Below are 66,922 nucleotides of genomic sequence, written 5' to 3'. Positions count from 1 at the left end.
GTGCATATATATCATACTGACACATTTACTTGACACATGTTGTATTGTATGGTATACTTGAGAAAGTTCCGTCAATGTGTTAATCAGGTAATACTGTTATAAAATGGTATGTTTAACTGAAGAATAGTAATAAATACCAGTGTAACTTGTAAACCTAGAAATATATCAGTTTTAAGTTTTTGAAAATTAATATACATGTACAGTCTACTCTGGATATATTGAAATTCAGGGGACCAACCTGAATTGTTTATTGTATCCAAAGTTTCATATAACCAATGTTGAACTATATAGATAATGTTAACTGGGGATTTACTTTTACTTCAATATAACAGATAGTTTAAAATAAGTGCATTCAGTATAAGTGGAGTAGACTGTAAATATATGTAACAAGTAAGGCAGTATTAACAAAATTTGAATCATGAACAGAACTACAGAATGATGATCTACAAATCTCCACAGGACAAGAATATATCATTGCTGCATTTTATTGACTTCGGATCTTTCATTTCATCATTAACATATTGGGTTTTGGATTTTTTCTTTCCATCACATCATGATTAAAGCAATTACGAATATACAGTTACCTCATAACACAGGTATATAAAAACACCTTTATGTGATATTTTCCCTGGAGTGGTATATTCATTGCTGTATTTTTTTTTATTTTTTTTTTTTTTTTTTATTTATTTTTTTTTTTTTTTGGTGTTGGTACATGTATGTTTTTAATGATCTATGCATCAAAGTTGTTCTTATCTGTCAAGAGTTCATTCATGATTTCTATACATGTATCTTTCACCAATAGAAGGATTAATAAAACATGATATGTTCTTGGTATATTTTAATCTATTTTTTAGTGTGTTTTGTTTGTTAAATGTAAGTTAGAATTAGAAAAAGATCCAGTTTTTTTTTTTAAATGTACAATCACTTTTTAACTTTGAAATGTTTCGTGTTTTTTTTAATTGAGAAAATGTTAAATTAAACATGGTTGTAGCTATACTCTTGTGTAGCATGTGTAGTATAGATCTATATCTTGTTGAAAAAAGAAAATATTTGTTCATGAAATAAAAAAAAATTTGATCAGAGATTTCTTTGTTGTATATAATACATCATTTTCGTACATAAGGGTACTGGTTATAGAGCTAAGATAGGGTTAGGGGTAATATGACCAGGAATAATTCATCTCTACATGTAGTGGTTTGTTTGAAATTTGTATCCTTTGAATTTTCTTTCTAATGAATAATTTTATATTGATATAACACTGCTCATTTTGTGAAGAAAACTTGCATGAAACAAGAGTTGTCAAAAGACAACACAGCTCGCTGGGAAGGGTGACTCTATACCCTATATCAAGGTCACTAGGTCAAAAGTTTTGTTACCATATGAAAGACTTCACCATGAGGCATTCGTATGTAAAATATCAAAGGCATATCCCCCATGTTTCAATAGAGAAATCCATGGCTAATGAGTTTGAAAAGGAGGTCAAATTCCAAGGTCACTAAGAACAGTCATTCCACCTTCCCACTTGTAGGATGATCGAACACGGAACGCAAAGTGAGCGTTGAACGCAAAATTAACAATTTATTCGGAATATCTCTAATGGTTTGCTTACATCATACTTGTTTCATAGTTAGGTAAGAAAAGAGATATTCGTATTTAAGCAATGCATAGATTATGTGTTGTCGATATAACCACACTACATTGAAAGCTAGATAGCTTTTTGGTGTGTAGCAGTCAGCCGGGTTCGATGGCCGGTGGCCAGATAACTCAGTTGGAGCACCTGACGAGAGATTCAGAGGCCCGGGTTCGAATCCCGGTCTGGTCCGTTGTATTTTCTTCCTGTTACATTTAGTGCCGTGACCAGGATCAGATGTAACCGGAAGGGAGAAAATGCAACCGGGATTCGAACCCGGGCCCCCTGAATCTCTAGTCAGGTGCTCTACCAACTGAACTATTTGGCCAACGGCGATCGAACCCGGCTGACCGCTACATTCCTCCCTCCTTAAATGTCTTCACACTTTAAAGGGACTGACTCACGATTTTCCCCAAAATTTTGTTTTTCACTTTTAATGACCAGAGTCTACTGTCTATAATGTGTTGAAAAGATTTCACATAAAAATGAAGGTTATACATTATCACAGAAGCTCAGTTTAGAGAGTTCATTATTTGTTTTGTAAACAAAGATTGCGGTATGTTATTGTTTACGAAATTTTCAGAAGAAATGGATATCGATCTAAGTTTATTATATCTTTCACATTTCAAGCATTCTTCGGGTAAAATGTGTCATCTAAAAGTTAAAATTTGTGATTATGCAAAATTAAGATGCTTTATGCTACAAAATTGATATTTCACTGGTTTGTTTGTTTACATAAAAAGACGAGAGTCTTTGTTTACATAACACACATTTAAGGCTAAAATATTGCTTTTATTCTTGCATTCAGTAGGTCAAAATATTGGCTGACAACATTAAATGAGTTATATTTTTAATGTTTCACATCAAAAATAAAAAGTATTTTGTTCAAAAATCGTGAACCAGTCCCTTTAAGACATCAGCCCAGGATCTTAATCCCCTGGCAGGCATTTTCATCTGTCAGTTCCAGGGACTGGCCTACGGCACCAAATGTAACGGGAAGGAAGAAAATGGAACGTACCAGACCGGGATTCGAACCCGGGCCCCCTGAGTTTCTCTAGTCAGGTGCTATACCAACTGAACTAACTGGTTACCGGCGATTGAACCCGGTTGGTTTATCATAAAATTTATACTTGTACATACAGTTGAACAGTATGAGTTGATATTATTTCAAAGTCTACTTTTAATTAATTAAGCTACCTTAATACTTTTATGTACTTTCTTGATTAATCAAGAATGCAGCTTGATTTTGAGTTTCATCGTTTCTATCATATTGATTTAGAAAGACAGCTTTCCCCCCCCTCCATGACTTGCTCAATAATACATGCATTCAGCTCTGGGTTCAAGCTTTTGAAAAAAATCCTCGGTTGCTGACTCGATGGAAAAGCGTGTTCTACAGTTCTAAATATATTCAGTCTAAACAAAGCATAGTACATATTGTATTGAATGCATCTTTCTCGTGAAATGCTGGCAATGTATGCACAGACCCGTCGCATCGCTTTTCAAAGTGGGGGGGGGGGGGGGGTAAATTCAGTATAAATATTACTACTCCGCTACCTTTTACTGCTGTCATGCATAAGAAGTGGGAGAATATCGTGTACAATTTAAGGTACTTGTATAGATATCCTGTGCCACGAATTGCATTTAATATACAAAACAGCATTGTCACCAAAGTTAGTATATACAGCGTTAAGAGTCAACTTTTATTATTTTTGCTATATGATTCATTGAAATAGTAACTTTTCTAAATTATTTTCATAAATTTATTTAGCGTGAATTTATCGTTACTTCCCCACCATTAACAACACGAGTATCGACAGTTTCTGATCCCAGTATCTTTTTTGTTTTTCCTAAACAGCCATACATTTTATATGACTGCAATAAGCTTCGCTTCACCCTTACAGAGGATTAGGTAAAGAAATGGGGTGCTAACGTTTCAGTAGTCATATTCTTATGGTTTCTACAAACAGATCCATCCCAATATTTTCTCAGAGAGCTACAGTTGTGCAGCTACCATCCAACTTGTAGCGTAGCAAAGCTAAACTTTGTAAAAGTTGAAACATCACAAGTTTATAATTCTTTCTTCAAAGGATTGAAAATAACTAGCTGTCAATGCCATTCCTTACTGACGGAGATTTGAGACCGAGAAAGTGATGAATTTTAAGGTGCCCCAGGCAATGTATGTCAAATAGATAATAAACAATCAAGATATCGATTCTTATTGGACATTTTGGCCACGAAATTGTAAATGCAACCTAATTAAAATCCGATCCTTGGATCAGAATAGTTTATGTAGTGAATCAATGGCGGATCTAATTTTCAAAGGAGTAGGCCCACGAAAGGTCAAATCGTGGTCTCTCGTTAAGAAAAATGTAAACGATAAAAGAAGCAATAATTTCTTCCACTCTCGGAGAAATAAATGACAAAATCTTTTGATTTATTGAATTATTTTTAATGGGAGAACTTGCATCCCCCCCCCCCTAACCCTTCAGATTTGTGTCATTTTATTACACCTTTAGTATTAAAAATGACAGTAAATAGTAAAATGACTACACAGGAAACATATTTACAGCCCCATAAAATCTGTAAAATTCCAGAGCTTCGCCCTGGACCCACTGGGGGCCTCAAGGCGGCCCCAAACCCCCTGCCTCATAAAGTTGCGCCTCCGCCCTAACCGCAATTCCTGGATCCACCCCCTGTGAATGGTGTGTGACAATCTAGTATATTGCACATAACACGGGATCGTAAACCGATGTGAATTGCAGTACATTCTAGTATGTATCGTAGGTACAGACTATAAGTTAGTATAACATACAAATGAAATCGTCAAACTATGCTAGACAAGGCCTGTAGTATTAATGTGGTTGCACTTGACTTGTAGTGCACGTTTATTTTGAGTCCATACATGCTCCCTCATGTCGACGATAAGCACCTGTTGGTAACCGATGATGATAACTATGACGTCAACAACAAAGAATGTCAATGAAACATTTAGATGGGATATACACTAAGAAATCTGTATGTATGTTGAACATCAGGGATAAAATTCAATCAAAACCTACATGTGTACAAGGGAGGGGGGGATATAAACAAACAAAAGAGTTCCAAACAAAATAAAATTGAAATCAACATAATCATATTTAAGAAATGTAGGCCATTTCATTTTGTGAAAAACAAAACAAAACAAAAAGCTGCAAAGCTTTACGCCACCATATTTCACGAAGCGAAAGTATGCTGGCGTTAAGCGATGAACGATTCTCCAGTTAATATTTCAAATCAATTTTCTCTCTCATTGCATGCTGTGTAATTCGTCTGTATTTTGTTGCAAAAGTAAATAAAAAAATACTTCAAATTGTAATTCATAATCTAGATAAGTAAAGATACTAAAGTTTTGCGTACGATTCGTGGAAGAAGAAGAAAAAAACAACAACAGTTCACGATAATTCACTCAAAAGTACAATTGAAAAATATGCATGTGATTTGTCAGCTATAACACTGAAATGTTAATCGACAGTATCTTAATTCAGATACATTGTAAGTAATGATTTTCTACGGCATATCCTTACACAAGGTCGATAAAATTCAATTTCTACACTCAGCTATATCACGGCATTGCACAATGCAATACACAACTTTAAGTGGCAGTCAATCATCCGAATACTTGGGTAATTATTACTGGAATTGAAATCAGATGTTACATGTACATCGGCTGGTACTCGTTATACAAAAATAGATCTAACTTTAATTTTTCTACAAAATTGATTTGTGACATTTTGATGCAGAAAAATATCTATCAACAGTTTCTCCACCGGATTTCACACACACACACAAATTATGCAATTTTGGTTAACTCCCAGAAGTGTGTTTTATAAATGTGAGACTTGGTTAATTTGTAAGCTGATATCAGAGCCTGGTTTTAGCACACCTATATTTACAGTAACTGAACCTTTTTTCTTATATTTCTCACAGGTACTTGACGTATGGATACTACTTACCCACCCACCCCTTTGGTAATTTTTTTGCGGTGATAATTTCTCCGAAATGTGTGGATTCCATGCCCATCTCATTCGTCTTTCGATTTATGTAACCGTTTCACGCTTTTTACGAGCTTTAGGGATTGGCTCTCTACTGGTATAATAAAATACAGGCAGGGAATCCACACATTTCGGAGAAATTATCGCCGCCAAAATAATTAAAAAAGTTGAGGGGCGGGGTACATGTAAGTAGTATCCATATTTCAGGTGTCTGTAATATTTCTTTTGAAATTGCTTTCATCTGCGAAATGAATACACGTTTGTTGCAAACTAGTTCGATCTGGGTTTTTTTAGTACCACCTTAGCGTCATCAAGGTCAAAGGATGCATTGACTGTTCCGTTTAACGTAACCAATGAGTCAACCATATATTCTAGTTTGTATTTTTTTAAAAAATACATGAAATAATGAATAAAATGTTTTGTTTGTTGTTTCATCAGGTGATGAAGGTAGCAATCTTTATTTCTTCAATGTTTGCTACACGTACCTTCATCACCCAATGAAACAAGAGAGAAAGCAATTTATTGTTTTAAATTAAAGCTGATTGGATTTGTAGCATCACTGTAGTTACCAGTCAAAATTCTATTCTACCAGATAATGCAGTATTTTTTTTACATGAATATGAATGAAGAATTTCAATTTCAAAAATATTTTTATTTGTTTTCTAAAGTAAAGGACTCCCCACTGACAATTTTGACAATAATCAATATATGAATGAGAATTAGCCAAATGATCTGTGTTGGCATACAATATGTAGAACCAGTATTAATTTCACTTGATATTAAATGCCTACACAAAGATGAAAAGCAGAAAAAAAATAAACAAAATCAATTAATGCATACAGTTGGAATTGAATGTTGTTGGAGCTGATGCTAGTTTAACAACACATTCAGCTGTCGTTTGATATCTGATTAACATATGTTTCAGTGATCTAATCACTTCAGCAAGCCACGAAATGTTGAAATAGATGAATCTCTGTATGATCCCCCAAAGTGGTTCCTGAAAAACAAGTCATCTTCTTTTGTATAAATCATGATATACTCAAGGAGTAAAATTGTGTTTTAAATTCTTATTTTTAAGATATTTTCATGATCTGTTTAAAATATTGATTAATGAAATGGATCACATTAAACGAGAACATTGCTTAACAAAGCATCCTGATACAATACAGGTGTCTCAAAACACATAAACATAAACAATACATTCCTTAATTGTATTTGTGTGTACTGTTTGTTCAGTAGAGTAAGATGAAGGAGTACAAATCCATATTGATCAGGAGTGAGAGTCTTCCAAGGGTTTAATATTTTTCACTTGAGTGTACACAAAAATTGCAAAAACATGATAAAGTTTGAAATTCCCAATACCATTATAAGGTTGTTATACATATCTTATCCATTCATCCAAAACGATTTCTTACCAATGATTGAGATAGTGGAAGAGTTTGTATAGATTCGCTCTCTTTCTGAAACCAGGAGACTGTGGGATAACCTTGTGGTAGTTGTCAAAGAAAGATGAACCAAATCCACCGAACATCTTTGCTATGGCTAAATCAAACTCAGAGTGGCCATAAAAACTGGCAGGATCATATATTACTATAAAAATAAAATCATACAACTTAGCAATGATAAACATTCAGATTAATACATAGATATTAGATATAAAATGAACTATGAAAGATGCAGGTACCTTTGTTGAATACGAGAAATAAATATAACTATAGAATAATTCTGTTACATGTAATCAGAACTGTTGCTTTCATTCAATTTAAATTCATAAAACTTTCATATTCACATCCTGAACATTGAATGACTAAATAAACCTTAACTACAAAATATTTTACCATACCTGGGCCATTTTTGTTTTCACCAACATTTCCTCCCCATAAATCCCCATGCATCAGAGCTGGCTGTATGTCATCCAACATGTTAAAGAACGTGGGAAGTTTCAGTTGTAATTCTGACCATAGTTCTCTTGCTTCTTTGTCTCTGTACTTAAAGAACAATAAAATTAATTCTAAATTTCAAGAAAAGAAGAAAAGTAAGAGCTCTCCCTAGGGACAGTGATAAAAATATGTGTTCATATGCAGTCAATCTGGATGTATCCAGTATGTCTCAGTCAATTTGAAGCTGGTGTCTGCTAATATGAAATTCTGATTCATTAAAATAGTAACAACACTTCATTAGAACCACTATAGAAGACTTATTTTTTAAAACATCTAATTTTTTATCATGAATGGAAAGATAGTTAAAAACACAAAGAGTCAGACAGAAGTCAGTTAACGGTTCATCAGAATACTGGCTAAGCTGAGCTAAAATTCAACGAAAGTAGTAAATATTGAATCAAAATGAGCAACTTACATCCTTTTCTATCAAATTCATCTGTTGTTGTAGTTTTCTTGAATAAAAATCCTGTAATACATGATGTAACAACAAATTTAACCTAGCATAAATTTAAATGTAGGTATCATTGAGAAATACAAATGAATATACATTGCAGTGTTATATATTTTAAAACTACTTTGTATCATGCAATTGTGTCAGCTTATACACTGTAACATTATTTTATGAACAACAAAAAATAAAGCAAAGTTCTAATCAAGTATTTCAAATGTTCATTCCAGATGCAAGATTGAAATCAAAATAACTTGAGGTATAATCAGATGTGACGGTGAATATTTCACTTTTTTAAAAAATTGGCTCAGCTCTTATCACAATGTCCTGCAAACAGACGAACAGACTGAAGCATCCTACCGTCCAGTTACACTGCCAAGTATTGTCCTGTGGTAAGTACCCACAACAGGTGGTTGTGTCAAATCCAAATTGTGTGATGGGAGTTAACTGATTGGCTTTTCCAACATATTTATCAGTCCTCTTAGACTTTTCCAGCAATTCAGAATTTAACAAATGTAATCTGTGTAAAAGAAATTTAAGAAATAAAAATAGGGCACTGCAAAACCGGTACATGATACGCCCGCATACATTATTGATACAGGAATTTGAACAAGTACGAAAGGATTATTCACAAAAGGATTTCATCGGAGTTGCAAAAAATATGTATTTTGCATTAGATAAATTGAAGTCCAAGGGCTGTAACTCCTTCAAAAATAGTGGGACAGTATTTCCCTTGTAATATGCACATCTATACATTGTGATCTTCCTTTGTACTGAGTTTCATTGAAATCCCCCAAAAGGGTTTAAGAGGAGTTGCGAAGACAAGGTACTTGCATAAAATAAATCTAAATCCAAGAGCCCTAACTCTTTCAAAAATAGAGGTGCAGCATTCCCCTTGTATTATACACATCTCCACATTGTGATCTTTCTTTGTACCAAGTTTCATCAATATCCCCTTAAGGGTTTAGGAGAAGTTGTGAAGACAAAATATTTTGAATAGGAAATATGAAGTCCAAGGGCCACAACTCCTTTACAAAAAACATTGGACAGCATTCCCCTTGCAATATACACAGCTCCACATTGTGATCTTTCTTTATACCAAGTTTCATCAAAATCCCTCAAAGGGTTTAGGAGGAGTTGCGAAGACAAAGTTAAAGGGACAGATAGATGGACGGATGACAGCAGTATAGCATAATACGCCCACATTTTTATGCAGGCGTATAAAAAAAGCTTCGACTAAAATACTCTGAAAACAGTTGCAATAATTTGTACAAGTTTGCTTGCAAATGCCACCTTCATACTTCTTAATCATACATATTTCAGCAATACTCTATTGCTAAATTGCATCAACAAAATATTGATGGAATTGTCAATTTGCTCATCAGATGGATCATCTATTATGCATGTTATAGGTATTCATATTCTGTACTTAACATAGTGTCTCGTAAGTCATATGTTGGCTGGGTGCTTGAAATATGATACAGTAAAACATACTTTTAGTGAAGTGCTGGGGACAAATAATTTTGATCAGTTATGAACATAATTTGGTATATCCAATAAGCTTATGATATATTTTATAACTCCAGGGAATGAAAATCACTTCACTGTAATCATGAATTCATTATAACAGTGTTTGCTGTAACCAGGTTTTACTGTATGCACAAATTTCAAAAGATGCAAAAATAACTGTGTACTTTGGTATGAGATACTTAAAAACTAATTATATCATTTATCATCAAAATGATGGGCCATCCATTATCAACGTATACAAGACTTGCATTCAAAAAATAACAGAATCCATAAATTTGATGAAAAGCAATTAACTGTCTTAATTACTACCTGGCCATCAATTCCCCAAGCTTTCCTGTCTGTGTGGATAAACTATCTATCTGAACATGTTCCATGGCCAATGCTGAGCCTCCCTCTGGTAAATCTATAACCTATGTTATAAAACCACTAACTTATTGTACATGTAGATAGATCTATATATAATCTACTTTATGTTTACTGTTTTATAACAAACATTCTGTGTTGTGGTGACAAATCTGTGATATGTTTGAAGAGGGATGTCCAATATGTAATAAGTGATTGTTAAACATAATAAGTGAGGGTATTTGTTTTCTGAATTACCAGGATTACCAAAGTACTTTTTCTTTTAATATTCCGCTGATCTTACCAAAGTGAGAAAAGATAACAATCCACCTAATACATTGTACTGGTGAATCTCTGGTGGTGTCTAATAGTCATAATGATGTTTATAATAAGTAATTTGTTACAATATACATCCATTAGCTTTGAGACTTTGACAAACGTCTTAGATATTTACTTTAATTGGCTTTGGAACTTGGACAATGTCAGCTGCATACAAGCATTCCAAACTCCTATATTCCCCGTCAAACATCTGCCGAGCCTGGATGACATTGGATGTAAATAATCTATATTGTAATCACACGGGACAATCTATATTGCATTTTCATTTATATCTTTCCCTATTTTACATTGCACTGTACAAACATTGAATTGCCTTTCAACTGCATCATATTACTAAATCCAAGATAGTGAAGTTATGGATAGTTTTTTAACACTAAAGGTGTACATTGATATTTTCTATTAATAGAGGGCGAAGCCCTCTCACGGCCCGAAGGGCCGTGAGAGCGGAGCTCTCCCTATAGGTAACACGTATATACATGTTTAAAAGGAAAATATAGGAAAACAATGAAAAATTAAACCATACCTATGGAACTTGAAAAGTTTGGTACTAATGGCGTCGATTCGAATACTATCGCGTGGACATGTATTTCTCCATTTTGAATCTCGTCTACCCTAGTTCACGTCGTTCTGAGATGTTACAAAAATTCGTAAAAGTATGTAAATCTTATTTTCTTAATTATATATAATCACTCCACCATTAACGCCATGTTTGTTGTTGTGGTTCAGACGCTATGTTTGTAAATTTGCTAAAATACGACGCTGAATATGACGTCACAATGTACTGTTTACATCAGTTGCGTTATATTTCCCGCGTTCAATATATAGGCGGATCAAATCCTGCTAACTTCGGGTTGTTTTTGTTCTGTTTTGGATATCGATACTAATGCCAAAATTATTTTGCTTCGCCCTCAAATACGGTCACGCCGTAAAACATATTAAACAAAATAGTGCACTGTACCTCTGCTTTATTGTTCACTTTAACAAACATTTTCTCACCATTTCCTGTCTCGTATGTCAAACCTTCACTAATACAACCTGAACCACCCATTCCTAAACACTTCAAGTTTTCATCCTTAAACTCTGCACGCAAAAGCGCTTCCATTCCTTCTGAAAATAACATGAATAGAGGACTTTAAATACTGAACAACATATCTTTTAAAGTCATTAAAGATTATCATGTACATCTGAATTACATTTTATTGATACATTTATTTGATTCAGACTCATTTGAGTTGTTGATATGCAATGCATGAGAGGGGGGGGGGGGGGGGGGGGGGGGACAACATTATAATGTGAAGAAAATTTTGAATTTGAACTATTTGACATAAGAACAAAAGCCCAGTATGAGATCAAGAATTGTTCATAAAGTTACGTCCCCATACACGTGGTCCATGGAATATGAAAGGTTTAAATACAATTGGGGGAGATAGGTGGTGCACCCTGGTGTGTTAATTCTCACCTGCTCACCTAGACAATATGAAGACGTTCTCAAATAACCCAATTCGACGAGAGAGAAAACTTAAACCTGGAGATATTGTTTAAATCTTTACGTTTGTTTTAAACGCTGTCAATTCAAATGTAATGAATTATAGACTTACCAAATATCTGCTGATAATTCTTTGGTATAATGGAGATAAAAATCAAAACGAGAAACAGGTTAGAGTAAACTAAAATTAGACCCAACTGGTGCATACCCAAACTTTCCGAATTAACATGGGTAGCTCATTGCACTAATTTTTGATTTGATGTTTCGTTAAAACACCTCTTATGAAGTAAGATTTCACTATCATAAAAGTGATACAAGCTCTCAAGTATTTTATATGATTTTTTTGTGATTTATTTAGGAATAATGAAAAAGGTGCTTTGTTACTCTGGCCAGCCTGGGGTCCAAAATTCGCTGTGATTTGATGCATAATATGAATATCTAAGAAAACTTGCCTGAACGACTCAGATAGACGTTCTAATTTTTTTAATTGAAAAAAGAATATGTATGAAAATTAAAAATGTTATTTGCTAATATTTTTTTAAATCTAGACGGATAAAATCTTCAAAAAACATGTCAATTAGAAAAAAGATATATCAGAGAAATATATTTTCAACAAAAATTGAAATGAAATCATGGTCAAAATTCAGAAATATTACGATTTTTCATCAAATTTGAACCAAGCCCGATCGGAATTATAAAAAGTAGTCATAGAGAACTTCATTCATTTGGCATAAAATGGTCTACAAATTAAACGAATTTATAAAGGAAACTAATCAGTTTCTTGATGAAAAGAAATTTTTCAAAGGGGGGGGGTGTTGAAGAGGAAATGCAGGGGCGGATCCAGGAATTGCTGTTACGGGGGGGGGGGGGGGCACTTTAAGAGGCAGGGGGTTTGGGGGCCGCCTTGAGACTCCCAGTGGGTCCAGGGCGAAGCTTCTGGATTTTACAGATTTACAAAAAATCACAGGTTTTGGAAACAATGGATGACTTTTATTACGTCTTCCCTCTTCCAGGAGGAGACATATTGTTTTTGTACTTTCTGTCCGTCTATCTGACTGTGACAAAATCTTGTGAACGCTTCTCATCCTACATGGCTTATTGGATAGACTTGAAACTTTGTACAATGCTTCATTATCATTTGTAGACGTGGACATTCTCGGCACAGGAGGATCCGATTATTTTCTAAACAGTTATAGTAGATGAAAAGTAAAGACAACGAACAGTGATAAATCTCTTAACTCCTATAAGCAATACAAAATAGATTTGGGCAAACACGGACCCCTGAATACACCAGAGGTGGGATTAGGTGCCTAGGTCCTAGGAGTAAACATCCCCTTTCAACCGGTCACACCCGCCGTGAGCCCTATATATATCTTTATCAGTTAAAAGGAGTTATCCGTAGTCAAAATCAGTGTGCCAAGAACGGCCTAGCTAACAATCGGTATGAAACGCGTCAGAGAGCATTGGACCCAATGATAAGTTGTATTGCCAAACTAGATCGTTATAACGATCATGATAGAATTTGGGAAATGCTGATTTTAAACGAGACTGTTGGAACCCTTGTTCCATCAACTTATTTGTCAGTAGCCTACTTCGATTTAAAAACTGACCATAAGCAGAATAAGCTCTTGCGTATCGAATCACTTGAGAGATATAAACACTACATGCAGGTGATAATAAAATATTGCTACATAAATATGGGAAGTTGGTGATCTATCAGGGGAGGAGGATGTAAAATATGTTTTGAACACTTCTCCTATGTGGCTAATCTGATAGACTTAGAACTTTGTACAATATTTCATTGCCACTTGCAGATGTGCATATTGCATTCTATGAAGGATGTGGTGACTATAACTTAAAGGAAGAAGGAACGAGAATTTCATTCGAAAATGCATTAGAATGCACCATTTTGAACCAATCTTTCAAAACATTTCTCGGGGGAGGCCACGGGTTAACTCCCTCGCTGCCCTCTCCCTTCGGCCCGCAAACACCCCATCCCAGTAAGATCTAGATCCGCCACTGACATACATGTGGTTCATGTGTCATGCGACATTTCTACCGGGCGTATGTACACTTCTTCTGATTTCAAACTTGAAATTGGCATTAAACATGTCACTCAATTATCTCGTAATATCATACACACTTTATTACCATACACGTGCAGTTACAAAATATGGTAAAAAGAAAAACTAAACAAGAAGGTAGCTCATTACATTAAAATTTTATTTAATGACTCGTTAAAACACCTGTTCTGAAATATGATTTCACCATCGAAAGAGTAATACAAGCTTTTTGTGATTTTTTCCACAATAATAAAAAAGGTGTTTGTTTGCAAATAAGAGCTTCTAGAGTCCAAATTTCGCTGTGATTTGGTGCATGATATGAATTTCTAATAAAACATACCTAAAAGATTCAAATATAAACGTTTTAATTTTTTATGAAATTTTTTTTACGAAAATTGAAAACGTTATTTGTTGATATTTTTCAAATCTACGGATAAAATCTTTTAAAAACATGTCAGTTAGAAAAGAGATATATCGAAGAAATATATTTTTAAAAAAAATTGAAACGAAATGACCAAATTTCAGATATTATCACTATATTCAAATGAGAGAAAAAGGTACCAATCCCGAACAAAATTGATAGAAATTACTAAAATGATCATATTATTGTTAATTGTATTCACTTTCAGTGGCGGTCTAGAGGGGGGGGGTTACGGGGGTTGCAACCCCCCCCCCCTGGATTCGCTAAAAAAACCAGAGAGAGAGAGAGAGAGAGAGAGAGAGAGAGAGAGAGTGAGTGTGTGTGTGTGTGTGTAGCGATGGAAATTGTTTATACAATTGTGCGTCAACATTTCTATCAGGTGATGATAATTCAAATTATCTTTTATAAAGTTTGTGTCTGTAATATTTCATTTTATTTTGTTTACAGATCTACGTCTGATAATTATACAATAACATTAATCCAAATTTGAATTTAGAAATACAAATTGATAGCATTCCTGTTAAGTTGTTGTTTAACTATGTTAACGTACATTATAACAACTCTCTTTTCAGTGGCGGATTTACTAGTAAAGGGGCGCAGCCGGCGCCCCCCTCCCTAAAATTTTTAAATTTAAGGTAAATCGTGGTATCTTGTTTAGACAATTGTACTAAACGATAAAAGAAGCAATAATTTCTTCCATTCCTGGAGAAATGAATGACAAAATCTTTTTGATTTCTTGAATTACTTCATGGGGAGAACTTTTTTTTTTTCAAAAACCCTCAAAATTTGCGTCATTTTACTAATTTCACCTTATAAAATCTGTAAAATCCAGGACTTTACAATCTTGAATTTAATAACATGATGCAGTTGAAAGGCAATTCAATGTTTGTACAGTACAATGTAAAATAAGAAAAGATATAAATGAAATTGCAATATAGGTTGTCCCGTGTGATTACAATATAGATTATTTACATCCAATGTCATCCAGGCTCGGCAGATGTTTGACGGGGAATATAGGAGTTTGGAATGCTTGTATGCAGCTGACATTGTCCAAGTTCCAAAGCCAATTAAAGTAAATATCTAAGACGTTTGTCAAAGTCTCAAAGCTAATGGATGTATATTGTAACAAATTACTTATTATTATGACTATTAGACACCATCCGAGATTCACCAGTACAATGTATTAGGTGGATTGTTATTTTTTCTCACTTTGGTAAGATCAGCGGAATATTAAGAGAAAAAGTACTTTGGTAATCCTGGTAATTCAGAAAACAAATACCCTCACTTATTATGTTTAACAATCACTTATTAGATATTGGACATCCCTCTTCAAACATATCACAGATTTGTCACCACAACACAGAATGTTTGTTATAAAACAGTAAACATAAAGTAGATTATATATAGATCTATCTACATGTACAATAAGTTAGTGGTTTTATAACGTAGGTTATAGATTTACCAGAGGGAGGCTCAGCATTGGCCATGGAACATGTTCAGATAGATAGTTTGTCCACACAGACAGGATAACTAGGGGAATTGATGGCCAGGTAGTAATTAAGACAGTTAATGGAGTTAAACTGTTAAAATGCATAATTATAAGTTACTTTTCTTTCCATTTATTGATGTTCTAATGGTTATTTGTGAATGCATGATAGATGATCTATCTGATGAGGAAATTGACGATTCCATCAGTATTTTGCTAGTGCCGCTTAGCAATAGTGTATTGCTGAAATATGTATGACTAAGAAGTAGGAAGATGGCATTTGCCAGCTACCACATACAAAATATAATTTCATGTTAATGGAACTGTTTTCGGAGTGTTTTAGTCGGAGCTTTTTATTTCTTAATTTTCGTTTACACAGGTTACATTTGCGAAATTCTGAGTTGCTGGAAAAGTCTAAGAGGACTGAGAAATATGCTGGAAAAGCCAACCAGTTAACTCCTGTCACACAATTTGGATTCGACACAACCACTTGTTGTGGGTACTTACCACAGGACAATACTTGGCAGTGTAACTGGACGGTAGGATGCTTCAGATTCCCTGTGAAACATTGTGATAGGGGCCGAGTCAATGTTAAAAGAGCGTGAAATATTCACATCTGATTATGTCTGAAGTTATTTCGATTTCAATTTTGCATTTGAAATGAACATTTGAAATACATGATTAAAACTTTGCTTTATTTTTTGTTGTTCATAAAATATAGTTATAGTATATGAGCTGACACAATTGTATGATACAAAGCAATTAAAATTATATAACACTGCAACGTATAGGGTATATTCATTTGTATTTCTCAATGATACCTACTTTCAAATTTAATTTATGCTAGGTTAAATTTGTTGTTACATCATGTATTACAGGATTTTTATTCAAGAAAACTACAACATCAGATGAATTTGATAGAAAAGGATGTAAGTTGCTCATTTTGATTCGATATTTACTACTTTCGTTGAATTTTAGCTCACCTTAGCCAGTATTCTGATGAACCGTTAACTGACTTCTGTCTGAACATTTGTGTTTTGAACTATCTTCCCATTCATGAAAAAGAATTAGATGTTTTAAATAGTCTTATATATTGTGGTTCTAATGAAGTGTTGTTACTTTTTTAATGAATCAGAACTTCATATTAATTAGCAGACATCAGCTTCAAATTGACTGAGACATACTGGATACATCCAGATTGACTGCATATGAACACACATTTTTATCACTGTCCCTAGGGAGAGCTCTTACTTTTCTTTTCTTGAAATTTAGAATTAATTTTATTGTTCTCTAAGTACAGAGACAAAGAAGCAAGAGAACTATGGTCAGAATTACAACTGAAACTTCCCACGTTCTTTAACATGTTGGATGACATACAGCCAGCTCTGATGCATGGGGATTTATGGGGAGGAAATGTTGGTGAAAACAAAAATGGCCCAGGTTTGGGAAATATTTTGTAGTTAAGGTTTATTACAGTATTGGAAGTAGATATGGGGTGATCCAATGTTCATGATGAAAGTTTGATGAATTTTAATCGAATGAGATCAACAGTATCGCTTTATAACAGAATTATTCTATAGTTATATTTATTTCTCGTATTCAACAAAGGTACTTGCATATTTTATATTTTATATCTAATATCTATGTATTAATCTGAATGTTTATCATTGCTAAATTGTATGATTTTATTTTTATAGTAATATATGATCCTGCTAGTTTTTATGGCCACTCTGAGTTTGATTTAGCCATTGCAAAGATGTTCGGTGGATTTGGTTCATCTTTCTTTGACAACTACCACAAGGTTATCCCACAGTCTTCTGGTTTCAAACAGAGGGAAAATCTGTATAACCTCTTCCACTACCTCAATCATTGGTAAGAAATTGCATTGAGTGAATGGATGAGATATGTATGGCGATCTTATAATGCTATTGGGAATTTCAAACTTTATCATGTTCAGTAAAATATTGCACATTTTGTGTAAAGAAGAGAGAAAAAAAAATCAAATCCTTGCCAAATTTAAACTCCTGATCAATATGGATTTGCAGTCCTTCATCTTACTCTACTGAACAAACCAGATGAGTAACAGTACACACAAATACAATTAAGGAATGTATTGTTGATGTTTAGGCGTTTTGGGACACCTGTATTGTATCAGGATACTTTGTTAACCAATGTTCTCGTTTAATGTGATTCATTTCCTCAATCAATAATTTAAACAGATCATGAAAATATCTTAAAAATAAGAATTTAAAACACAATTCTTAGTGTTGAATGAATTTTGAGAGAAGACGTGTTAGCTTCTTTCAACTTGTGGCGGAAGGCAGGGTAAAATGAAGGGCGAAAGAGAGAGAAGGATGAAGGATAAACGTGTGAAGGAGAGAAAGAAGAGGGAGAAGGTGAAAAGGTGATAGGAGGAATACAAATTGGAGGGAAAAGGGAGGAGAAAGAAAATGAGGAGGCTGTCCCTTCTAGTCACAAACATACATGAAACAGGATGATTTCAGCTTCTCCATCGTCAACTTCCCATATTTATGTAGCAATATTCCATTATCACCTGCATATGGTGTTTATATATCTCAGCTGATTTGATATGCAAGAACTTGTTCTGTGTATAGTCAGTTTTTAAATCGAGGTAAGCTACTGACAAACAAGTTGATGGTACTGGGGTTTCAACAGTTTCGATTGAAGTAAGAATTTCGCAAATTCTATGGTCGTTATAACGATCTAGTTCGTCAATATAACCTATCACTTGGCCAAATGCTGTCTGATGTGTTTCATACCGATTGTTAAGCCGTTCTTGGCACACTGATTTTGACTGCAAATAACTCCGTTTACCTGAACAGGATATAGGGCTCACGGCGGGTATGACCGGTCAACAGGGGATGTTTACTCCTCCTAGGCACCTGATCCCACCTCTGGTGTGTCCAGGGGTCCGTGTTTGTCCAACTATCTATTTTGTATTGCTTATAGGAGTTATGAGATTGATCACTGTTCGTTAACTTCACCTTTCATGTATATGGAGAGTTGTTGAAATATTTTTCAAATGCTGCTAGTTACTAGTCATACTGTATTGCTGGACTGCATACAAATGTACCAAGTGAAAGTTTGGCATTTTATACTGGTATACACTTCACTCAGCACAAAGGTAATATATCATTGATGTGTAGTTGTTTTCTAATCCTTGAGTATATCATAATTTATACAAAAGATGGCTTTTGTTGTTCAGGAACCACTTACAGAGATTCCTACATTTCAACATTTCGTGGCTTGCTGAAGTGATTAGATCACTGAAACATATGTTAATCAGATATCAAACGACAGCTGAATGTGTTGTTGAACTAGCATCAGCTCCAACAATGTTCAATTCCTATGTAGATGCATTAATTGACTTTATTTATTATTTCTGTTTTAAAGCTTTGTGTGGGCATTTCTGCATATTTGATATGAAGTGAAATTATCTGTACCAAATATTGTATGCAAACACAGATTTAATTGGCAAATTCGCATTTATATCTTTATTATTGTCAAACTTGTCCTTGAGAAAGAGCAATAGCTAAGCCCCTCTACTTTAGAAAACAACTAAAATATTTTTAAAGTGAAATTCTTGATTTGCATTGATGTGAAACAAATTCCTGAATGTTTGGTAGAATATACTTTTTATTGTTGAGGACCCGGGATAAAATAGGTCCTCAGTACCCCTTGCTTGTGGTAAGAGGCGACTAAATGGGGCGTTCCTTCGGATGAGACCGCAAAAACCGAGACACCGTGTCACAGCAGGTGTGGCACGATAAAAATCCCTCCCTGCTCAATGGCCATAAGCCCGAGCATAGGCCTAAGTTTTGCAGCCCTTCACCGGCAGTGGTGACGTCTCCATATCAGTGAAATATTCTCGAGAGGGACGTTAAACAATATCCAATCAATCAATCAACACAATGAAGCTACATATCCCTCACCCAGCTTTAACGAGACCAGGCTTTAACATCAGCTTACCTAAGACGCACGTCTCATATTTAGAAAAAGAAACTTAGCTGCTCATAAATAATTCTATGCAAATAAAATAATCAAAATGGAAAGCAGGCAGTTTTCATTTTAAAATTAATGGAAAGTAACCAAAATCTTGACATATCATGGCATGTTTATTTGTGTGTCATTCACGCAATTTGTGATGAATCAAACGGATTGGGCAACAAGCATAACCAATGTAGACCCTCTCTCAATTCGTGTGTGAGAGAGAAACTGAGTTAAGATAAAAAAATAAAAAAAACACCAAGAAATATGCTACAGTTCCTCATTGACAATATCCTAGTGGTCTTAGGTGATCAGGTCTTCCAACAGTCTGTTGGAATTCCAAGGGACACGAATTGTGCTCCTTTGTTAGCTGACCTGTTTTTATATTCATATGAAGCAGAATTTATTCAAAACTTCTACGTGAGAAGAAAACATCTCTTGCTGTGGCCTTCAGGTCGACATTTAGATATATCGGCGATGTGCTATCTATTGATAATAATAATTTTCATTCATACGTCGATTCAATGTATCCCAGTTAACTCGAAATACAGAGTCGTTGAAGTCTGCTTCATACTTAGATATTTTATTAAAAGTAGATATTAACGGCAAACTAACAACTCAACTTTATGACAAACGGGATGATTTCATCTTCTCCGTCGTTAACTTCCCATATCTATGTAGCAGTATTCCATTATCATCTGCATATGGTGTTTACATCTCTCAACTGATTCGATACGCAAGAGCTTGTTCTGCGTATAGTCAGTTTTTAAATCGAGGCAATCTACTGACAAAAACGTTGATGGTACAGGGGTTTCAACAGTTTCGATTGAAGTCAGCATTTCGCAAATTCTATGGTCGTTATAACGATCTAGTTTGTCATTACAACCTATCATTGGGTCAAATGCTGTCTGACGTGTTTCATACCTATTGTTAGGCCGTTCTTTACACACTGATTTTGACTACGGATAACTCCGTTTACCTGAACAGGATATAGGGCTCACGGCGGGTGTGACCGGTCGACAGGGGATGCTTACTCCTCTTATGCACTTGATCCCACCTCTGATGTGTCCATAGGTCCGTGTTTGCCCAACTATCTATTTTGTATTACTTATAGGAGTTATGAGATGATCACTGTTCGTTATCTTCACCTTTTATTATAGGAACACCTCTTTTCCCAGAAAAAATATATTTGTGTGCGTGGGTTTTTCGTCTTCAATTTTAACACAGCTAGAAAAGTCTTTGTGGATTTTATATAAATACCCTTTTGTCTCATATTTTAATTTATGTTCTGACAGTATAAGAACGTCACACTTTTCTCTGTCTAGGATTGCCAAAAGACATAACGTGGATAAAAACAATACCACGGACATTCCATGATCTAAGATCAGCAGAAAATATTATTTTTTGACAAAAATAGCATGACAGAGTTAATTTTTGTTGTCAGATGAATATACCGAGTCTCCTTCTGCCTGCATATTCCGTTGGTCGCATATAAAGAATCCCGTTCACGTTCATTGTAACGATTCCGACAATGAACACCATCAGACCAGAATTCTGGGGCTTCTACAGATTGCGAGCAATGGGACGAGACGCGTTGATTTTTGCGCTTCGAACTAAGTATCCCCTTTGGGTTTGGATAGAGTAAGATGTGAAATGTGTACACCTTTGCTTTCAATGTAACTTTTGATTCCGTCGTAGGTCGACTTTACTTATTTCGGACAAGAATTGTGTATGTAACTTCGAGAAAGACATCTTTTTGCTGATGTTTGGCATCAGGTTTTAGGGTTGATCACGTTTGTCGTCCACAGTTACATAACACGGTATTGCGTCAGATTCACTGATCGTTTTGGTGTGATGCACTCTGAGTATTTGAAATGTACAACACCCACAAGAGAACTTTAAAAATACTTGAGTAGCATTTACATTCGTTCAGTTCGTAATAGTCAAAAACAGATTTATATTTTTTCCCGTTAGATTACCATTTATTATATGTAAAACTTGTACGGTACCAATTTTGATGCACCAGATGCGCATTTCGACAAATAATGTCTCTTCAGTGATGCTCAACCGAAATGTTTGAAATCCGAAATAACAATGAAGTTTTAGATCTAAATATAGCCAAAAACAGCGTGCCAAAAGAGTGGAGCCAAATTCGTCCAAGGATAAGAGCTATGCATGAGGGAGATAATCCTTAATTTTGAAATGAATTTCAAAATTTTATAACAGCAATTAAATATACATCCGTATTTTCAAGCTAGTAACGAAGTACTTAGCTACTGGGCTGTAGAGACCCTCGGGGACTAACAGTCCACCAGCAGAGGCCTCGACCCAGGGATCATAATGTAAAACTTATACGGTACCAATTTTGATGCACCAGATGCGCATTTCGACAAATAATGTCTCTTCTGTGATGCTCAACTATTTCTGTAAAACGTTGCAATATTGTGTTAATCTTGATTTATATAGGAAAATTACGGTTCAAGCCCAGTATTCCGACGGTCCGATAGTCCGACGGGCCGGTAGTCCGACGGTCCGATAGTCCGACGGTTCAATATTCCGATAGTCCGACATGTTGACCATCACCAAAAATGTTAATAGAGTTAAAATGTATTCATGTCAGGCATTATTTTAAGGAAATTACCAGAAACCTCCAAAATCGACACGGCCTGATTATAAATCAGACAATCAATTTCTGACCAGAATCATTCAAGTGTGAACTTAGAGCGGCGTAGAAAGGCCATATATAAATATATATTATTCGTTCGGACAAATTAGCTATTTGTTCGGACGAAATAGAAAATCGTTCGGACAAATTACCAATTTGTTCGGACGATTTAGCTATTTGTTCGGACAAATTAGCAATTTGTTCCGACGAATTAGCTATTTGTTCGGACATATTAGTAATTCGTTCGGACAAATTAGTAATTCGTTCGGACGAATTATGGATTTGTTCGGACGAAATAGACATTCGTTCGGACAAATTAGCAATTTGTTCGGACGAATTAGCTATTTGTTCGGATAAATTAGTAATTCGTTCGGACGAATTAGCTATTTGTTCGGACGAATTAGCAATTTGTTCGGACGAATTTGTTATTAGCTATAAGGCAACGCCAATGCCGTAGTCAAATACCGTAAAGTGTTGGTAGGAGAGCAGAAAACTTAGATTGGGACACATGCTAAAATGGGATTCAATTCCAAAATTTTCCACATAAACGTCATGAAGATGGCGACGGTAACCTACATAATCATCCCCAACCCCTGAAATAACAAGCTAAAAATGGTAAGAATCCCTACACCCTGCTCAGTCTTAAAAGTTTGAAGTAGGCCTCAAGTTCCCCCCCTCCCCCCCCCCCCCCCCCCCCCCCCCATCCACGGGCAAAAGTTTATTAAATGAAACTTTTCTGTATAACGGGGCATAACACAATCAATAAGGAAATCAATTTTTGTATGGGACGACAATAATGCAATTATGCGCCAATTGGAGCCTATCTAAGTTTTTCAACGCAAATCTGTATATCCGAATTTTATGGTATACCTTTCTTTATAACAAATAACAATTTTTGAACAGAAATTTCTTGCATTAGAATTAAGGGGAGGATTGTGACGGTACATATTGTCGTTTTGTACATATTGTCGTATATGTACCGTCACAAGGATGTTATCAAACAACATTTGATATAAAGATGAGGATCTCGTTTAGGGTCCCAGAAGTGTAAGGAGGGGGCACATACATACTTCGGGGGCAGCCGAACCAAAAAGAGTTTTAACATGTAAAAATGAAGAAAGGGAATTTTTTTTAAAAGTGGGGAAGGGATCAGCCCCCCCCCCCCCCCCCCCCCCCCTGTTGCTACGTCCCTGACGAGTATCCGCTGTCAGCCCTCCCTACAAGCCTATAGATATCTGTATATATATGTATACCTACATGTATCTACATAGCTATCTATAAAGACACGATGAAAATGTTCCTTAAATTCAGCATACATACAGACAGACAGACATACATGCAGACACACACACACAGCGAGTAGGAATGAATGAACTCACGGGTGATGGAAAAAGGAACGAAACGTAATCAACCTTGGGCTTACGACGATGCCGAAACATATACATGTAGCTGTAGGTGGGTACCTGTAAAGTGCGAAGCGAAACGAAATCTAGCGAAACGAAAACTCACCGAAATGAAACGAAACAGATTGTATAACTGAACTCTTTTATTAGAAATGATATCTTAGGCCCCTGTGAAAATTACCACATATAAATAAAATTCGCTTCCCCTTTGATGTAGGCTTTCAGCTTGACTGATACACAGTTTTAAAAGCTGGAAAGGGGGGAGGTGGTGAGTAAGCAAAATGTGCATATCCGAAGTTGATTAAATAATATGTGCAATTAGTTTCAGATCCATAAATTTCAGAACGGAGAGTTACAGTCTCAGAGGTCTGGCGAAACACACTAAACAAGGGGTGGGGTCGCTGGCGTTGGATCCGCCTTTGGGTATAGATACATTGTTTTAAGAAACTGGTGTCTGAGAAATTTGAAAGCAGGAAGAGCTCTTAACCTTTTATTTTATCTCTAACTGCTGAGGTGCGAGTACTTTCAATAATGGAAAAAGTTAGATAGTATAATATATTATATGAATGCAATTCGGTAAGATATATATACATGTATCATTAAAAATTATCATTGATATGTAGTGAGTCTAAATATAACTCTATACATTTGGGGTGTTGCTAAGAGGGGGGATTGAAAACAGGACGGAAAACGGATTTTTTTAAATGCAATAATATCAGAAGGAGGTCAGCATTTTGTAAAATCAAAAGGCTTATGAGCAAGGGAAGCAGAAATTACAAAGACAACGGGAGGACATACTTAGAATCCACCGTTTGATATACTACATACAAATACACAATATCCACATGTATACATAGATTTGTCTTTAGAGCAAAAAATACTGAAACATGTATTTATGCCGAACTGTAACCCTCTGTTCTGAAATTTATGGATTCGAAACTAATTGCACAGGGTATTCAATCAACTTCGGATATGAACTTTGTGCTTACTCACCCTCTTCCAACTTTTAAAACTTTGTATCTGTCAAGCCGAAAGCTTACCACAATGGGGAGGCGAATTTTATTTATATGTGGTAACTTTAACAGGGGCTTAAGATACCATTTTTAATTATTATAATTAATAGAGTTCGGTTATACATCATTTTTAATTATTATAATTAATAGAGTTCGGTTATACAATCTGTTTCGTCTCGTTTCTGTGGGTTACGTTTCGGTAGATTTCGTTTCGTTTCGCACTTTACAGGTACCCGATGTAGGTCGAACCCGTTCAAAGTTTTCCCACTATGTGATGTTTTGCTCCTGTGACGTAAAAAATCGCTCTGGCACACGGCACTTAATCCTGTTTTCTGCTGCCTATTACATAGCGATCTCTTATATATGTGGCCACAAATTATCGGAGTTTCGGACTATCGGACCGTCGGACTACCGTACCGTCGAACTATCAGAGTGTCGGACTATCGGACTACCGGACCGTCGGACTATCGGACCGTCGGAATACTGGGCGGTCACCGAAAATTACTAATCTTACTTATATGCAAATTTCTCGATATATGTTCGATAAATCTTAATTCAGAATCCAATAAATCTTGATTTATATGCGAAAATCTTTATTCAATATAGATTTATCGATTACGAACAATATGAAATTGCCTAATTTGCTGGACGACCTCTCGCTTCTTTATGATGATAAAATATTTATATAGACATGACTACTAAATATATAACACCCCCTCCAAAAAAAAAATAACGAATGCAAAGTAAACCTAAACTTAAAAGACTGAGAAAGAGAGAGAAAGAGAGAGACGTTTATGGAAAAATATAAAAAGAAGCCTGTTCTCAACGAGAGTCATGAATAAACTAACACATATGTATATACATCATAATGATTTCAATACTCTGTATAAACGGATGAATACGCAATATAATGCACGGTCATGTTATATGGAACGTTTTATAAATACACCGCTGTCACATATTTCATATGTAGTCTCTGAAGCGACTGCTCGTAGGCCCTTATACAAATCTGTTGATGCTGCATACAGAACACCATACAATTCAGGTACAGTACTAATTAAAACATCCTCATATCTTTCATCATACGTGTTGATGATAAAAATGATATGGCAAGCAGACGGTTTAACTCCGACTGAATAGATCCGAAATCCGACCAGTTGCCACTGGAATGAAGCACTATTATTTTCCTAGAATTGGGTCGCCCTCCATTCAATGGAGTAAATCCGTGATCTTGAACGTAACGAAGAGTTTCTGTGTGTGTGCGATTTTGTATAATGCTACGTAAAGATCGGTATCATTTGTATATGTCGTCAGAGAGAACTCCTTTGTTACACTGGATGAATACGTCATCAATCCTACCCTCACGTCATTTATCCCCATTTTTAGGTAGGAAGAAATTTCCCTCATGATACGACTTGCGGATCCCAGTTCCCTACTTTCTTGTGTTCTATCAACCAAAAAGATGACATCAGAATCTGTATGTGAGATGCAATCTGGAAAGAAATTGTCCTAACTATAAATATTGATGCATGAATGATCCTAGATGTAACAAAGAATCATGAAATAAAGGATTCAATATTTCACAATGTATAATTCTTATCAGGAGAAAATGATAAATTTTCAAATAAACATTCATTACCAGTGCAGTCTCTATTAGCGGTTTCCGTGAGGATTGTTTGAAGAATATCTTCGTTGTCGGAAGAAAATACATCATCAGCACTTGACGATAATTCCATGAAATCATTATGAGACACGGTGTTACTGATTCCTACTCCCAACACTCGAATCCCCAGCGCTTGCATGAGTTTTGCCTGGACCAACATTTCGCGTACGTCAGCAGCCCGTCCGTCAGAAATCACGATGACATAAGATGGCACCCATGATCTTCTTCCGTTAGAAGCATTACTCACCATCTGTAATGTATTCAGAAAATGTCTCAAAAATGAAGAGGGATGCATTTCAAAAATAATATTTTCGAAAGGAAATCTCACCTGTTCTGCAAGTTTTAAAGCCGGCGTGAAATAGGATTGACTGCCCTCCTTGACGACACTATTCAGAACATCCAACAGTGTCGCATTATCCATGTATTGGTCAAACGTAAATTCTACCGAGGCATTCCAGGAAAATGTAATCAATGCCACCTGAAAATCATTGGAACGATTGGGATTTTCTTCATGAGGCCCGTAATGAAATCTATGGATTTGTTGAATCTGACACTATCTGATGAATCCAGAACCAGAAGAATGTCTGCTGGACCTGGTCTACAATCTGAAAGTTGTCCATCATAACTAGAATTATGAAAGGTGAAGATAACGAACAGTGATCAATCTCATAACTCCTATAAGCAATATAAAATAGAGAGGTGAGCAAACACGGACCCCTGGACACACCAGAGGTATTTGATAAATGTATTAGAAATGAGAATGTAATTCATATATGCTAACTCATATACTGCACATAAATCTTCACGTTTTATTGAAAATTAACACTAAATTTCAAGAAATACATTTCACACCAAATAATCGTCTGATGCAGGAATAACTGAATCCATACTTTACTAAAGCTATGTCCTCTGACTGCTATGATTGGAGAAAAGCTCATGGATTTCTCACAGTGGCCTCTGTAACGTTTGACTTTGTGAACTTATATCCTTTATTTAGATTTCCCAATGGTGGGGATACTCACACAATAAAATAAGAAACAGCTGTTGGTACATTGCAGCATGTCCACATATTTAGTTTTATTCCCTTTTGACCTTTGGATTGACCCTGTAAAGGGACACACCCCTATTTACATTTTGCAAAGTGTGGATGGGACTATCAAATTTAAAAGTTCTAAACAGAAATTAAAGTACGCTCTAGGCAGTGTTTGTAAAGTTGATAAAACTACGAATTCAAGAATGACATTTTTGTCGATATATCATAGGAGTTATGAGATTGATCACTGTTCGTTATCTTCACCTTTTATTTATTTGGTTGAAGCGATAAAACCTCCATAACTTTTGTTTTGATAAGATTATTTAATATTTCTAGTTATATCCCTGCTAATAAATCCCACTGTAAAACTATTTTGAAACCAGTCGTACCTTTTTCACAAGCAGTTCCATTGTATCTTTTAATGCAGTCACATTCAAATCGATTTACTAAATTCTTGCAAATTCCTCCTTTTTGACATGGCGAGCTTTGGCATTCATCTATGTCTAAAATTAAGTATATATCTCAATGAATGCTAAATGCATGTACAGTTTTAAAACTAATATGGGATGCCAATGAGTAAATTGACAATAGATTTGTAATATTTGAAATAGTTACACGGTCAGTTTGGGACGTAATATGGATCACGTCATCCATCGGTATTGGATGAAGCGAAGCCAAGACCCAATACGGATTTCAATTTCACACGCTGGATAACTCCATATTATGTCCCAAACTGACTGTGTAACGAATTTATCCTGCTGGAAACCTTTAGAAATGTTTTTATGATTTTAGTATTCAGTTTTTAACTTGAATTTCAGATATATGTATCACATTGAAAATCATAGAATCACAAATTTATATCAAAACATCCCAATTAAACAAATCATATATGTTGAAACTGAATGCAGACATATATTGAAAGCTACGGTATCTGTCAGATCAGTATTCCCTCGCACGGAGACGGTGTATTGAAATTTCGGGACGTCATATGATTTATAAGTGATGTCACAGTTGCCAAACTCTCTGAACGGATACGGTTTATTGAAAATTACGGGGCGTCATGTGATTCGTTAGTGACATCACAGTTGTCAAATTAATACACCCCCCGGTTGGAGACCTAATACTAGTATTAAACATTTCAGGGCGTCATGTGATTAGCTTTCATACAATCAATTATCTACAAATTAGTCTGAAGCAGGTTTTAAAAAAAACCATATTATGTCGTTACCTATTTCACAGTTTGTTCCCATGTACCCCGGAACACAGTTGCAGGAATAACTGTTTAAGCGATCTACACACTGTCTGCCATTTTGACAAGGATTACTGTTGCATTCGTTGATTTCTGGAAGAAAAAAAATACCCACTAAAATGTTTTGAAATAGTACTGGTAATCAGTAATTCCAAAATGAAATATTCGAGCTGTATATGTCTGCCAAACATTTTATTATTGGTCACCTTTCTTCTCATACACATGAGCCGTCGTTCTCTGGACTATCTATACAATATATGTAGGTGCATTATCACTTTTACGTGGTGACCTATTATACTATATGTCTTGACATTGTTTGTGTTCGTGTGTGTATATATCTCAATAAATGGCTAAATGCATGTTGAGTTTTCAAACTAATATAGAATACCAACGAGTAAATTGACAATAAAGTCATTTGTAATGTTTGAAATGAAAGGCAAAGATAACGAACAGTGACCAATCTCATAACTCCTATAGGCAATACAAAATAGAGAATTGAGCAAGCATGGACCCCTGGACACACCAGGTGTCGTTACCCATTTCACAGTTAGTTCCCATGTACCCTGGTACACAGGTGCAAGAATAACTGTTGAAGTGATCCACACACTGCCCGCCATTTTGACAAGGATTACTGTTGCATTCGTTGATTTCTGGAAGAAAAAGAATACCCATTTACAATTTTTGAAATATTACTGGCGTTCAGTATTTCCAAATAAAATATTCGAGCTGTATATGTCTGTCAAACATTTTATCATTGGTCACCTTTCTTCTCATACACATGAGCCGTCGTTCTCTGGACTATCTATACAATATATGTAGGTGCATTATCACTTTTACTTGGTGACCTATCATACTATATGTCTTGACATTGTGTTCCGTTGTTTCGATGTGATTCATTTATTGATATAAACACTGACCTTTCAACCTGACATAAAAATCTTTACAAAATATGAACTTTAACGACTAAATGTCTGGATTGTTTGTATCGGGGGTATAAACAACAACAAAAACACAGAGCAATTTCTGTCGGTAACTGTCTATAGCATTGTTATAATAGGGACCTATATCTATCCTATGGAAGCATTGTGTAATTTGTATAAGTCCGTAAGTCGAAGAATGTTCAGTATTGATAACATAACTGCTGTACGACGGATCGCTTGAATGGTGTCATCCTTCTTGCCTTCATTTTATTTAAGGAGGAATACTACATCAGAGAAATTTGAAATGGATGAAAAGGGACTGATATGTACAACACTGTTTTGAAATTCAAAACTTTCAAATTCATTTTATCTAGTCAAGAAATGCAGGTTTAGTTGAAAGCAATCTTTAAAAAAAAATTGAAAACTCCTGCTGGACTGGAACCCGCGGTCTACAGTTCAGAAGTCGACATGTCAAGCTATACTACTGACCTACTCAGCAAATCAATTAAATCTATATGGAATAGACTGATGTTGCTGATATTACCATTCATGTTTTAAAAGGAAGTCAGCCATTTCGACGATGTAGTATAACTTCTTAAACACTGCAGATATACAACGGGTTTGTTGAACCAAATCATACATGCTGACAAATATACATGAATACGGACTTCCTGTAGAGACATGCATCAATCAAACAGAATATATGTACCATTTGCACAGTTTGTTCCCGGATCATAAACAACCGTACAGGAACAGGAAAACGATGTGTCAGACAATTTGGTACAAGTTCCACCATGCTTACAAGGGTTACTGGCGCATGGATTCGCTTCATGAAAACAAATATTTGAAATAGAATATGTTGCGAAAACGTGAAGCAGAATATAGGTTTTTCTTTCTTCAAGATTAGTTTAGTTATAATAGAAAAAATGAATCTTTTCGATTTTCCTCAACATAAAGCGACACCTACCGACACACTCAGTCTCGTTGTGACTAGGACACGGGTTGGATAAACGACAAGTCACCAAAAACAGTGGATCATTCCCATTTTTATTACATGAAGAAAACATGTGTATCCAAACAGAAAACAAAGTAATGATGAAAAAAAGCATTAACCTTACAAAAAAAAAAAGGATTTAGGAGTTATAATTTTCATTTACCTTTCTGATTTATGAAATCGAATAGTATGAATAAAATTTTACCACACAATCTTAATATAGTTGTGCAAAGCTTAAAACATATTTTAGAAATATTTTAACCCGTAATTTATAAAAACCGATTTCATTTCCAAATCTTGTTTAAATCCCTCCTATAGGTTGTGTGTTTTCTGATCTGCCAGATATTATTTATTGTAAAGAGATACAGGATGTCCCAGTGATCTGTTACATATATTGTACAAATCTGACGATTTTTTTTGCATCTCTTATACTTATTTCTTATACCTCATGCACCATTTAACATGGTTTGAGTAAATAAATTGAATTGAAATTGGATAGTTTACAATGGGTTCTGAGCAAACAATACTGACATAATGACGGGATGAGCCTACAGTACCCGACAACTTTCCTTGTCGGCTTCACAGGGTACTTCGTCGTTGCAATCAGTACTGCGCTTCTCTCTGTCCAACAAAAATGTAGCCGAACTGGCATGCGAAATCTCGCCCGGAAAATAGTGATGGCCTCGGTGGCAGGAAAGACCTATTCGTAAAAACAGTGTTCAAGCATTTATCTAAAGAGAGTGCAATGGTGCTTTTTTTATTTCTTCATAGACGCGATTGTAATTTTTGTGTCATTTTATGTACATTTGTAAATTGAGAGAGAGAGAGAGAGAGAGAGAGAGAGAGAGAGAGAGAGAGAGATGTTATTTACCTGCTGAGTGCTGTATGAACGCCTCTGAGCGAATTTAGAGGTTATTATCTTCCTAGTCTCTGGGTATTTAAATAAATAGGCAAGTTACGGAATGGGGTTTTCCACTCTATTGCAATTTTAGTCTATTTGAGTAAGCTATTGTTTTGAATGTTTTGTTCGAACAAACAGATATGGACATAGCATATGGTACGAGAGCAGCGATTGGACATTCAACCTTAATCTTTGTACATCTTTCAAGAATGCATGCAAACATACTAGCCAATAGCATTTAGTTACTAAAAGTACATATCTCAAGAAAGAATATCGCTATCCTAAGATTTCAATAGATGATTTCAGAAACAACGCTTTAAATTCTGTACATAGTAAAGTATGACCTTGGCATTGCTCAGGAAATCACGTTAGAATGAATAAAAGTATTATCAGTTTGAAAATACTACAACTGATGAAGCTGAAACAACAGATTCGTGCTAGTCATTCAAACTGCAACGTGTCCGGATGCCGTATTCTTCATAATTATGTTGAAATATTTCATAGGTACTAATCCGGTGGAAGTCCATTGCAAAACGAAGTGACATTGCCAACAATATAGTTTTGATAGTATACAATTAAAGTATACATCATTGAAGGGGTCAGCAAAATTCCACTTCTCGAGAGCAAGCATATTTCCCGAGGCAAAGCTGAACAATGCAACTTCAATATAATTGTAATGTGTTCCCCTCTATATACATGTGTTATGAATTACGCAATCAGAAATCAAGCAATAATTTGCACAATAATTTCTAAAACTTGTTACTTATTGAAATAATTTATGTCATCAATTTATGACACCTCTATATTTATTACAGAAATTATTCGTAGAGTCAATGACTGAGAGAGAGAGAGAGAGAGAGAGAGAGAGAGAGAGAGGTGGGTGTAGAATGCGTGTCAGCTACCTTTAGGGATACAACCATTATTCAATTATTCAAACACTATGACCACAGAAACTCTGCAGAAGTCCCTGAGACAGGCCCTGTGTATATCAAAACTATAAAAAAGCAAGGACAGGTAGATTTCTACCATGTTCTGTCTCTGTGTATTTCTTTGAGTGCCATGGGATATAACAATTAACACTTTGGTAGACCCTGGCCACTCCAGGTAAATAACATCTGTTTAGATTAGACTCCGCCTACATTTTCACTGACTGTACGGTCATGAGATGGGTTTTTAAGATGTACCAGTGTACCAAGTTTGATGTCTGTCAAGAAAAGAGTTATTAAGATATTGAGCGGACAGTATTTTCCTATGTCCAGTTTGACTTTTGACTTCAAAATCAATAGGGGTCATCTAATCCTTATGATGAAGCAGTGTACCAAATTTGATGTCTCTCGAGCAAAGAGTTTTCAATATGTGAGCAGACAGTATATTCCAATGTCCTGTTTGACCCTAGACCTTTGACCATATGACCTCAAAATCAATAGGGGTCATCTACTCCTTCTGATATACCAGTCTACCAAGTTTGATGTCTGTCAAACAAAGTGTTCTCAAGATATTGTGCAGACAGTACATTCCTATGTCCAGTTTGACCATTGACCATGTGATCTCAAAACCAATAGGGGTCATCTACTCCTTATGATGTACCAGTGTACCAAGTTTGATTTCTTTCACGCGAAGGGTTCTCAAGATATTAAGCAGACAGTATTTTCCTATGTCCAGATTGACCATGCGACCTCAAAACCAATTGGGGTCATCTACTCCTGAAGATGTACCAGTGTATCAAGTTTGATGTCTGTCAAGCAAAGGGTTTTCTAAACATTGAGTGGTCAGTATATTCCCATATTCAGTTTGATCCTTGACCTCTGACCATGTGACCTCAAAATCAATAAGGGTCATTTACTCTTCGCAATGTATCAGTGTACCAAATTTAATGTCTATCAAGGAAAGGTTTCTCAGATATTGAGTGGACAGCATCTTCCTATGTCCATATTGACCCTTGACCTTTTGAACTGAAAATTAATAGAGGTCCTCTTCTACTCGTAACCAACCAACATATGAAATATCATTACGATGAAGTGAAATGCATGGTTCTCAAGATATTGAGTGGACAATATGTGGTCTACCGACCGACCGACAGGTAAAAGCAATATACCGCTCTTCTTTGAAGGGGAGGGGGGGGGGGGGCGGCATAAAAACATTATCATGCTTGAAAACTATTCACCGTAGACCATCACCAGCTGGATATTGAATACAGGTAAACTTACCTTGAGGGTTCTCATTATCAAAACCTGCCAGTATATAATTGCACCAGTCAAGATAAATTCGGGTGATTTCGAGGATGATAAATAATACAGAAGGGTTATGATAAGTTAAACAGAAAACACAAAGAGTTTAAGAACTCGTGTGCTAAGTACATGTATGTCGTTAAAATTTTCTCTCGCCGCTCGTTTGGTCCCTCGCTTCGCTCGGCACAAGATGAAAAGTTGACTAACATATACCTGTCAGCTCTTGATTCTGCAATAAATCTAAGAATCATCATTATGATCTACAACAGAAGTGGACAGGCATAACTTACATGTAGGCGATGCCTGTTCACGTCTCTCAAGAATTCTGTTAATTTTCCAGAGTCTTTGGCCAATAATTTGGGCTTCCGTCATTGTGCCATTTTCATTGTTTCTACATCATACACTATTGGAAAAGTCGATGTAGACCATTGTGTGAAAAATCCATTGATCATCATTGAATGTGTATCATGTAAAACTTATACGGTACCAATTTTGATGCACCAGATGCGCATTTCGACAAATAATGTCTCTTCAGTGATGCTCAACCGAAATGTTTGAAATCCGAAATAACGATGAAGTTTTAGAGCTAAATATAGCCAAAAACAGCGTACCAAACAAGTGGAGCCAAATTCGTCCAAGGATAAGAGCTATGCATGAGGGAGATAATCCTTAATTTTGAAATGAATTTCTAAATTTTATCACAGCAATTCAATATACATCCGTATTCTCAAGCTAGTAACGAAGTACTTAGCTACTGGGCTGTAGAGACCCTCGGGGACTAACAGTCCACCAGCAGAGGCCTCGACCCAGGGGTCATAATGTAAAACTTATACGGTACCAATTTTGATGCACCAGATGCGCATTTCGACAAATAATGTCTCTTCAGTGATGCTCAACCGAAATATTTGAAATCCGAAATAACGATGAAGTTTTAGAGCTAAATATAGCCAAAAACAGCGTGCCAAACAAGTGGAGCCAAATTCGTCCAAGGAACAGAGCTATGCATGAGGGAGATAATCCTTAATTTTGAAATGAATTTCTAAATTTTATAACAGCAATTAAATATACATCCGTATTTTCAAGCTAGTAACGAAGTACTTAGCTACTGGGCTGTAGAGACCCTCGGGGACTAACAGTCCACCAACAGAGGCCTATATAACGAAAATATCGAACATTTTAGAATTTTCATCTGGCGAAAAGACTGCACAATAAAAATGCCTCTTTAGAAAATAAAGCGAATCTTAAATTAGAAAGCAAGAAATATAAGCAAGTGATGGATACACATATTAAAAAGTATAGGAAAGACATTGCTCAAAAGTTAAAATTATTGCGCTCTACAAACTCTAAAGATTATTGGAAAGTATCAAATGGTTCAAAAAGTGCAGATAAATGTGCTATTGATATCAACTCAATGTATGATTTTTTGAAGACTATGAATGAATGTTCTGATAGTCATACTGAATATGTACATTTATTTAGTTCTTCTGTAGACAAACATGATTGTGATGATTTTTTGAATGTCAAAATCAGTGAGGAGGAGATTTTAGCTGCGGCTAAACAATTGAAAAATAGTAAGGCAGCAGGCTTTTACAATGTATTGAATGAACATATTTCATCATCTCTGTCTATATTTTTGCCCGTATATACAAAATTATTTAATTTGATTTTTGATAGTGGGATTATACCCGACGAATGGTTAATAGGCATTGTAAAACCGATTTTCAAAAACAAAGGCGACCCAACGAAACCTGAAAACTACCGTCCAATAACACTGCTAAGTTGTCTTGGTAAGCTTTTCACTTCTATTTTATGTAAACGTTTGAAATTGTATGTAGACAATTATAATCTTATTAGTGAAAGTCAAACAGGTTTTAGGAAAGGGTATTCCACTCTTGACAATATATTAACGTTGCATTTTCTAACCAATATGGTGATGTTTAACAAAAAGAAACTTTTATCGATTTTAAACAGGCATTTGACACTGTTTGGAGAAATGGATTGTGGTATAAATTGTTAAAAAACGGTATTGATGGCAAGTGTTTTACATATATAAAAACATGTATGATGGCGTTAAGTCTATGATATCCATTAATGGCCAGTCGTCTGAATTTTTTAACTGTAAGATTGGGGTTCGTCAGGGTGAAAATTTATCTCCTCTTTTGTTCTCGCTTTATATCAATGACTTACAAGAATTTCTTTCTAGCAAAAACGTTCTTGGATTCTCTATTAACTCAAGTATACCAAACACTGACGAAAATCAATGTCTACTTTATTTAAAACTTTTTATTTTATTCTATGCCGATGATACAGTGATTATATCAGAGTCTGCAGTGGGATTACAACATGCTCTTAATGAGTTTCATTCATATTGTATTCAGTGGAAATTACATGTCAACGTCGATAAGACAAAAATTATGGTTTTTTCCAAAGGTCGACCGCCAAATGATACATTTTACTTTAATAACAAAGTTATTGAAATTGTGAAAGAATTCAAATATTTGGGTATAATTTTTTCCAGATCAGGATCGTTTAACAAGGCAAAAAAAAAACATTTATGTGAGCAAGCCCAAAAAGCCATGTATGGGGTTATACAAAAAATTAGACAATATAATCTATCAGTTGAATGTCAACTTGATTTGTTCGATAAAGTTGTTGCACCTGTACTTTTGTATGGTTGTGAGATTTGGGGGTTCGAAAATCTTGACATTATTGAGCGAATGCACTTAAAATTTTTAAAATATATTTTCAACTTAAAAAGTAGTACTCAAAATTATATGGTATATGGAGAAACTGGCCACTTTCCTTTATATGCAACAGTGTATACAAGAATGATTTCTTACTGGGGAAAGTTATTTTTAAATCCAGATAGTAAGATTGTGTGTAGTTTGTATAAGTATGTACATGATCTATTCTGTAGAGAAAGTTATAAGAATTCTTGGTTATCTTGTATTAAAAATATTTTTGATCTTTGTGGACACTCCAATATATGGAATGAACAAGCATTTTTTAATACAAACTGGTTACAAATTACTGTTGAACGACGTCTTAAAGATCAGTATATACAGAAATGGCAAAGTGATATACGGGAGTCATCTAAGGGTGAAACGTATGGCATTTTCAAAAGTGAATTTGGGTTTGAAAAATACTTAAATACTTTACCTAAAAACTTCGAACAATATTTATTAAATTTAGAACTTCAAATCACCAAATCCCAGTAGAGACTGGAAGATGGTGTGGCACTCCTAAAGACGAAAGAACTTGCCATATCTGTAATACGGGTCAGATAGCTGACGAATACCATTTTATCCTTGAATGTCAGTTTTTTGAATGTTATAGAAGAAAGTATTTGTGTAGAAAATATTGTCACAAACCTAACTTTTTCAAATTTTCAGAGTTGATGTCAACTTCAGACCCTAATGTACTTATCAAATTGTATAGTTTTATATCTAAAATATATGACCAATTCTGTCCTCCTTAACTCATTTTATGTATATAAAACAACTCCCTGCTTTTTTCACGTGTACCTTGCATATGATATATTCTATTTGTAAATATTGTATGTATTGTACCTCATGTACCATAATATGGTGTGAGTGAATAAAGTAAACTGAAACTGAATACAGGTAAACTTACCTTGAGGGTTCTCCTTAATTTTGAAATGAATTTCTAAATTTTATAACAGCAATTAAATATACATCCGTATTTTCAAGCTAGTAACGAAGTACTTAGCTACTGGGCTATTGGAAAAGTCGATGTAGACCATTGTGTGAAAAATCCATTGATCATCATTGAATGTGTATCATATAACGAAAATATCGAACATTTACCATTTAACCTCATTGACCTATGAATAATGAACGCTTATTGATGATGGACTTCATTGTGAATACTGGTTATTGGTCATTGACAATATGGAATATAATCATTGATGTCTCATTGCTCATTGTGAATTTTCAGTTATCATCTATACATTGTATTGTATTTTGTTCTGTCATTTATATTTTAAAATAAGTAACGTCATGCCAAAAACTGTCAACAGACTTGTTTGTTTGTTCTCTTCTGTCGAGATAATTCGCTTGATCGAGCTTGCAAATTTCACACACTGATTGGCCACGTGGATTCCATAAAAATGAGTTTGGATGACCACGCTATGTCACTCTTTCCATGTGCTGGGTCACTGAGAACAAAAGTAAAACCTGTTTCATTGAAATCTATGAGAAGTCTCCCCCAAACATTTGCACACTTGATCAAGCGAAAGTGTCATGCTGTTAATTGAGAAGATAATATTTAGTGACCTAAAAAGCTTTCATACATTATCTGTGAAGGTGCGATATGCATATTCTATAAAATTTTGCGAATGTGGGCGCGCGGTAGTTTAATACTAGGCTGATTATTTGAAGTATTGCGTTATATGCAGTCCAGACGCTCTCACAGTATCACGGTAATCTTTATGAACAGACAGGTAAGAGTAATCCAAGTCATCTCTCTTTCTCTCCCTCTGTGAGGGTCTGCAATGTAAACAATAACATCCAGCGAGCTTCTCGTGAATCTCAGCGGATGTTGTTTACGTTGTAGATGTCGATTTCTGTGCTCACACACTGGTAAAGAAAGGGACTAATCAATAACAGGAATTACAATACTGTCTTTTGTAGATTCAACATAGTATGAGTAGACAGCATAATTAATAATTGACGTCATGGTGCGGAAAGTCGACATCAAATCGATTGTGTTAGAGACAGATGAGCTAAATATCTTGGAGAGAAAAAAGGTTAACTGTAAGTTGCTTTTATCTATGGAAGCCAAATGATGCCACGGTGAAATCTTACTTTATTTGAAAAAGCGAGTTTTTATACAAGGGAAGTATTCGAAGTAAAATATTTTAAAAACCTGGATATGTGCCTGTCGATTTTTGTCAGTATTACACATAGGCATTCCCCATCTTAATTAGTAAATCAAGATATATTTACTATATTACATGTATATAGTAAAGTAGATATAAAATTTTATTTACCAATCAAAATGGGAAGTGCCTACACACGGTGTTTCACTGAGGTCGTGTTGAGCTGGAAGCACATGTATCATACTGTAAAAGTATTTATTTTCGTGGGGCCATTTTTTTCGTACGTTTAGGAAATTCAACATGTACGCGGGATTTAATTTCGTGGGTTTTTGTCACAGTAGAGAGTATTTTGTTTGTGCAGTATCCATGATATATCAACAGAAATCAACTACATTGAAAATTGATGATTTTTTTTTTAACAGGGAATGCATTTGATAATAAAACTGTGCATTTCATTCTGTCAAGAAAATGCTACGGGTCAGACCATGATTCGAACTCCGACTCACTAAATCTCTTGCCGGGTGCTCTACCAACTGAGCTATCTGGCCACCGATAATCGAACTCGTCTGACTGCGACATCATGATAATACTTGTACTACATTGTACGTATTTTTTTAAAGGTAATGTAAAGATCTGTGATGTGATTGGATGCCACTCATGTGAAAAACCCACCGGGTTCCTGTCCAGTCTGTTTTCACTACCCCCGAACATTGTCATCCGGTACATTTCCAAAGGACCAAAGTACAAATGGACAGTTGAGACTGTGGAGGTAACGGGGTCAGAGAAGGAGTGTGAGGCTCTCAAGAACAGGATAAATGAAAAACTGGGTCAAGGTCAGAGCAAAAGTAGAAGTATTGAATTTACACAGATATTCAATGAAATTGATACGACATAGTATTCAGGTAGCTCATGACACAAAATTTTTATTTAATGGCTCATTAAAACACCTCTTAGGAAGCAAGATTTTACCACCGAAAGAGTGATACAAGCTCTCAATTATTTCATATGATTTTTGTTTTTGTGATTTATCCCGGAATGAAAAAAATGGTGTTTTGTTAGCAAATAAAAGATTCTAGAGTCCAAATTTCGCTGTGATTTGGTGCATGATATGAATATCTAATAAAATATACCTAAAAGACTAAAATATAAACATTCTAATTTTTTAGAAAAACTATTTATGAAAATTGAAAACGTTATCTGTTGATATATTTTAAATCTACGGATAAAATCTTCAACAACAAAAAAATCAGTTAGATAGGGGGCATATCGGAGGAATATATTCTAAAAAGAAATTGAAACGAAATGGCCAAATTTCAGATTATATCACTATATTCAGCTGAGAGAAGAAAGTATCGATCCCGATCAAAATTGATAGAAATTACTTAAATATTAATTGTATGCACTTTTCTAGTTTCCTGTATAAATTCATTTAATTTGTAAACCATTTTACATCAACGGAATGTAGTTTTATGATTACAATGTTCTCTATGACTACTTTTTTTATAATTCCGATCGGGCTTGATTTAAAGAAAAATCGTAATATTTCTGAATTTTGCCTATTTCATTTCAATTTCTGTTTAACATATATTTCTCTGATATATCTTTTTTCTAATTGACATGTTTTTTGAAGACTTTATCTGTAGATTTAAAAAAAATATTAACAGACAACGTTTTTGAATTTTCATAAATATTTTTTTATTTAAAAAATTAGAACGTCTATCTGAGTCGTTCAGGCATGTTTTCTTAGATATTCACATTATGTATCAAATCACAGCAAAACTTTGGACTCTAGAGTAACTTATTTGCAAACAAAGCACCTTTTTCATCATTCCGAAATAAATCACAAAATATTGAATTTCATATAAAATACTTAAGATCTTGTATCGCTTTTTCGGTGGTGAAATCAGAGTTTTAACGAATCCTCAAATAAAATTTCAGTGTAATGAGCTACCTTAACAAATATACATTTATCTGTAACTTTGGCGTTCAGTTCCAATAAAAGTCATTATTATCAATCATATTTGTAATATGCTGTTGAAATCTGTTAAAGATAAAGAAAGACCCAAGAAACTAGGAATATTTATCAACCCCATAGGAGGAAATCAGAACTCTCTAGATATATACAGCAGAGTTGTTTCCCCATTGTTCAAAGCTGCAAACATCACATGCGATGTCCTAGGTAAGCATGATTGATCATTGTCCTGCTGGGTATTTTAATGGTCTCAGTTTTTAAGAATACCTTTTGATAATGTCTTTGATGTCTTCAGTTTCTGAGCGTCCAAAACATATGATTGAGTTGATTGGCGGGTTTGATACAGCTTGTGTTGACGGGTGAGTATTAATTCAGTAATGGCACTGTATGTGATATCTATGAGGTACATGCATTTTAAGCACAATAGATAACAAAATCAAGAGATCAATGACACTCAAATATTTTTCTGATGAAGGAAGAACATTATTATATTGATTTTCCAGAAAGTTGCGATTTAACTGTTTTGCTGGACAAATCCCCAAAGTTTAATTCCATGATGATTGATGAAATAACAGCATTTGAACTGAGGCTGTTATCACTATAACGTTGTATCGTTATTTATGTTGTCATGGTGATTATGAATTAAGACATAACTATGATATTTACCAAAATCTTCGCTTCAATAATCCAATTACACACACAGTTAGTAAGTTTGTTCGATTTTTGCAATTCAAGATTGCATAATAATGTTCAGTGACGTTTAACACAAGTACCTTACGTCTTTTGCATATTGACATTGTGAATGCCTGCACTTTGTGGTAGACTGACATTGTGAATGCCTGCACTTTGTGGTAGATTGGTTGTCATTGGTGGCGATGGAACTCTGCTTGAGATTTTAAACGTTCTGCTGACCAAGGTTCAGAAAGAGGCTGGAGTGGATTACGACCAGCCGACCAGTAAACTAAAACCGCTGGAGGTTCCGATTGGAGTGATTCCAACAGGTAACAATGTCTGGATCTTACCACGCTCACTGTGTGGATACTAAAGACCTGTAACGGGTAATATTGTCTGGATCTTACCACACTCACTATGTGGATACTAAAGACCTGTAACAGGTAATATTGTCTGGATCTTACCACACTCACTATGTGGATACTAAAGACCTGTAACAGGTAACATTGTCTGGATCTTACCACACTCACTATGTGGATACTAAAGACCTGTAACAGGTAATATTGTCTGGATCTTACCACACTCACTGTGTGGATACTAAAGACCTGTAACAGGTAACATTGTCTGGATCTTACCACACTCACTATGTGGATACTAAAGACCTGTAACAGGTAACATTGTCTGGATCTTACCACACTCACTATGTGGATACTAAAGACCTGTAACAGGTAACATTGTCTGGATCTTACCACACTCACTATGTGGATACTAAAGACCTGTAACAGGTAACATTGTCTGGATCTTACCACACTCACTATGTGGATACTAAAGACCTGTAACAGGTAACATTGTCTGGATCTTACCACACTCACTGTGTGGATACTAAAGACCTGTAACAGGTAACATTGTCTGGATTTTACAACACACAGTGTCTGGATCTTACCACGCTCACTGTGTGGATACTAAAGACCTGTAACAGGTAACAATGTCTGGATCTTACCACACTCACTGTCTGGATCTTACCACACTCACTGTATGGATACTAAAGACATATATGAGAACAAACCTATGATTCCTCTTTAGATTGTACCACAGCTGTTGGTGTTGAAATATTCGTAATGAACGCCTATTGAATGTTCGCTAAGTAACAATTGATTTGTTTGTGTTATCATGTAGTACATTCAATAATTTAAAGATCATGATTTGGGGCCCATGTAAATTGAACCAAATCTACCACCCTGTGTATTAGTGTGTTATACAATAAAACCCGTCCAATTTGAAATACCTTGGTAGACTTTGTTTGGGATTATGCAGGTTGTTAGATTGCTCAGTGCATATGTTATGGAAAAGGCCCAGAACTGGCAATGTTCACTAGTAAAGGGTCGTACTTCACAGTGTAACTGATTATACAGGTGTGTGATTAGTTTGGTTTAACTGTAGATTTACTAATGTTTGATGTCTCCTGTAGGAAAATATTCAATGCTCTGATGTTTAGTTTCGTTTTATTTAGGGAGTCATAGCATAAAAGATAAGGAAAACTCGGTAAAAAAATTTCAGAATGGACAATAAAATTAGCACTATGCATTATGGTCTCATTGTATTGCAACGACATATATTGAACTAATATATGTACGCATGTCTCTTGTGATTTCCCGCGCTTACGCAGGTGTTCTTCTGCAGGTAGCTAGATATAGAAACGATAATAAGCAGCGATTTTTAATCTTGAAACTTAAAAAGAGAGCTTATTTCCAAAGAGGTTCTTGCAATAACTTCATTACAAAAATTGAAATAAAAAATATGAAGTAAACATTAGAACATATTTACATATTTGACCCCCCCCCCCCCCCTAAAAATACATGTGTTATGTTTTACAGGCACTGGAAATGGTTTTGCTAACGGGTTGTATGGCAATATCGATATCGTCACTGCTGTTCTTCACACCATTAAAGGTCAGACAATTAACTTATAAATGTTTTTACATCATTAATGTTCAGAAAATTAACTGATAACTGTTTTTCACATGAAAGGTCGGACAACTACATGATAAATGTTTTCACATCATTAATGAATCCCGTGGGGATCTGGGTTAGATTTGGTCCTCAGTACCCCTTGCTTGTCATAAGAGGCGACTAAATGGAGCGGTCCTTCGGATGAGACCGCAAAAACCGAGGCACCGTGTCACAGCAGGTGTGTCACTATAAAGATCCCTCCCTGTTCAATGGTCGTGTGTGCCGAGCACAGGCCTAAATTTTGCAGCCCTTCACTGGCAGTGGTGACGTCCCCATATGAGTGAAATATTCTCGAGAGGGACGTTAAACAATATACAATCAATCTTTAAATATTAGACAACTAACCGATAATTTCCTTCACATCATTGAAGGTCAGACAACTAGATGGTAAATTATCATGAATTTTAAAAAAGAAAATGATTTGTTTGACTAGAAAGAGGAATACTACTTCCAGCTGAGGATTACGATTTACTTGTACTCTTATCATCGAAAGAGTAGGGGATCACTTACTATGATGTTCTAATCTAATTACAAAATAAATGTTCATTTTCCCAGGTAGGACAAATTATAACAACATCCAGGGAATATACACAGGAGGGAAGATGGCATCCTTCAGTGCTGTCGTGATTGGGTGCGGTTTGTTCTCGGACTTAATCTATCACACTGACAAACAGAGGTGGCTGAAAAGGGCAAGATATGTGGGTAGGAACTAGTTAGACAGAATAATTCCAATCTAATTAAAATCAGACTTCTTAGATCCGCGCCGTTTTCTCTGCGTATTGTAGCGATTGTGAGCGTATCTTAGGATCTGATTTTAATTAGATTGGAGTAAATCTATCAAATTCTAATAGACGTGCTTTATGGAAAGCCTCTTAACATTTCAATACACTTCAATGACTCTTAGGAAAATTTCGGGAGAAAAATTGGAACGACAATTCAAATTGTTATGACAGCAGTTGGGTATTGTACATGCATGTGTATGTGATGCATTGATCTAAAGAAAATAGAAGAACTGAATGGATAGGGTTGTGGACATGCATGCACTCATTCTAAAATTTATCCTTTTTTAATTTCAGTTGTACCAATTTATCGGCTATTTTTAAAAGGTCAGAGGGTATTCAACGCAAAAGTTACCATTTTCCCTATGTAAGTTGATGGAAATAATTGTCATACTTAGCATATTTGTGTCGCCACATTAGCAGCATTTATTTAAGAAATAAATTTCATTTTCGAAAATACAATAGGGCATGAAGTGCGGTGCTTAAACACTAGCATACTTTAACGCGCTTCATGAAAAGCATGCTGGCGTGAAGCCTTGCTGCCCATACCCTCATATGCATGTATTTTCAAAAATGAAATTTAATTTTTACATTTACATTTTACTTTCAACGGTATATTCCCAGCCGCACTATATTTATTAAGATTCATATGCACACCGTTCACATTCATGAGGAATTGGCTGTCATTTCCATTGGTAAAGATATCGAAGGCAAAAGCATTGGAAATGTAAATATATTTTAATGTCATAATTAGTGTCAGTCGGATGCATGATGAAGAATACTTTGAGGGACTATTGTAGCATTCAGATAGCGTAATCTTGACAGTTCCAATCCATTACCCGTGACCTATGATAGTTGTTGCATGGACTCAGCAACTCAAAAGAAGTCCACACTGCCATGTAGTGTTTGACTCACAGTTTCAGTTTTATTTCATGCATCTGATGGATTCATATATCATAAACTTTTCAACATATGAAGTTATAAGGCAAACCACTTCATGTAATTAGAAAATGTTCTACAAGTCACAGGATTCTTGAAAGCTTGGGAAGTACAGATGTGAATTCTAACCCTTCCTCCCTCTTTGTTATTTAAAGAAAGCCGAGTTCAGACGGTCAAGGAAACACAGGCGGTGATGAATCAGGGTCAACAGAGGAGACAGGTGACCATACCACTCAGGCATTGTATTATAAAATAATCTCATGAATATCAATTTACGTGCAATACATCTAGTGCTTATTGTAAGAAACAGAAGAGAGATTTGCAAGCATCATACAATATGGGACTGGTCAAGAGTTTTGCCTGTGCGCCCAATCCTCCTCTTCTCGTTTTATATATAACACACCCTAGTAATTTTATAGAATTTTATAAATATGTCTTAATAATTTTGTGAGTAAACCTGATGCAGTAAGTATATTTTATGACATTTAGTTGTCAATGGAGAGCGACATTAAGTAGCTGTGAGCTTTCGATCATAATCGGGTAAAAGGAGTAATCTGTAATTATTATCATTATGTAAAGAACGGATTAACAATTGTTATGAAATACTTCAGAGAAATGCTGACTTTAAATGCGACTGTAATAACAACTTACTAGCAGAAGTGAAATTCATGGGTATTTCGGATGACCCTTTTTAAACGGAGAACCGTGTCACGGTCGTCTTTAACACGATAAAGAACTCACAAAATTTAATAAGCGTCATGCGTAGGTCTAAAAACTGAGCGCTCTGCATAGATCTAGATTTGTGGTACTTCATCTACAGCTGGTGACGTCTCTACACGAGTGAAAATTTTTCAAACGGGACGTAAAGTAACAAAGAAATCAATATGTTCACCCACTACAGAATATTAGAATATCTCAGTTCTTATAAGTTCATTTTATTTTTACACTGCACGGTTCTTAGATGATCTGTGCCTGTCAACTCGACGTGATCCGACTTTTCGGATCAAGTAACTTGAGTAATAATATATATTTATCAAATGAGTGTCCTTACTTGTAACATTCCTTAAGGTGGAAATAATCATGAAGGGGTGGGGCCCACGCTAGGATATCATTTCGTATGCATGTACTTTGCAAGGATAATTTATGTAATCCACCAAATTGATTCCATTTTTAAACATTTTCCAAGTATCTGTCACTTGACATGGTATGCGTACATGTATACATACTAATTTGTTGGAATTCTGTTGTAGAGGGAGAGATTTGTGGAGTAGTCTCCTTTGGCGGTGATCTACTGTACTGTGTATCTGAATCAAAATTGGACTATGTTGAAATGACCCGGTACAGCAGGAAGATTGACGGTTTCTGCCTTCTGATATACCGAGAGACGGGAAAATTCTCATTCATGTCTCATTTCTTCCAGTTAATGTCCTTGTCACGGTCTGCAGTATGTATTTTATGGGCGGCGGAAAGGGCAAAAAATAACCACACAAAAGAACATATATACTTAATTAATATAATTTCAAACAGACCTTTTCGCAAAACAAATTTACATTAAAGCAAAATTAACGTGATGAACAGAACGAATGGTTACTTTTGCGAAACAAGCGATACATAAAAACAAGATTAATCACTTAATATTCAACAAATGATTCTAAATACAACCTATAATTCGGTCAAATCCTGTCTAGCGTTTATCATACCGATTGTTAGGTCGTTCTTGGTACACTGATTTTGACTACGGATAACTCCGTTAACCTGATCAAAATATAGGGCTCACGTCGGGTGTGACCGGTCGACAGGGATGCTTACTTCTCCTGGGCACCTGATCCCACCTCTGGTGTATCCAGAGGTACGTGTTCGCCCAACTCTCTATTTTGTATTGCTTATAGGAGTTCTGAGATTGATCACTGTTCGTTATCTTCACCTTTCATGCTCAACAAACATGAAATTTTGTGTTATTTGCCAAATAAATGACGATAATATCAAGATAAACGGTTCTCACCATATATCCATATATTGAAACAAACATGCATAAACATGTAATAAACAGGCACAACAACTTAACGAACGGACACGCGTTTAACAATCATCGGGGTGGCGCTCTATGAATTTTCAATTTTTGTGATGTGCGTAAACCCCTCGCTATGATGGAACAACAGTGAAAATGTTTCAACTTTAAGCAAGTTTTGGTTATAATGTATGTGACGAGTTCTATTCATTATAAATTTAATGTCATTTATTAAGCTTTTATAGTTATTGGAATTATATGAAGTGTTTGCGTTCTTTTATATAGTATTATTTGTCCTTTCCGCCGCCCATATATTTTCTCTAGCTTATCTGATTCAAAACTTATCGTTTGATTTGATCACTGCGATGATATAATGACACAACAGTACAATTACACGATTGTGCAATGACAGGATGCCGAGATGGTGCGATGATATAATGACGATGTTACAATGAAACCACTGTGTTGTTTCAAACGCGCAATAAAGTGGAATTTTCATAAGTGGGCCTAGATAATTATATAAATTTTCTGATAACACATTTAGTCTCGTATTTTAGTATCTGTTTTCTTTATACTTTTATTGTACCATTACAATCGTGTTATAATGTCGTCATACCATATCATTATATCATCATACCATTGTCATCGTATTATCATTTTATCGTACTATCGCCACCGTATCACCATGCCATTACCCTCGTTTATCATCTCATCGTACCGTTGCCATGGTATCTTCATTTCAATGTACCATCGCCCTTGTAAATCATACCCTACCATCACTATCATATTATCGTTTTCATTGTATCATCATACCATTGTGCCTTCACCATCGTATCATCATGTGATCGCACCATCGCCATTGTATTACAGTGTATCATGTCATCATACCATCGCCATTGTATTACAGTGTATCATGTCATCATACCATTGCCATTGTATTACAGTGTATCATGTCATCACACCATCGCCATTGTATTACAGTGTATCATGCCATCACACCATCGCCATTGTATTACGGTGTATCATGTCATCATACCATCGCCATTGTATTACAGTGTATCATGTCATCATACCATCGCCATTGTATTAAAATACATCATGTCATCACACCATCGCCATTGTATTACAGTGTATCATGTCATCACACCATCACCATTGTATTAAAATGCATCATGTCATCATACCATCGCCATTGTATTACAGTGTATCATGTCATCACACCATCGCCATTGTATTACAGTGTATCATGTCATCATACCATCGCCATTGTATTACAGTGTATCATGTCATCATACCATCGCCATTGTATTAAAATGCATCATGTCATCACACCATCGCCATTGTATTACAATGTATCATGTCATCACACCATCGCCATTGTACAATGTATCATATCATCACACCATCGCCATTGTATTAAAATGCATCATGTCATCACACCATCGCCATTATATTAGAATGTATCATGTCATCACACCATCGCCATTGTATTACAGTGTATCATGTCATCATACCATCGCCATTGTATTAGAATGTATCATGTCATCACACCATCACCATTGTATTAAAATGTATCATGTCATCACACCATCACCATTGTACAATGTATCATGTCATCACACCATCGCCATTGTATTACAGTGTATCATGTCATCATACCATCGCCATTGTATTAGAATGTATCATGTCATCACACCATCGCCATTGTACAATGTATCATATCATCACACCATTGCCATTGTATTACAGTGTATCATGTCATCATACCATCGCCATTGTATTAAAATGTATCATGTCATCATACCATCGCCATTGTATTACAGTGTATCATGTCATCACACCATCGCCATTGTATTAGAATGTATCATGTCATCACACCATCGCCATTGTATTAGAATGTATCATGTCATCACACCATCGCCATTGTATTACAGTGTATCATGTCATCATACCATCGCCATTGTATTACAGTGTATCATGTCATCATACCATCGCCATTGTATTACAGTGTATCATGTCATCACACCATCACCATTGTATTACAGTGTATCATGTCATCATACCATCGCCATTGTATTAAAATATCATGTCATCACACCATCGCCATTGTATTACAGTGTATCATGTCATCACACCATCACCATTGTATTAGAATGTATCATATCATCACACCATCACCATTGTATTACAATGTATCATGTCATCACACCATCGCCATTGTATTACAGTGTATCATGTCATCACACCATCGCCATTGTATTACAGTGTATCATGTCATCATACCATCGCCGTTGTATAATCATATCATCTATTTGTATCATCGTACCGGTACTATCGTACCAATATATGGCGATCTTTGCTACAAGTGAGTGTATCCCAATTTCAAATGCATTCTTGTAGTCTTGCTTTGTGTCAGTATAATAAACAATCTATTGCATGATAGTGAGGGGGGGGGGATGAAGATTTATTCACCCATGAAAGAAAAATCATTTTCCCCTCTGGTACTGTCCTTGGGGAATATGATTTTTGATTGGGTGAATAAATCTTCATATCCCCCTCACTATCATGCAATAAATGTATAATGCCATCGTACCATCACCACCACGTCTTCAAGAAGTACTTGTTTCTAAATATGATGAACGTATGTATGGATACACGATGAATGCAACTTGTCTATTCTTTTTAGGGGTGGGGAATTAATTTTCCTGCTAAATATAAGGTAGAATATTAGCCGATCTCAGAGGGTTACAAAAAGTAAACTATATTGAAGGGTATCGTGTGTCCAAAATCAAATCTACAGAGGAAAAAAACCCGATAAAAGACACACATATCTGTCTTGCATGATATACATGTAGATTAGTACATGTAAATCATTGTATCATGTTCGACTTGTTTTAAATCAAAATCATCCGAATAAAGACTTATCAGCTGTCGGAACGATTTGGAAGTATATTTGTTATGTCTGTGGGAAACGTATTCAATCTCTGTAATCACTGGACTCTGAAGTTTTATCAATTAGATTAAAATAAAAATCCGGAAAAAAATATACAAGGTTGGATAATTTTTTTCCTGATTTTTATTTTGATTTATATTGATAAAACTTCAGACTCCTGTGCTGTAATGCGTGTTGATGCTAAATATAAATATAATTTTACATCATGAGGATCCTATTGTAGCGATTGTAGGCGTATCTTGGGATCTGATTTTAATTAGATTGCATGAGGTTTTTGTTACAAGTAATGAAATGTGCCTTTGCATTGTATTTTGTGTTTTGAAAAGAAGGCTTGATAAGCCAATAACAGAATGTTGTTAAGACATTGAGTGTTGTATATTTCGCAAAATACTGTTCTTGATTTGAAAAATTATATTTATAGGTCGATTTTGCTCCTTATTGAAATGTGTTCAAAGAAGTTTGATTGGCATTCAAAATCACACGTGTGCATAACTTCATATATCTCCTTATTTTGCTTCAGTTTGAGAGGGATTTTTTGTCGCGGTACACAGTTCGAGGCTACAAAGTGAAACTTTTGGATCGTAGAGAGTTTCAGGACCCAAACTCCGATGAAGCACAAATCGAGAAAATCATCGATGTGGACGGTGAACTGATAGAAATTGTAGACGGAGAATATGAAGTTTGGTACGTTGCTTTAGATATACATGTATCAGTCCTCAATGAAGTGTTTTATCCGTTATCGGTTAGTTGCACGGTTCAGGTTGGTTGAATATTGTTTAACGTCCCTCTCAAGAATCTTTCACTCATATGGAGACATTACCACTGCCGGTTTTGGAGATTGTTTTTGGTTTGCTTGTCTGTAAAAATTTAATCTTGGTTATAACTTTTGATTGGATGGTGAAAAGATTTTCTTATTTATTTTGTGACCTTGATCTTTAATTTAATCTTCACCATTATCAACTTTGCTGCCATACGGGGGCATTAGTTTCAGAGAAGCATTTTGTTTTAACCAATAGAAGACTGGCATGGTATTGAATACCACAAAAAGTATATGAAGGAGATGTCGTGTCTATTTGAAATGTTCCAGAAATAAAGTGTGTGATATCTGCTGATCAGTAAGGCATCAATTAGGTTTCCAAAATAATTTTTTTATCACGGTAATATATATATATATATATATATATATATATATATATATATATATATATAGGTCAATTTAAGCTTTTTAATGACAGAAAATGACACTGTCTGTGGATACTGGACATATTTACTGTACTAGTGTTGGGTGTCACTGCAATAACTCTGTCAGCCTTTCATTCCAATATTTCAGGAATCACATGAAGATGGCAAAGTTCTATACTTGTTATTAAGAACTGAAGTTTATAGTTTTGAATCATCAATACCTCGAGTACCAGGAACAAACAAACCTCAGATGTACGATTTCGTGTAGACTTTATATTTAACATGTATTTCTGTGTATGGTTTTATGGAAAATTAATCAGATATTGTATTTGTATGAAACTAGTAGAAAATTGTTGTTGTCTAGCATTGTATTATACAGTATTTATATCCCTATTGTTTTTGCCTTTGATATATTTTCGAATGATAGTGAGAGCCATTTCCTAATGAATGCGTTGCAGTTGTGAACAATGCGTGTATGAATCTTGATGAATGGAGTATGTCTATTCTATTTTAATGGCTGGGAATTCCCTTTTCAGGAATAGATCACGCTGTTCTCTGTGTATTAGACTCATGTGTATTATACTATTGCTTTCCATCGTAATTTGACGTATATTCTTATATATGTATTCTATGACGTATAAAACATTGCAATATTATACAAATTTTGATCTATAAGCGAAACTCTTTATTTTTATTCGTTAATCTTGATATTTATAAGGGATATATTGATTTAAATTCGATAATCTTGCTATGTACATTTATATGCAAAAATCTTTATTTATATTCCATAAATCTTGATCAATGCTTGATAAATCTTTATGTTCATTATATATTCGATAAATCTTGATTCATATTCAATAATCTTGTTATCTATATGGAATAAATTTTTATTTGTGTGCGATAATCTTGTTTATAATATAGGGTTATTGAACTTAAATTGGTGAATATTGGCACGAGTTGCCTGTTAAAATGCACGAGCTTGCGAGTGCATTTTGACAGCCAACGAGTGCCAATATTCACCAATATAAGTTCAATAACCCTTTTATTATATAGTTAAAGTATTTAGTTGTTAAATTATATCCCTTTTCACTCAAAATAGACGAGAATTCATCAATATTGGCATCTAAGGTGAAGGTGTTCAATATCAGCATGCATTTCTTAACTGATCAATATTTAACCCGTCATTATTGCATGAAGCAAACTGATTTTGTGAATGGGGACATCATAATTTATGTACAGTAAAACATTTTGTTTAAGCAAATACCGGCTCTGTCAGATTCGGAGGACCGTCGTCTGCCATTTTAGCTTGTTTACGTCGTTACGTTAACGTCAATATTGAACGCAATCGGATCACGCGCTCGTCCTTTTCCGTAACCGGTGAGAAGACTCGGACGTGGATCAGTGCAAGAATTACATCAAATCGATGCATTTCTTCGCCGGAAGCGCGCCCGTGGATGAGTGTTAAAAGGCCAGAACCGAATCCCTGAATAATATTTTATTTGCATTTTCACCACAGATTCAGTTTTGGTATCATTAACGTCTTATTCACTTTAATACATATCATGTAAGTGGAAATTGATAGTGGTACAATATCTTAGATGTGTATAATATCTTAGATGCATTTGAAAGTTCACGTTTCATAGTGTAACGTACGATTATGACGTCATAGTTACGTTTATGTATACGTAGCAACCAACTCTGATGGCATCGATCCACATACGAGGTTCATTTGCGGTTACGGAAATAGCCGAGTAGTTACGATTGTATTGAACGCTCACACTCGGAATGTTTCGGGCGCATACAATTTACGCAATGCAAAGTTAGCGTTCAATAAATTCTCAGGATATTGAACGCTAACATTCTCTAGATTTTACGCAGACTTTATAATAGACTATTTATTAGCTATATAAACCTTGATTTAAATTCGATAAGAATAACAAGTCTATCGAATATAAATCAAGATTTATCTAATATACATAAAGATTTTCGCATATAAATAGCAAGATTATTAAATATGTGCACATACATCAAATTAAGGTTTATTGAATATGAAATAAATATAAATCAAGAATTTCGCATTATGAATAATATAGGGTTATTGAACTTATATTGGTGAATATTGGCACGAGTTGGCTGTGAAAATGCACGAGCTTGCGAGTGCATTTTGACAACCAACGAGTGCCAATATTCACCAATATAAGTTCAATAACCCTTTTATTATATAGCTAAAGTATTTAGTTGTTAAATTATACCCATTTTAACTCAAAATACTCCAAAATGGACGAGGATTCATCAATATTGGCATCTGAGGTGAAGGTGTTCAATATCAGCATGCATTTCTTAACTGTTCAATATTAAGCCCGTCATTAATGCATGAAGCAAACTGATTTTGTAAATGGGGACATCATAAGTTATGTACAGTAAAACATTTTGTTTAAATAAATGAATATGATATCAAATACCGGCTCTGTCAGATTCGGAGGACCGTCGTCTGCCATTTTGTCTTGTTTACGTCGTTAGGTGGCAGGGGACAGTTTCTTTGGTTTTGAAACATGTGGATAGGGGGTATACACCAAAGTCAGATTATGACAGACTAATGAAAAATCACATTTCCATTTTATGTCAATACTTGTATTTCATATTAGTGTAATTAATAAATTATGACCCTAAATTACATGTAATCTATAAATAGCCTACTGGTGCTGGTGCACAAAACATGCTCTGAGCAGGTTCCCCTTTTTTGCTTTGATTTTCCCTCATTTGGGCTAATCCGCACCACCCCCACACCATCACAGTACCAAACATGGGGATTTAGACACTGTGCACAATCAAGAACCCTATCTGCCCTTCTCAAAAATCTACCTCTCATATGGGGCCATCCACCTTCCCTCACAGCTACAGACCTTTTGCTAGACCCTGCATGTTTTCACCGGAATTTCTTCAGCAACTGACCACGTGTCTCAGTTTCGTATTTGCACCCATCTATATGCTAGGAATCATGGTGACACCTACATGTTGTATATCAACATTTTTACTAAGCACTCAGCTACATTTGACATGCATCCTAAAATTATTGTATACATTTTTACACATGTAATATCACTTCAAATACGGGGTAATTCCATTTTTTTTGAAAAAGTTGACCGGGCCTATAGTGCGAAACTGTCCCCTGCTACCTTAGGTAGCAGGGGACAGTTCCGGGCCTATAAGGTAGCAGGGGACAGTTTCAACTTTTTCAAAAAATGGAATTACCCCGTATTTGAAGTGATATTACATGTGTAAAAATGTATACAATAATTTTAGGATGCATGTCAAATGCAGCTGAGTGCTTAGTAAAAATGTTGATATACAACATGTAGGTGTCACCATGATTCCTAGCATATAGATGGGTGCAAATACGAAACTAAGACACGTGGTCAGTTGCTGAAGAAATTCCGGTGAAAACATGCAGGGTCTAGCAAAAGGTCTGTAGCTGTGAGGGAAGGTGGATGGCCCCATATGAGAGGTAGATTTTTGAGAAGGGCAGATAGGGTTCTTGATTGTGCACAGTGTCTAAATCCCCATGTTTGGTACTGTGATGGTGTGGGGGTGGTGCGGATTAGCCCAAATGAGGGAAAATCAAAGCTAAAAAGGGGAACTTGCTCAGAGCATGTTTTGTGCACCAGCACCAGTATTTATAGATTACATGTAATTTAGGGTCATAATTTATTAACTACACTAATATGAAATACAAGTATTGACATAAAAGGGAAATATGATTTTTCATTAGTCTGTCATAATCTGACTTTGGTGTATACCCCCTATCCACATGTTTCAAAACCAAAGAAACTGTCCCCTGCCACCTTACGGTAACGTCAATATTGAACGCTCATACTCGGAATGTTTCGGGCGCACACAATTTACGCAATGCAAAGTTAGCGTTCAATAAATTCTTAGGATATTGAACGCTAACAATCTCTAGATTTTACTCAGATTTTATAATATACTATTTATTAGCTATATAATAACAAGATTTATCAAACATACTTCAAGATTTCTTGAATATAAAACAAGATTTATTGGATATGCAGCAAGATTTCTCGAATATAATTTACCATTTATCGAACATTTATACATCAAGATTTTCGCACATTAAAAAAAAAAAAACAACAAATAAAATGATTATTGGTCATTGATCAAGACTTTTAATTATGAATAACAAGATTATGGAATATAAATCAACGTTTTTGCGTATAAATAACATGAATATAATTCAAGAATTTGTATAATATTAGGTTTTGAACTTTTACACATGATACAATGTAGCAAACCAAAAGAAGTAACTCCTCTACTAACTGTGTATAAAGACTAATGGCGACCAGTCGACCACGGACAGTGTATTGTGGAATATATGCGGTCTTCACGTGATCATTCAAATTTATGCAAATAAATATTAAATAAATTTTAAGTACAAAAACAAAAAATGCTAAGTTCAACACACTAGCTCGATAACAAGAACTATGACTCCATTTTATTATGATTATTACATTTGCGAGAGGTAAAATGAACATCTGCTAAGCCAAGGATGACAATACAAGGTGTACAAGTATCTTGTGAAAGAGAAATACTGTGTATCGTCATCCTTGGCTAGTGAAGATATAATCATAATATATTTTTTAATCAGTAATAAAAAATTACGTGTTTGCTAGCTTCAGTACTAGTCTGATCAAAAATCAGAAATAATCGTCTAAATCTGAATGCCTTGCAACCTAGATTATAAATTAGTATATATACCCCGCACTTCTGACGTGAATCTATTCTTAAATCCCATCCAATTAAATTTGATGATATATAGCCATGGACATAGATAACTATTTAGCATAAAATGCAAATACTGACAAAACTAAAATTTAGAAATAACTATGAGTCTTGAAATCAAGATGAAGTTCAAATTAAAACTGTCTTCCGTAAACTGTTCTGAATTATGATACAATGTATATGCCCAAAGTCCAAAAATCTTCCATGTTTTTGCTTTTGTTCAGATCCGATCACTTTTCCAATGTGCATTTCCTGTGTCTTACTGAATATCTGCAACGTCACTGCTGGAACATCCAATAACGGAGTCGACGCTTGAACCCTCTCTCATTATTCGAAATCGATCTTCTTCGGTTAGATCCGAATCTAAAATGTAGATGAAGATGATCATGATAAACTTGTTAAAACACGGGATTTATCTAATAAAGAGATTTTAAATCGAATTGGCATCGTCAGTAGCCGATTATTTTTATTATTCATGTTTAGATCACCTGTATCACTCAGGTGACCTATTGCATACTGGTCCGTCGTGCGTTAACAAATGAACATTTTGAACTTCATTTTGATAACTAACATTCCAATTCTTTTCAAATTTAACATGGAGCATCTTTGGGACAAGGTGGACATAAATTGTAGATTTCAGGACTACTGGTCCCCAATAGCACACGATTTTATAGTTTTTTCCCCAATGTTGCACTTATTAGAATATTTTTCATAAAATAGGAAGAGACATTATCCTTTCTCAATCCCAGAAGAAAAAAATCAGTTTGCTTTCATCAACATCAGTGACGATAATATTCAGGAGAATTACGTAAGATAACGCACACATCACAATATTCCTAAACAACGGATTCTATCGGTTTTGGAACATAAAATGTACGCCTTTTTGCATTCTGTTTTTATTTTGAATTTAAAAACCAGTTTTTAAAAGCTTCATTTTACACAAGGAATTCAATTTTGGGCTTAATTTTGCGATTTTTTGCCGTTTTAACGATCGCTCACGCAATCGTATATATAATATACCAAACCACCTTCGGCGGCACTTATTTTAGCGCCATATTTTGGGGACCGGTATTCTAGAAGTGTGGATATTTAGAAAGAGTAGATAGTCCTTTATCAAAATTGTAATTTTGATGATCCCAGGGGACCAAAATGCTCAGTTATTAAATGTGTTCATGAACAATAGAACATTTTAAACTTCTTGATAACTACCATTGCAATTCTTTTCAAATTTGGTATAAAGCATCGTTGGGACAAGGATTCCTGCCCCCTGGGGTCTTAGGAGTGGGGCAAAAAGTGACATAAATCTACCAAATTTTGAAAATCTTCTCTACGACTTCATATCTTTAAGTAAAAATATTTTGCAATATGTTAATCATTTTATGAATTTTTCATCTATAAAATTTTACATGTGAACTGTGATTGTGTACTTTCAACTCTTTAGTTGCCAAATAGATTATCATCATTATTATTACAATAACAATTAGCAAATTAATTACTTCAAAATAAAGAAAAAAATTTAATACACGAATTGGACTGAATTTGGCGCCTACATAAAGATAAATGTAGATGAATTAAGAAGCTTTCTAGTTAGAATTCAAGGTACATGTATACTTAATTCGATTGAAATCGATCTCAAACTATTTGAAAGTGATAGTAATTACCGAATAGACTAAAATCTTTTTCTTACATGTAAAATAACCGTTTGAAATAAGCATAGAGATAACTAATGCTCAAATAAAATATTCCTATTTTTTAAAATAACAGTTACAAATGTTCATAGAAATTTCATATGTACTAGATCTAATACTCAATTACTTTCCTATTTTTTAAGAGATGGTTAGAAATGAGCATAGAAATTACCAATGCTTATATGTAAATGGTTGATGCGATTCATGTAGAATCATGCATGGATGTTCATCTATTGAATTATATATTATGTAATATCTTTGTCTAGGAAGCAAAAATTGCATAGTCTTGATAATTTCACAGGCCTCTGAATTTCTATCAATAAGCCGTTATATGATTAATCAGAGTGATATATATACCCCTTCTATATAAAAATATATATAGAAGGGGTATATATATCACTCTGATTAATCATATAACGGCTTATTGATAGAAATTCAGAGGCCTGTGATAATTTCCACGTGATTCAATGATATTTTTATAATCATATTTCAAACCATGTACAAGTCAGTTGAACTAGTTGAATTTGAAATCAAATGAGTCAGTTATTTTTAAGTACATACTCAGAGTAATTTTTTTTTAAAAAGTATTACAGACCAAATTACAGTATCTTTGAATCAAGAATGAAGAAAATTAAAAGAAATCAAAATAATTTCGAATCCATTTGCATTGATTTATAGAATGCGAAATTACCTCTTCTCGTGACAGCGTCCTTCATTTGATGATAAGCCCATTGGATACAGAGAAAGAAAAGGTTCGCTACCACAATCATTTTTTCTTGTTTCCTCTTCCTCTTGACAACGTGTTGTCAAAACATTTTTCATTTCATGGTTCTAAAAGATTTCAAACCACGACGTCACAATCAAAAACAAATATTGACGTCATAATAAGATTACCTACCTTCTTTCGGCAGATCCCGGTACCCTACATCCGAGGTGATCTCGTAGGCTGTAAACGTGGTCTCAAATCAATTTTAAAATCTGAATTTAGTTTGTAGTAGGGTGTTGAAATAACATCTACTAGCAAAAATGTTGAAATAAAATGATTTCAAGTTCTAAAGTAAACGATGTCCATTTAGGGTAGTCCGGAAAGTATGAACAAAGTTAAACAAAAACAAAAAAGAAGCGATCTTTAGAATAACAGATGAGTGAATATACAATCACAGAAAAACAGATGAATTAAAATAGAAGCAGACTGAAAACACAATTTTCGATTTTTCCGGAACTCAACAGTCTGTTTCATATTGTTTTAGAATTACATTGAACCCAGATATTTCCTACATGAATTTCACCAACTGTGACCGGAGATGTTGTATTTACCTTTAACTTTACTAAGAGCAAATACGCAATGTTTTCTTCATAATATCTGTAGAAGGCAACTTTCTTTAAGGTATCTGATATTCAAATTAATGCCAGGTGAAATTTGCACGGGGTAATAGATCAATTACACTGTGAACTTTGAAACACTTTAGCACATACTATGATAACACAACTGCATTGCAGTACTCGCAATAATGTCATCAATATATCATGCAGCCTAAGTAATCAAGAGAATGTCACTGGAGAAACAGGTTCCGCACCATTATTGCTCAAAAGTTACAGTGTTTTTGCAATGCTGATATTCTATTTAATTGTTTTAAGGATGTATGCTACACCAGAGAGATTTGATATGGATGAAAAGTGGAGGATATGTACAACAATATTTTGAAATTGAAAACTTTCAAATTTACTGTATTTAGTAAAAAAAAAAAAAGGGGGGGGGAGGGGCAGTTTTAGTTGAAAGCAATCTGGAAAACATCTAAAACGCTTGTACTCGAACATGCGAACTACAGTTCAGCAGTTGACGTGCTAACCTACTGAGCTATTCAGCTAGGCGATGATTTTTTGAATGAATAGATAAATATTGCTGATATCTATATTTTCATCCATGTTGTTAAAGGAAGTCAGCCATTATGATAATGTAGAGTACCTCCTTAAATAAATTTATAAAAGATTTTTTAAAAAACATTGTGTCTTTTATGAAATATAAATATAACAAACTAGGGTTAACTAGAGAAAAATCGATAATGAACTCACACATGTTGAAGAACTTGTGCATATGATAAATATATGTACATTGTATTTATATACTAAATTGATGGCTGATTTTAAATCATAATTGCATTCTATTCAGATATTGTGGCCCACATTAAATAATACAAAGTTTGTAAAAGTTGCTTTTCTACTTGGAAATACATTGAAGAAGACACACTAGCAGGTCTTTGTAGTATGATTTTATTACTGTGCAATAACATCGGCACAAGCCACGGCTGAAATGTGCGCTCCTCTTCCTTTGTGAATAGGGAAAGGAGCGTACATTTCAGCTGTGACTTGCGACGATGGTGAAGTAATAGATCATAGATGTGTGTCATATATATAGACTTAGATATGTTGTAGTTGTGTTGCGGTTGGACCTGCCCTTGATGAAAAAGATGAGAATGAGGCGTATGACATTGGACAGGTATATTTGAGAACTTTTAACTATCAAGCAAAATCCATTTGGAAATATAGTGTACAGGGTGAGATCATGAAACACTCGCAAATCTGTTAACAGGATAAGTCTGGATGACTGAATAACAAGCAATTCAACTTAAAGGTTAATCTAATAGAAAATTAGATAGAAACATTAGATGAATATGATTTAATCGGCTACAATTTTTATGTTACTATGGATTCTTTGAACATGTTGAAGTGTAGTAAGAGCACTATTTTAATTTTATGAATCAGATAGGGCAGTCAGTAAGTGGAAAGCATTGCTAAGAAACATAATTCATCCATAAAACTTAATACATTGTCCCTCATTTGATACCATAAAACTTGTATAATCTTGATAGGTATGTAACCATAAAAATTCTTTGGATTAGACAACATCTGGAATACAGAGTATTTTTTTATCATAGAACAATAAAAGATTGTTACTGAAATATACATTAACAGTTTACACAACATTTTGGTGTACACAGCATATGAATTTGACAAGGTTTACGGTATAGGTAGTGCTGTTGGAGATGCTTTGTACATTTAAGCTACTGAACAAGATTGGTATGCAGTTGAAGTACTCGTTTTGTCCAGCAAGTAGTCAATATACAAAGCAGCTTTGTAGACTATAAAGATTAGTAAGACTGGTATATACAGCCAGTTCTCATCAAGTGCTCTGTGTTCATTGCAATAGTTTTTGATGTGATATGGTTTCAGACATTCATCAACAAGACGTTTGGTTACAGAGGAGTTATATTTGGACAGAATCCTGCCACACTTCATATAACAGAGCCACCAGAACAGGGTCTTGACAGTATGTAAGTGTCAGCACTAGTTTAGTTATATTCCAGTGGGAAGATAAGTCAAATCATTGAAACTGAAAGGGATGAAGTTAGAAAAATTTAACAGTCATTGTAAATCATCAATAATGATGACTCATTAGAAAAGTTACAGGAGCAATGAAACTGGGAAAAGAATTCCCAAGGGCTTGAATTGCATGCAGCTTGTACACTGTAACAAAGTTTCAATATGCCTTTGTGTTGCAGAAAAACAAGTGGTTTCCTTGGAGGTAGAAAGAAAGAAAGGAAGCACAAATATTACCACGTGTTATGTGATGAGAGAGACATTCAGAGAAATGATGTCAGTGTATGTATGACAACCGCCCAGTCTCATCTGCATTATCAATTCAAATGGTAGCAAAATGTGATGGAAGTAATTAGAATTTGGTGGGGTTTTTTTTCCTGCAGGTACAAAGAACTTATGCTGCAAATGATGCTACAAACAAAATGAGTAAATTTTTAGTGCATGTCAGAGGTAAACCATTTTATTTTCTGTTCTGTTTTATGAAGTGTGAAGATAAAATATAAAACAACTCTCTTCACTGCTTTAGTGAAATATATAAAGTACATGCCTGAGGAATTGTGATTGGATGCTAGTACACATCTGTACATTTAGCTAACTTTTATTCACATGAGAGAAATATCCACAGGATTCGTGAGACCCATTCTTGCAAATATTTGTCGTTTCAAACTATTAAAAAAAAGTTTCATACATGCATATAATGGTAATATGCTCATTACAAATGTTGTTCCCTTCGGCAATTCTTGAGTAAAAATCAATAATAATTTTGACCTGTGTATAATTTTGTTGTCCGTCTAATAAGTTATACACTGTACTGCAAGTTTAAGCTGTAGAGTTTTATATGAAATTATACACTGTACTGAACTTTTCAGTTCAAATCTCATCATTATCATCTGTAAGATATTTCTGGAATCAATTGGAAACGAAACATCTTACACCAAGTCATTTATTTTCGGACATGCATACATGTGCTTTGACTCTTTGTTGGTTTCAGGTATTGATGTAGTTTCTCATGAAGATGTCCTACCCTATCAAAGCACAGAAAATCCAATCATAGAAAACAAACTGTTTGCTAAATGGCATACCAACACAGCCTCATTCATTGGTTTGTTTTAGTCACAAATACAGTAAAACATGCTTATAATGAATTGCTGGAAACGATTAAATTAAAACAAGATATTCATATCCAGTAAGTTTATAATGCTTTAAAACTACAGGGAATGAAAACCACTTCATTGTAAGCATGAATTCATTAAAAGTGTGTTCACTGTAACCATGATTTACTGTATAGATGTTGTCTTACCATTTACGATTGACTTTATTTTGTGCAAAAGCTCATAAAATGTATCTGTAGATTAAATCATACCATCGATTCTCTGCCAGAGTTTTATTTACATTAATTTGGGTTGAATTAAGTACAGGTTAAAGTTATTAAAATAAATCCCCAATTTGAATGGAAATAAAATTGACAGTCATATACATATATGAACCATATATTGAACTTATGAATAGTTTATTAATTTTTTTGTGATTTCAGAGGAAATAAGCACCCTGTCTTTCATGAGAATAACCAGTGTGTTTCAAGAAACAACAGAAAATATCCGAGTTACTGTGATGCCATTTTACCTGAAGAAGTCCGATTATGTAAGACTTATTTATAATCATTTTACCTGAAGAAGTCCGATTATGTAAGACTTATTTATAATCATTTTACCTGAAGAAGTCCGATTATGTAAGACTTATTTATAATCATTCATTAAAAATTTGAATTATTGTCACAGATAAAAAAGTTTAAGACATCTGGTTTTCAGTTTGAACATTTAAGGATTGATGCAAATAGGTACATTATTTGCAACTTACTATTAAAGGAGTGTATATGTAAAAATCTGATCCTTTCCACTGATTAGTACCAGCAGGAATCTGGCATCCACTACCTGTACTGTGTGTACTTACTTCAGTGTATCTAAACTTTAACACAAATGGAACTTGCGTGCTAATTCATGAATTAGTGTTACTGTGTTGTGAAATAATAGATTTATAGTGTTATCATATCATTAATCATTATATACCCATCAATGTTTTGTTTTTATACCCCCTGCAACAAGTTGTGGGGGGGGGGGGGGGGGGGGGTATACTGGAATCGGGTTGTCCGTCTGTCCGTCCGTCCGTCTGTAGACGCAATGGTTTCCGGGCTCTAGAGCTTATCCTTTCCACCTACCGTCACCATATCATATATATGGACTACCCATGGGATGAAGATGTTCCCTATCGATTTTGGGGTCAAAAGGTCAAAGGTCAAGCGCACTGGACATCGAAGAAGCAATATGGTTTCCGGGCTCTAAAGCGTTATCCTTTCCACCTACCGTCACCATATCATATATATGGACTGCCCATGGGATGAAGATGTTCCCTATCGATTTTGGGGTCCATAGGTCAAGCGCACTGGACATCGAAGTAGCAATATGGTTTCCGGGCTCTAAAGCGTTATCCTTTCCACCTACAGTCACCATATCATACATATGGACTACCCATGGGATGAAGATGTTCCCTATCGATTTTTGGGTGAAAAGGTCAAAGGTCAAGCACACTGGACATCGAAGTAGCAATACGGTTCGGTTTGTCATGCCATTTGTTTTTTGCACTCAGAAAAGAGGTAGTTTATACCTATTACCAACACCCTTTGGGAGATTGGGGTAAGCGGGGGGTATTCTTAGTGAGCATTGCTCACAGTACCTCTTGTTGATTCTGCGGATTTCACAGAGTGTATCTGTGATCTGGTTTTCTGGATCACTACACTGGGGTTTTCTGATTCCGTATCAGTACCCTCTGAAACTGTTGACGTCACAATGCATCAAAACAATGTTTTTTGGTTGTTGTTTTTTTATGGAAAATATCGATTGTGTCACAAACGAATCTGCATGCATAAGATATAATTTCAGTGTATGTCAGTGTTTTAGATAATTTGGATTAATTAATTATCTTATAAATGTGGATTAGAAAACATATAAAGGGGGTGTATAATAAAGAACAAGGTACGATTGTATACATAAAAAGGCCCAAAAATTTTCTCTCTATAAAATGTGTCTGGAATTAACCTTAATCAGCATTTTAAGAAAGTAAAATATATGCCAGGTATACTATGTCAACAAAATCAGAATGATATTCCAAATTGGATAGCATTATGACATCATGAATAAGACATTTCTTGCCCTTTTTTTCAAAATAAGCCTGAAAACTGTCAAATATCATACAGATTATTGCTCAGGAAAAGATGTGCGCATTTGTCAAGCAAAATGAAAATGATACATATTGTGTATTATTTTAAGATGAAAAATATACTTGAACATGAATTTGCTCGACACATGCGCTGTATGTTTTCTGAAAGGAAAACCACCTGAATTTGTTAATATTTTCATTGAAAATGGCATTTTTTTGCAATTTTTTGCTAACTTCTAGCTCTTGTCATATGACACAAATCATTTTGCTGATTAAACTGAGTGGATTTTGGGTTTGCTAATCTATTCCTTCTTTGAATACCAGGGTTTGAGCTCTAAGTGAAGTCATTGATATTTTGGGCCAAATGACTTTAGAAACTGTACCTACTTCTTTATCATTACTACATTAACTTGATCCGAAGAGTTGGATCACATCTCATTGACAGGCGCGGATCATCAGATTAAACTTGACGCTTGGTGTCTTGTATGATCTGGTGATCCTTGCCTGTCAACTCGACGTGATCCGACTCTTCAGATCACATAACTCTAGTAATAATATATACATTGTATGTATAAACCATGAATTAATGGTCTTTGTGTCAGTGTAAGAGATGCTGCAATAGGAATCCTACCAAAATATTAAGAATTGATCAGCACTTTTGAGCTGTTCATAGTCAATATCAATAGATTTTGAGTTGAGGCATTTGAAAATTTGCCTCAAATCAAAATCTGTTCATATTGACCATGAACAGCTCAAAACTGCTGTTCAATTCTTATATTTATATTAATTTATTTAATCACTGTTTACATTGCTTCTGTAAGTCTTAAAATATTACCAGAGGGTTTGCTTATTGGAACAGCGTCCTGGAATGTGAACTTGCACTTAAAAATATAGTGCATATAAAATTAATAAGATGCATTGTTAATTCAATAAATTTAATGAGTAAGTAATTTCTTAAATTTAAGGAATAGAATTTTTTAAATGAAACTTCGCAATAAAAGTAACTTTAATATTTCATCCTGAATTTAAGCAACTCCTGGGTACTGTGGAGGCTCGTTGTTCGGTTTGAATAGCGGGACATGCCAAGGATTTGAAACTGGTAAATAGTTTTGTGCAATTCTTATTTTTGAGGTGGAAAAAACAAAAGATTTTTTTTGTTGTTGCATAAAACGAACTCCTTATATCCGCCTCTGTCACAGTCGTATTATGATGTATGTCAAAGTATAGACATGATATCATACATCGTCTTACCCTGCCTTTTATCAAAATTGCATTTTGTTAAAAACATTAGGCCTAATTGTTCACTGTATTTTGGAGCTAGGGGACCACAAGATTGGAATGATAATCTATGTAAGTTTACAATCGTAGTTCAAAGTGTGACTTTGTAAGATCTCCGTAACACATTTTGCATGTTTTAAATTATTACACTCTCAATCGCGTACTTTAAACTGGTTCATGATCCGTTCATGGTCAGTATCAACGGATTGTGTCGTGCTGAAATTGGTTGGTTTATAGAGGAAAATGCGATTTGTAATATAGATATCATTATATGTACACTTACAATACGTATGTCCCCCATCTGGATCGTGTGGTGTACACATGACCTTTTCCTGCTTTTGTAAGAGAAATGTTCAAAAGTATACATGTAGATGTACAGGTAGATGGAAAATTCTAATCACTTGTCAAATACAAGTAAATGTTTTTTGTGTTTAAAGATGACAGTATTTCAACTTGTACCAACTGCACAAATGACTCTGGATACATGGCATATGAATAGCTGATATTGTGTATGATAATTTGATTAGTGATATAATAATATTCTGGATATTAAGCAGGTCTTGATTTGTATATGTTTCTATTACAGACTCCAGGTTATTTTAATTTCAGCAGTAGATATTCTGACAAAGCAGGGGTGAGTTTTTACAGATTTTCTCTACACATGTTACTAGTTTGTGTCTTTCAAAATTTGTTGCTTTATTTGAAAAAGTCACTTTCTTCTCTTTTTAGGGAGACACAGGGGGAAAACATTATGTAAGTGCTGTATTTATTTCAGTAACATTAATTTAGGAATATTAGATCACTCAGATTTTATATTGAAGAAATTCCCATGTACCTGGTAATATCAAAGGATTATTTCAATATCCTCCATGTGTCCCCAGTTTTTATCCTGTGTACATGCATAAGATATCATTTATCTGTGAATTATATTTTACAGTGGCGATATGTGATACGAGTTGATAATCTACGAGATATCATTTATCTGTGAATTATATTTTACAGTGGCGGTATGTGATACGAGTTGATAATCTACGAGATATCATTTATCTGTGAATTATATTTTACAGTGGCGATATGTGATACGAGTTGATAATCTACGAGATATCATTTATCTGTGAATTATATTTTACAGTGGCGGTATGTGATACGAGTTGATAATCTACGAGATATCATTTATCTGTGAATTATATTTTACAGTGGCGGTATGTGATACGAGTTGATAATCTACGAGATGATGTCATTCAAATTCGGAATCGTAAATGGACGACCTTGAGTATCCCTAATTCCCAGCGATGTTCCCCTCTGTCTCAAGGTGTTGTAGGCATGGTGAGGTTTATGATTTGAAATCCGCTATGTGATTGAAAATTCAGGCTATAAAATGAAGTTTTCTTTTGAGTATGTTGATTGTACTTTCTGTTTTA

At 34.9% G+C, this 66,922-nt stretch overlaps 4 protein-coding genes and 1 pseudogene across 5 annotated transcripts in view; 4 read left to right on the top strand and 1 right to left on the bottom strand.

The window, feature by feature from the left end:
* The window catches only part of LOC125663670 (small integral membrane protein 14-like), a 10,314-nt gene extending 9,230 nt beyond the window's left edge, over positions 1–1,084 (top strand). For both annotated transcript variants that reach the window (XM_048895979.2, XM_048895980.2), the window contains exon 5: positions 1–1,084. This exon is cut by the window's left edge and continues 264 nt beyond it. The gene's annotated coding sequence lies outside the window, so the exon portion shown is untranslated.
* Positions 1,085–6,292: 5,208 nt separating this feature from the next.
* LOC125663835 (uncharacterized) lies at positions 6,293–31,351 on the bottom strand (annotated as a pseudogene).
* LOC130051271 (ketosamine-3-kinase-like) lies at positions 15,085–17,592 on the top strand. Its single transcript, XM_056153037.1, has 6 exons — positions 15,085–15,302; positions 15,680–15,780; positions 16,096–16,255; positions 16,595–16,645; positions 17,012–17,156; positions 17,414–17,592. Exons 2-6 carry the CDS (start codon positions 15,773–15,775, stop codon positions 17,590–17,592), a joined length of 543 nt encoding a protein of 180 aa, XP_056009012.1. The 5' UTR covers positions 15,085–15,302; positions 15,680–15,772.
* A 6,748-nt stretch (positions 31,352–38,099) lies between the features above and the next one.
* On the top strand, positions 38,100–52,005 carry LOC125663667 (ceramide kinase-like). The gene is made up of 13 exons (XM_048895977.2): positions 38,100–38,255; positions 38,446–38,568; positions 39,254–39,466; positions 40,684–40,812; positions 40,901–40,964; positions 41,461–41,606; positions 43,152–43,226; positions 43,842–43,988; positions 44,363–44,432; positions 45,160–45,224; positions 46,255–46,448; positions 50,486–50,649; positions 51,296–52,005. Exons 2-13 carry the CDS (start codon positions 38,490–38,492, stop codon positions 51,333–51,335), a joined length of 1,386 nt encoding a protein of 461 aa, XP_048751934.2. The 5' UTR covers positions 38,100–38,255; positions 38,446–38,489; the 3' UTR covers positions 51,336–52,005.
* A 6,878-nt stretch (positions 52,006–58,883) lies between these two features.
* The window catches only part of LOC125663666 (polymerase delta-interacting protein 2-like), an 8,985-nt gene continuing 946 nt past the window's right edge, over positions 58,884–66,922 (top strand). The window contains exons 1-10 of the mRNA XM_056153036.1: positions 58,884–59,019; positions 60,066–60,129; positions 60,864–60,964; positions 61,193–61,292; positions 61,394–61,460; positions 62,002–62,112; positions 62,545–62,651; positions 66,088–66,135; positions 66,231–66,254; positions 66,699–66,827. Of these exons, the coding sequence (XP_056009011.1) occupies positions 58,937–59,019; positions 60,066–60,129; positions 60,864–60,964; positions 61,193–61,292; positions 61,394–61,460; positions 62,002–62,112; positions 62,545–62,651; positions 66,088–66,135; positions 66,231–66,254; positions 66,699–66,827 (834 nt within the window). The 5' untranslated portion in view covers positions 58,884–58,936. The remainder of the gene's footprint in view (positions 59,020–60,065; positions 60,130–60,863; positions 60,965–61,192; positions 61,293–61,393; positions 61,461–62,001; positions 62,113–62,544; positions 62,652–66,087; positions 66,136–66,230; positions 66,255–66,698; positions 66,828–66,922) is intronic.

Source organism: Ostrea edulis, chromosome 1, assembly GCF_947568905.1.
Source record: "Ostrea edulis chromosome 1, xbOstEdul1.1, whole genome shotgun sequence".
Classification (NCBI taxonomy): domain Eukaryota; kingdom Metazoa; phylum Mollusca; class Bivalvia; order Ostreida; family Ostreidae; genus Ostrea; species Ostrea edulis.
Note: the sequence above shows the minus strand (reverse complement) of the source record. Positions and strands in the feature narration are given on the sequence as shown.

Coding starts and splice junctions, on each gene's coding strand:
- LOC125663667 (XM_048895977.2), top strand. CDS start 38,490: ATGGTGCGGAAAGTCGACATCAAATCGATTGTGTTAGAGACAGATGAG. Junction 43,227..43,841: donor TGTTCTTCACACCATTAAAG/GTCAGACAATTA, acceptor TCATTTTCCCAG/GTAGGACAAATTATAACAAC. Junction 43,989..44,362: donor GAAAAGGGCAAGATATGTGG/GTAGGAACTAGT, acceptor TTTTAATTTCAG/TTGTACCAATTTATCGGCTA.
- LOC130051271 (XM_056153037.1), top strand. Junction 16,256..16,594: donor CTTGGCAGTGTAACTGGACG/GTAGGATGCTTC, acceptor CATGTATTACAG/GATTTTTATTCAAGAAAACT. Junction 16,646..17,011: donor TGAATTTGATAGAAAAGGAT/GTAAGTTGCTCA, acceptor TTGTTCTCTAAG/TACAGAGACAAAGAAGCAAG.